General features: G+C 42.2%; 1 long non-coding RNA gene across 2 annotated transcripts; it reads left to right on the plus strand.

Moving 5' to 3' along the window:
• Positions 1-12,758: 12,758 nt before the first annotated feature.
• LOC142827651 (uncharacterized) lies at positions 12,759-26,160 on the plus strand. 2 transcript variants are annotated; one of them, XR_012902358.1, is made up of 3 exons: positions 12,759-12,920; positions 15,229-15,418; positions 25,638-26,160. It is a non-coding gene; the product is annotated as an uncharacterized LOC142827651 (long non-coding RNA). The 2 variants fall into 2 exon arrangements; XR_012902359.1 differs by lacking the exon at positions 12,759-12,920 and adding an exon at positions 12,932-13,200.
• The last annotated feature ends 45,929 nt before the right edge of the window (positions 26,161-72,089 follow it).

Raw genomic sequence — 72,089 nt, forward strand, 5'->3', positions numbered from 1 at the left:
GCTAGTTGATTCCTGAGCCGAAGAGAAAGGATTGAGCTGATGGAGGGCACTGTGTTACTCAGTTTAACATTCAGCCAGTAGAGGTTGCATAACCCCTAAAGGACAGAGAAGGGAAGTAAATACCTAGGGTTGAGCTGGATGAGCTGGACCTTGAGGAAACAGCCTGGTCAGGAAGCTGGCTGTAGAGCAAAGGCAGGATGGTTTGAGAGCTGGGTCAACATTCACCCTGTTGCTGGATGGTTGCTTGTTGGGTTTTATATGTTGCAAATGACTCCGCCCTTCATGAGCCAAGAAAGCTTCCTGAGGAGTACCCAGAATCATAGGTACTAGGACTATCCACCCCCTGGTTTGAAGTGGTTTCCATTATATACAAGGTTTCCAATCTGGTTCAACACATCTCAGCACCCCCAGTGCACAAATTGTTCCAGCATCCCTACAGCACAATGGCTAAGGAGAGGAGTGCCTGTTTTATACAAATGGCAGCAACCCTAGCACGGTTTTCTAGCGTAAGCTACAGTACACACATGGTAGCATATCCTTACATTCCTCCCTGGTTTCGCTTGAAACTTTTATGCTGGGGTTAATAAACTGACCTCTTGTGCGTGGTGTGGGGAATGATCATATGTGCTGCACCAGGCTTTAGCATTATTCCATAAGTGAGTGGGAGGAGCCCTCCTTTTCTCCCCTCCAACTGCCAGTAGAGCTGGTCAAAATTTGTTAACACATTTCTCAGTGTAAATAGCCTTTTATTTTTTAAAAAAAGAAAGTTGAGTGGCTCTGCCAATGACCTCCTGAGTGACTTAATAGCTCTGTGCCTTGGTTTCCGCATCTGTAAAATGGAGATGACGATACTCATCTCCTTTTCAAAGTGCTGTGTAAAAGTTGGCACATCTTAAAACATTTTATTGGGAAGCTTTGAGGTCATGAGTGAAAACCTTGAAATCAAGGAGTGATATTGACTTCAGTGGAGGCAGGTTTTCACTTTTTATACTGTACAGTGGTGTTCCTTGCTTTATATAGTGGATACATGCTGTTTTTACTTGGCTTGCCCATGAAAGAAGTTTGGGAGAGTTATGTACCCATTTAAAAAGTGTATGGCTTGTCAGGTAACATGCCACAGGATGCTCTACGTGTTGATAGGATCCAGCCTAAAGTAGTAAATTATGAAGAGACTACTGACCATTAAGATACTGAAAAGAGGCAAATTTAAGTGGGGCCATTTTTTAAATCGGGACTGTCTGAGTGCACTGTATGGGAAGCTAAAGAGTACTGGGACTTTGGCAAAATACAAATTTTCCAAGGGAGATAAACTCAGACCTCACCATGAAAAGTGAATAGCATCCCTTTCCCACAATCTGTAAAGAAGGATTAATAGTATTTCCTTTTGACCACTGCGTGACCATCATATTTTCTGGATTGTAATCTCATCTGGGCAGGGACTGTCTCTTAAGCATTTGTACCACGTGTAGCATAATGATGTTCACTGGGGACTCTATCATTGCCGCCAACAAGGTTTTATTATTAACAGACAGTTCTCCCTAAGGTATTTCCCAAAGAAAAATCAAAGTGTAAGCATGCAAAATAGATCAACATTTTTTTTAAATAATGTAAATGAATCACATGAATCTCATTATTTGATTGTGATCCAACATTTAAAACGGAATTACAGAGTGCTTTTGATCATAATGCCAGAGTCTCAAAACTGAATTGCTGCCATTCTGGGAGCAAAGGACTATAGTCTTGTCAGTTTTAAATTGCTTTGAAAACAGGACTGCCTTCTTTCTCATTTACAATACAAAGTCCTGCCTGAGAACAACCTGGTGTATTTGGCTCATTTTCAATAACTGAATATTGGTATTTCTTGTCTATTGTAACAACCTGTCCCTCTTTCTTATTTGGATTCCCTTTTCTACAATTATCTTGGCTTCCGTTATCAGGGCTTTGTGCTTTAATGTTGCTCTCCATTCCTGTTTTTGTATTTTCTTTCCCCTCAATTGTAGTGTATGTTTAATGAATCCATGTGCTATAGATGACAGATTGTGTTGTCGTATAACTATCTCTTTCACCTCTCATAGGGTGGGAGCTGGGCCTAGAATCTTCATCCTTCAGTTTCAAACATACATTGAAAAATAGATCCATTTGAGCTAATGGTCAATCCCCCTACCAGTAGGCCACACATTCTTCCTTCATGTTGGCCAGGGAAGGGCAATATAAACCACTCGTTGTACATGCAAATCCAGTGACACCCATGAAAAGTTAATTGACTAAGAGAAATCCTGTAGCAACAATATCATGTCCTCAGGAACGGACATAGAGTGTTTGTTCTAATGAAGTCATTGTAACATAATATCCTTGCTTGATTTTTGTGTGAATGACATTCTGAGAGAACTGATCCGAACTGCATTTTCTGTCTTAGAGCTCTTTCTCTCCCAAGCCTGAATTAATTTTTCATATTAAAAGAGGCTGTCTTTAAATTCATATCAGGGTTTGAACATTCTTAACTGAGTCATCTTTGACTCCCCCATTTAGGCACCTAAATGATCTAGCCAGAATATCTAAAGTGCTCAGCACCCAGCTGATGTCAAGGGGAGCGCTTCCGAAAGACTCGTCTAGTTTCTGCTGAAAATTCGGCCCATGATGTGAAGGGAAGGAGGAAGTAGAATTTGCGCATTGGGATGCATTGCATCTTCCCCAAGTACTGTGAGGAGATGAAAAAGCAAGGGACTCTGCTCCAGTAAATAAGTGTGTATAATGTTGCAGTTTTACAGAGAAATATTTTTATTGTGTTTCACTTGCTTTTTGCTTTATGAGACAATAAAGTGTGCCTGCAAATAAATGCCTCAGCCCATGGGGGTGAGGATGCAGCTCTGAACATTAGCAGAACCTGTTTTATTACATCGTAACTCAGAGGCAAATGAACTTTTGCATTTTGCGTAGAAATATATACCCTCCCATGTAAAGTTTTGTTCTTTTGCAATTTAACTGTTCCCTCCCCCATTTTTTGCTCTTATTTACACATCCATCTGAAGGTATTGTGGTAGATGGAATTAGGAGATTAGAAATACCTGGGGTTTTCAGTACTGATAGCTTCAAAAGATCAGAAATTGTGAAAAAAGACTCCTCTCCCACACTTCATCAGGTTTCTCTTAAATCAAACCATGTTTTTTAGTCTGTCTCTCAACTTTTCAGCTCTGCTCTACTCCCCTACCAATGTGTGCATGATAATCTGAGGTTGGAAAGTCAGTTTTAAATGCACACGTTCACACATCTCCCTGGTTGCTCAGATGGAGACTTCACTTCTCCCATCTTAGAGGTGAAGAGAGGCTAACTGCTGTGCATTTCCTATTACAGTCTTGACACTTTCCACTCCTAGTTCCATCCTCCCTCTTATCTCCCCTCCCTCTTGTATGAGAGCTATAAAATAGAACTGGAACAATGAACATCCAGGAAACACAAAGCTCTCTCCCTACATATCAAGTTTTCCAATTATCTTCCAATAAAGTCTGGTGAGCTGCAAAGATCTTTGTGGGAAATCAGCCACTTTGGTAAGTGCTGAAAAATCCAAAGCAGAGCCGTTTATAGCACTGTACAGCAATTTTATTTATCCTCTTTCAAAACCTTTAAAAAAAATCTCTCACATTCAAAGCATTTCAGACATTTTAAACCATTCTGGCATAACGTCGATTAAACTATAAAAATATAAATGATCCAATAATTACAAATAGCAAAGATCAGATTGTAATTAGCTAGTTAGACAATTATTTATAATTATCTTTTATTTTGATTAGTCTTCCTTTCTACTGCCCCACACTCAGGCTTTCCTTCTTCCCTGCCTCCCATTATCCTGGGTTGAGAGATGTTGTTGGAAGGGGGTAGATCTGCAGCTCCAGGTCCAGCAGCATCTTTACCCTGTCTCCTGCTGCCCCGGGACATGCACACTGCTATTGCAAAGATAGGCCCAATCCATATGTGAAGGCAGGGCTCCATGTCGGGTCAGGTCTGTGCTTTCAGCCTAGAGGCTTTCTCACAGAGCTCAGCCGAAACAAAATGCAGGACTATGTAGCCCTTTAAAGACTAACAAGATGGTTTATTAGGTAATGAGCTTTTGTGGGTCAGACCCACTTCCTCAGATCAAATAGTGGAAGAAAATTGGCATGACCATATATACCAAAGGGATACAATCAAAAAAATGAACACATATGAAAAGGACAAATCAAATTTCAGAAAAGAAGGGGGATGAGGGGCGGGAAGTAAATGTCTGTGAGCTAATGATATTAGAGGTGATAATTGGGGAAGCTATCTTTGTACAGTAAACTTCCAATATTGCAGAACCTTTGGGATCTAGGTGGTGCCGGATTATCGGATATGCCGGACTGTCAGGAGGTACTATAAACTGGTTATATATATACTGCATACAGTATATACTGTATATGAAGTGTTTTTAACCCTTTTTATTGTACATACTGTATACAGTATATGGTAATGTTTTAGTTTTTTTAACCCTTTTTTACCCTTTTCGCTCGCTTCAGTTGCTGCCATTGCTGCCTTGTGACATGTTTTTTGCCAAAGCTCACTCACTAGGCTCTTGCCATTTTGATGCCGGACTATCAGGAGTGCCGTACAATTGGATGCCGGACTATTGGAGTTTTACTGTAATGGGTAAGGTAATTAGTGTCTTTGTTAAGACCTAGGTGTAAAGTGTCAAATTTAAGCATGAATGACAGTTCAGAGGATTCTCTTTCAAGTCTGGTGTTAAAATGTCTTTGAAGCAGGGTGCAGGTAATCAAGTCATTGAGACAATGCCCTTTCTGGTTGAAATGGCAAGAAACTGTTTTTTCTTTGCGATCCTGTCTAATATCTGTTTTGTGGGCATTGATTCTTTGGCAAAGTGTCTGAGACGTTTGTCCAATGTACGTAGCAGACGGACACTTTTGGTACATGATAGCATAAATTATATTTCTAGAAGAGCAGGAATGTGTTCTTGATCTTATAACTCAATTGGTTAGGTCCAATAATGGTATCAGCAGAGTGAATATGTGGACAAAGCTGGCAACGGGGTTTGTTGCAAGGAAAAGTTCCAGGGTTGATATTAGTGTGGTATGTCCTGTGGTTGTTGGTAAGAATCATCAGGCCTGAATTAGGTTGGAAGGAAGAGAAGAAATAACCTTAATGTAGCACTGTTTACCAAAACATAGAGAAAACAGAGGTCAGTGGCTTTGAAGTTCATCTCTGACCAAGCTGAGTTCAACCCTAACTTCAATTCTAAACTTTTCATTTCATGCAGTATATTAGCTCCCGCTGTTACCCTCTCCATATTGCATTCCTGTAGCTCTACTGATCCGGTCTTTCTAGGAGAACTGGTAACCTCTAGGCCAGAGATTCTCAACTTGTTCACCATTTTGGGTTGCATGCAAAACTATCGCTATGGCCCTGAACAGGGCCATCTCTAGGAGGGTGCGGGGCCCCCCTCAAGCCCCACCCTGTCCCACCTCTTTCTTTCCATCTCTCTCTCTTCGCATTCCTTCTCCAAATCCCCTCTTTTCCAGAGATGCATGCTCAGGGATTAACTGGGGTGGCAGCAGAGCTTGTCCCCTCACCCCCTTCACTCACTGTGGTGGTGGGAGCTGAAGAAAGTGGAGTGAACCAGCAGCCTGCACTGCTGGGGCTGAGGTCAGGGCACTCCGCTTCCCACTGTGGCAGCTAAGTGAACAACCCAGCTGGGAGATGGCAATGGAGCAGAGCAGGCTGTTGGTCTGCTCTGCAGTCAGTGTGTGTGTGGGTCCCACACCAGACCCATCCCCACATAATCCCCCAGGCTGCCTTGGGCCCTGCAGCTGACATCAGGGACTGTCCCATCCACAGGACAGTTGAGGCAGTCACCGCTGGGCTCCCCAAAGCACAGAGCCCAGGGGACCTCCCTGAACCATCTTACGGACAGCCCTGAAGATGTGACATGAGCTACAGCTCCGTATTGATTGGGGCACATGCTGCCTGCATATCGCAGGTTCAGAACCACTACTCTGTGCTGAACAGATTCTTTAAAAAAAAAGAGATGCAGCATGGAAAAAATTATAGGAACTTTTATGATGGGAACAAATCCAGATGAGGAAGTAAGCCCCTTTACAATTAAGAGTTGATGAAATTACAGAAGGGGTCACAACTGGTGAATGAAAGTATGCTGTTCAGTTCTAGTTAATAACCGCAGAGCTGCCAATTCTTGTGATTTTATCTTTTTAAAAGCTGAAGCTGTTGAAATCAGATTATTTCCTGAGAATCTCAGACATTATTTTTAGAGCTACTAGCAGTCAAAATTGCAATGAAAAGCTTTAAAACATATACCCTAAATGTGCCAATGCCAGACAGCAAATAAAAAGAACCAAGGCTCTATTCTTCTTTAAAATCTTTTTTTTTAAGCCAATCCCATTACTTTTGTGGCCCTGCTCATGATATATTGAATGCTTTTGCTTAACTGTGTTGTTCCTGGCTTATTTGGTATTGCCTACGTTATTGTGGGTTAACCTCCAGAATCCCTCATGGGACTGCCACAGGCATTAATTTATTTTATAAACCATTCATTTTGTGTTATTCCTATTTGAAAATATTTTTTAAATATTCCACTACTTGAGAGGACAGGTATAGCTAATTATATTTCAGATCATACTTATCCTGTGTCAATTAGTATTTTAGCAATAAAAAGCCTAATTAACTTGCTACACCCATAGTACTTTACTTTGATAGTTCAGTTTTAATGTCTAAATAGTCCTTAGAGATTTATAGCTAATGATGCTATAATTACAAAATTAAGATCTAGTTTTTTTTGTTTTGTCAATCATTCTAATTTCCATATTAGATAAATATCACTTGGTATATTTTCAACATTTGGTGACATTATGCAAAATAACTCTCATCAAATCTGGAAGAACTTAAGCAACAAATAGTCTTGCAGCACCTTAGAGACTAACAAAAAATTAAATCTATTTTTTTCTTGTTAGATCTACCTTAGGGTTTTATGTGGCCTCTATTGCTGCAGTATCTAAGCACCTCACATTCTTTAACAAAATTATCCTTCTCACACCTGAGGAAAGGAAGTGCTATTGTCTCAGTTTTACAGATGACAAACTGAGGTCTCTGACAATTGGTCTAACTTTCGTCTGCTTGGAGCTTTACCATGGAAAGTGGGTTGTTTTCAAAGAGGGGCAAGAGAACTAGACAGACTAAATTATTCTGAATAAAAACCATATTGATACACATTTCCATCAATATCTTTTGAACTATATAAAAGTCTTATTTAATGCTTTGAAGATAAAAGAAAAGTTAAAACATTTGAAATGCAACCAACAATTAAAAGGATGTTTAATGTGTTTACTGGGGTACTAAGCAGGCTGAAGTAGTTATAGAACAAATCCTGGACCTTGTTTAATGTTGGAGAGTGACTGAGTTATATGACCACTATTAGCCCATATATTCACAACAAGATACCTGGATTCAAGGACATAAGTCCCAGGTTAAAGCCCTAACCACTGTGCCATACTTCTTCTCTAGGAGAGGCTCAGCCTTTTTTTTATGCCTTATGATGACCATAGTACTCCTGCTCACACTAACCACTATCACTTGTGTCCTGGACCCATTCAGTTCCTGGGAGCTGAGGACGATGAGAGGAGGGCCCTTTGTCTCTGTCTGGATCAGGTCCACAAAGCTCTGAAACTTTATGTTTGAGAAAAGGCTGGATCCAGGGCCAGTCCACAACATTTTGGCACCTGAAGCAAGGAGCTCACATGACACCTGCATGTCCCCTTGCTTGGGCCAAAACTTTAAAAGGTCTCAATTCTCTGGGTCCTAGTGGCGGCCCCCCCCCCCCCAGTCTGGCACCTGAGGCGGCCTCAGTTAGCCTCATGGCAAGGCAGTTAGTGGATCCTAGTGCAGATCAGGGCCTATCAGTATGTTCACTAAAACTGCCAACAGAGTTTCAACCCCATTCTTCAGGGGTTTATTTAACAAAGCAGTTTAATATCAATCCAGTTAAACACAAATATTTCGTCTGTAGCTGCCTCATTAAGTCCAGGACCTGATGCTTTGCCTCTTCTAAAGACTTTTCCCCATAAGACTTGTATCTCCGATCAAACCTGGCTGCTATAGAGGGCCCATCTCTGGTTCTTTACCTGGCCCTGCATCTCTGACTCAGACATAAGCCATATCTACAACGGGTGTGCTTTGCTGGTGTAGCTGTATTGACAAAGTGCTCCTAGTGTGGATGTAACCTATGACAGCAAGTGGCTTTGCTCATATAGCTTATTCTAGCCCCCTTCCAAGTGAAACAAGATGTTATGACAAACATTATGATTCACTATAAAACGGTGTCTACAGTAGGGACTCTTGCTGGTACTGTTCTGTCAGGGATCCCACATCTTCACAGCCCCTGACCAATATGCAGCCCAAGCCTTGCTGTGTAGACCTGGTCTGTGATGCCTTTCTTAAGGAATCACTATCTTAGGCTGTCACATGACCCTTCATCAGCTGGTCCATGATAGGCTTGAAACAAAGTGCTAGGGAGTGAAATACTTACCTGAGCTTACACAGAGGCTGACACCTGCCATAAGTAAGATTGCAAAAGACTCCTTATTATAAATAACTTGTTTCCCATTAGAGGAAATGGATTTTACCCACAAAAGCTCATGATCCAGTATATATTTTGTTAGTCTCTAAGGTGCCACAGGACTATTAGTTGTTTTTAAAGCTATTTTTGAGTTATGAGGGGGATAAAGAATGTATTTCCCACTTAAAGAAAATTGTTTCTGGGATTACTTGTTTGAAGGAGTGGAGGGTAGAGTAGAAAGAGAATTTTAAGCGGTGAAGCCTTTATTCTTAAATATCACATTTATATAACAGACAGTGCATAATACCTACTTTGGGTAATACATGTGCATCTTGACAGAGAACTTTATGAGAACCTAAAGTACAGAGGTCAGGTAGATAGGTTTTGTTTTTTTTAAACGTTGCCCTCCCCCCTGCCCAGATGTTTTTCACTCAGTCTGAATGATTGATAAATGCAGCTGAAGGAAGGCTATAAGCACACCCAACATACCAGTGGAGCTGGAATGAAATACATTAACTTCAGATGCAAATGAGACAGAAATCCATGGCTGATCCCTTTGTTTCCACCCCAGTGAATCCAAAAGATCAGAGTTAGCAGAGAATTCATACTAATCCATTGCTACCAGCTGGTGAAGCATCCATGAATAATCGGAGATTATTAGCCCCTAACCCTTTTCCAGAGAGCATTTATCTACATTCATTTGGAGGCAGTGCCAATTAGGGCTGGCATAGTGGTTCTCTTTGTAATAAAACTCTTGACCTAGGAAAAGCTATCCAGAGAGAGACTATCTGTGATAAAATGCAAGTCACTGTAATTCTCTGCAATTGTGCATAGCCAGTGTAGCTGTGATTTCCCCATCCTAAATTCATACAAGCCATAGATTATCTGATGTTTGCTTAATTCTCTGTGTATTTAGAGCTTTGCTTTGCAGAAGACTAGGAATCACAATGAATCAGCTTCAGACAACATTCGCCTTCTGATGTCTGTTTCCTTTCTCCTGGTAACGTTAGCACTGTACTGTAATTAGTCATGCTGTATGCACAGCTATTGCTGTCACAGGAGATTAACCAGTTAGTTAACAGCCTGTCTGGTTAAGTAACAACACAAAGAGCAACTGACTGTAATGTTGGCTTTGCGTTTGAGAAGGTATATTCAGTTCCTTTTCCTTACAAAATTAGTAAGGTGTTAATGGTATGATTAAAAAAGGGGGCTAAAGCAAAAAGACTGTTAGCATTCTTATCTCTGCATATTTGGTATGGGTTCCTTTACTCACGTTGAGTTGCATCTTTACTGGAAAAGATGAGCAGTTGAAGTCAGAGGGAGGAGTCCGGGAGTAAGATGCGCTATCCAATGTATATCAAAATCTCACACTGTTAGACTACACTCATAGAATGGAAGGAAAAAGTGTATTTTACCATGTACTAGTTAACACAGAGTGACTAACATGAAGTAAAATCCAAGTGAAGACAAAGCAGTCATGTTAGAAGAAAAAATGAGCTAGCAGATTGAGGTAAACACCAGGGAGGGCGGCAGGAATGGATTATTATAATGATACAATGCATTGCTAGTGCTAGTTTTAACTACTACATCAAACCTCAACTGAACAACTGCTTCCAGTGCCATAATTTAGTGGTGTTTAAGGAAATGAAGTAGTAGGTATTTAAGGAATTATTTCCTACTGCTTGTATGATAATACCTTTTTAGCAGTACCTTGTCTGCAAATATTTGTATTACCCTTGGAGTTTCTTTGTTCCATACAAAGGCAAAAAGATCATTTACTGTAGTTATTGAATTACACATGGTAAGAATAGTAATAAAGGAATAATGATGAGAATAAGACTGTGAATCTTGATAAGTCAGAACCTTCAAAGAGACACATAACCTAAAGGGTTTCTTTTTCATGGGGGTTTTTCACTTCTTGGAAATGATTATCTACAATAATAATTACAATGTGGTGGTAGAAAGAATATTTGGGATGGTATGAGGCCATTTATATGCAGAATAATTATGCATTTTAGGACACGAGGCCATTTGGTGGATTGAAAATGAGTTCAAGTGGGTAATTCTTTATAAACGACAAATATGGAAAATTAACATGTCCATTAGAATGTACCCCGAGGACTTCACTTTAAAATATTAACCAAGATCCAAGTTAAAGAAACTGAAAATCTAGAATCTCTCTTTTGAGATTATTCTTTTAGGAAAATGAGATTTAATATCTCCACTTGTAAAATGATACACTTGAGTAAAAACGGTGACAGTAAAATAGAGCTTAAATGAGCTTAAATAACTTTATTAACTTTACGTGGATCCTGCCTCTGTGTGGGGCTGGCCTTGAAGATGCTTTGAGATCCTGGATTCCAGCCCTATATTTCTACGATTCTAAGCAGGAGTGGAGAACCTTTTTTGGGACCCCTGACCCACAGAAAAATCATTCGGGGGCTGCACGCAAGTGAGAAACAAAGCAAAACAAAACAACCCAAAAACAAACACCCCCACCCCCCAAACTCTCAGTGATGTGGATCCCGACTGAGAAGGAGAAAGACACTCCGCACATTCCTCTTACACACCAGAGCCTAGGGAGGCCCAGTCTAGTAGACTTTGGGATCTCCAGCCCCATAGAGGGGGGAGGACTGGAGTGCCAGCACGGGTTCCCCAATGCTGGTGGGGTGCCCTAGGCCTGGGAGGGGGGGCTGGATCCAAACAACCCAGGGGCAGCATCCAGCCCCTGGACCTTAGGTTTCCAACCCCTATTTTAGAACATTAAATTGGTATGATTGAGGAAAAGTACTTCAGGACTAAACTAAACATTTCATTTCTTGGTCCAGCGTGCACCAGCAGTAAAGTGTAGTATTTATAGATTATTTAATTGTCCAAATATCCACACTTCAAGTCACATAAATTACAATATGGCTGTGTATACATTGGCACCCCTTTCCGGAAAAGGGATGCTAATGAGACCAGTAGTAATTGCAAATGCCGCGGGGGATTTAAATATCCCCCGCGGCATTTGCATGAACATGGCTGCCGCTTTTTTCCTGCTCGGGGTTTTGCCGGAGAAAAGCGCCAGTCTAGACGGGATCTTGCAGAAAATAAGCCCTTTTCTGCAAGATCCCTTATTCCTACTTGAAAGTAGGAATAAGGGAACTTCCGGAAAAGGGCTTATTTCCCGCAAGATCCCGTCTAGACTGGCGCTTTTCTCCGGCAAAACCCCGAGCCGGAAAAAAGCGGCAGCCATGTTCATGAAAATGCCGAGGGGGGTATTTAAATCCCCCGCAGCATTTGCAATTGCGAAGTGTCTCATTAGCATCTCTTTTACGGAAAAGGGTGCCAATGTAGACACAGCCTGTTTGAAACAAAACACTGTGACCCATACAGCACATTTCAGTAACCTAACATAATGTACCCTCAAGCCTACAAGACCATGCAGAACTTAACATTCTTGGAATAACAGGACATCAAGATGAAACCCTGCTACAATCTTCACTGCTTATAGATCATTGAAGGTGACAAAATACAATCAAACAAAACCCACAATCCTCAGCGTAAACACTCATTCTGCTCCGAGATCTAGAAGGTAAAAGATTTACAGAAAGATTCCTTGTCATTCTGATCTTGCAGGAGTCTCAAATTCTTTATCCCATATTCTGGAGAACATTATAGATGTTTTTTTTAGTAAACCATAAATAGCTTTTTGAATACTCTAACTCCCACCAACATATCTGTCCCAGACCATTAATGCACAAAAATCCATGTTCTTCCATTGCAGCAGAATAGGTTATTTGATCACATTCAGTAGCACTAACTCTAGGTTTATAAAAGGATAAAATCCTGTTTCTTTCAAGAGGAGATTTTTGCTACAGATTTCAGTGGGGTCAGAGTTTCAGCCAAGAATTATTACTAACTCTGAAGAGACTCCAGAGCCCAAGTCCTGAAATGGAAGCTGTCTGGACAGACTAAATGGATCTTGCTGCAGAAAAGGGGTGGTGTAAAGGGAATAGAGTTTGCCAGATAATCTGTTCTGCAAAAACAATGTAACAAAACATTTCTTGGCATTTTGATAAAAAGGAATTCTTTTTTGCATGGAAAGGCAGTTTTCTAGAATTTTTAAGTTGCAGCTTAGAAACTCTCCTTGCCAAAGGAGACAACCTTTCTTGATTCCATTCCATCTTTTATTGAATTCACAGGAGAATTTTGATCCTTCCCTTTTCATGTCAGGGGTTGTCAGGTTTCCTAATACATGTCTTAACACTTTGTCTTGAATTAAATTAATTCAGTCTTCTTCAACTGCCTTGTTGGTTCTGAATCACCTCCAGGGGGAAGGAAGGTAGGAAGCAGTGCAGGTATTCTGGGGGAAGAAAGAAAAGGAATAGGTTCTTTAATAATAAAAGAGCATATATTTTCCCAGATGTTTCCAAATCTACTTAAGCCAGAAGGTTGTTAGTGCTTCAGGCTGAATTTATTTCTTTAGACATTTCTATTTCTGTACTCTTGCTAAGCTTTGCAATGATCACTGACATGGAGGTCTACATTCTTTGCTGGAAGAGATGAGCATTTGGGCACAACTTCATTGGCTTTGTGGGAGTTTTGCCCATTTATATAACCAGGTAATTTGGGTTTTTTTCTCTTGTAATGACAAAGAAAGCGGGGCTATTGGGCTTCCCGGAGTTAATAATAGGAAACTTTCCTCTGAAAAAGGGGAAAACTGACTTAGATACAGGTTGTCAATTTCCTGACAGCCAAACTGTTAATAAATTATAAGAATCTCCTCTGCTAGCACTTGATTGTATTTTTACAGTATCACTGTTTATATGGCTTAGGCTATGCACTAATATTTGGATATACTCAGTATATTTTCTCCCCCCACCCAGGTCTAGCCTCCAAATATTTGGAAATCTTTTTCTTTTATAGTGTGATTTATGTTACAATGCATGATCTTTTATCAGGATTATGTATGTATCTTGATCCTGCTTATGTTTAGGGATGAAAAGGTAAATAAAATGTGAAAAACAAGCCTGGTCTTGAGAGAAACTGATGATGAAGTGCCATGACTGACAAGCATTTAACAAGGTGGCAAACTTTGTACAATCTGGCTTAATAACCATCTAAGGGAAGTCTTTAGGAAAACTAGGACTTGGGTGTAAGCCGAGAATGAGGTATACATAGGAAGAGTTCAAGGAAATACATGTACCAATTGAGCAAGGTACTTAAGCACTTCTTCCTTTTCACAGATTCTTGGGCTTATGTGTGTGGTTAAAGATGTCAGGTGATTAGGGGCATGTCTACACTAGGAAGTTATTTTGAAATAACTATATTCAAAATAATAACTCCTGAAATAAATAAAAAAATGAAATAGCATGTCCACACTAAGGGAGAACCTCAAAATTACTCCGAGGCAGCCTCTGTTATTGTGGTTGTGCTACCTCGACTTAGAGCCCCATGAAGCACTGGAAAGTAATTACTTCAAATTACTCTGGGGAGTAGTTATTTTGAAATAGCAGCGGGTGTGTCCACACTAATGCTATTTCAAAATAACTATTTTGAAATAAGGATTATTCCCTGAGGAAATCAGGAGTACAGATTTTGAAATTACCAAGCCCAATATTTCGAAATGAGAGGCTGGTTATGTGGATGCCCCGCTTATTTCAAAATAAGAGGGGTTATTTTGAAATAACTACCTAATGTAGACAAGAGCTAGGAGAGCTGAAAACGATCTTTCAGTAGGCTTGAAAGCTTGTCTCTCTCTCCAACAGAAGTTGGTTCACTCCAAGATCCACCTTGTATCTCTAGTAGACCTAAATAATCCCTAACTTGACTTTTCCCTGGCGATACTTGAGTTTTTAAAGATAGGGTAGGATATTAGGAAGGGTATTTGAAGATAGTACCTTTGTCTAATTAAAGAGTTGACAACAATATGGAATATTGCACTTGAAAGCACCATTAATTCAGTTTGTGCTTGGGAGTCATCAACTGCTATTTGCGGAGAGAGTTTTTGAATGAGCAGCTTTTTTTGAGACTTAGAGGATGCAGGGATATAGAAGAATGGTTGATGGCAGATGTACATCTGCCCCTTTATTAAGCAGGAGAGCAAGCAGCCGAAAACAGGGAGCATGAAAAAAATGTTAAAAATTGTTAAAAAAAATATCGGCAGAGCTTGAACATATTCAAATCAGCAGGCTCAGATTAAATTCAATTAAACATGCTCAGTGAACTAGTTAATTGGATCTATTGTCAGTTAATTTGGAGAACTCATAGCAGACAGGTGAGATTTCAAAAGGACAAATATACTTAGAGGAAAGAAAAAGGGAGAGTTGGGGAATTATGGCCGAGCAAGTTTAATTACAACATTTTAATTGTTCTAGCAATCTATTAAATCAGCCAGTTTGTAAGCATCTAGGGGAGAGGGAGGAAATCATGAAGAACTGAAAAATTCTGGAGATTCAATTCAATGAGACATGCCAAAATTTGGATATCTGTTGGAAGTATCTGAATTTGTGGAAGTGGATGATAAGAACCTAGTGTGAGAGGGTGGTTTTTTTTTTAAACCCTTACTAGTGGTATGAATACTCAGGGCCAGATTCTGGTACCCTTTGGAAACTTTGAGCAGCATCTTACTACAGGTTCTCTTTCACTAGGATCTACCTGAATGGTGCGAACTGGGCCATATCAAGATGTGGCTTGAAATATTTGTATTACTACTTGAAGACTTACCTGGCATTTCCTGGAATGAGTGAAGGGGGTGTGTGGCCCACCCGTTGGCTTCTCCCCAGGGCTGGGATGGAGTGTTAGGGGCTGCACAACCCTGGGCCCCCCTCGTGGTCTTTTGTGAGTATAACTGTCCCTGCTACCACACCCCTCCCTTTTTGTTTGATGCAAAACAGTCTGATTCCAGGCACATCCCACAGTCCTGGCACAACCAAAATTTCCTTGCTTTAAGTTACAAGAGGAAGCTGCATACTAAATTTGTTAGCCCTAGATCTTACCGTTTAGAAGGTGTCCTTGATCAAATGGACTCGCATATGGACAGACACACATTTCTAAAACATATAATAAGATTTATAACATTAAAAATGCCAGTGGTTGCCAGAGATTCTCATTTTCCAGGTCTCAATGTGCACTTAGACCAGCTCCAGCTAAGATTGCTCTAGCACATGCAAGTGGGACTGAACATGGTAACTACCAAACTGATGGCCACTGTAGAGCTGCCTATGAACAGCGAGACACTCTCCCCCTGTGCTCTCAGTGATCCCCTTCGATGGCTCCCAGCCAACCTGGAGTCACTGGCTGAGGAGGCAGCAGCTGGCTGCTTCAGGGCCTTCCCGGCAAGGCAGTGAAGGGAACCAGCATGAAAGAGAGAAAAGAAACTCACCTTGAGTTTCTGATGCCCTGTAAATCAGCTTTAGCCTATTTTCCCTTGAGTCTTATTCCCCCGCTGAGATGAATCTTGGGTCACTCCCTGGTTTCAGTGTGGGTCTGTTCTTGTACCCCATATGCTGTGTATGTGTAGGCACAAGCTTGTCTGCTCTGAAACCAGTCCATGGAAAGGCTATTGCAGCTGCCTCTACATTAGCATTCTGCTATTTTATCAGTAGCTGATATAGGTGGTTTGGTGCTTTGGAAGTTGGGACCTGAGTTTTCTTTGTTTTCATAAAAGATGAAGCAAGGCGGTAAAAATAAATAAATACAATGTGAGGAGAAGTGCCTTACTCTACAACTAGCCCCCCTGTGGCTGGATAACCCAACTCACTGGGAGGAGACAGCTTTGTCCATCGCCTTCCCTGAGACTGTGAGAGCGATTTAAGTTCCAAAAACCTTTTACCCTTCAGGTCAACAACTTTGTGACAGGAGCTCCTTGGAGATGTCTGCATGAAATTACATATAGAACAGCAAGCTGAAAAAAATAAAAAGTGATTAAAATAGAGAGAAAATAGCATTAAACAGAAGAAATATCTTGTAACATGTAGCTTTACGCTGCTCATAAGCTAAACTGAAAGGCACTTCAGTTTAGCTAAAGGAACAAAAAGAAAAATCATCTGTGTTTGGAAAAAACAAGTCCCTGTCTTGACATTCTCTTGTTAGTGAGCTTCTGCTGTTGTGTTTAGATGTGTGATGAGTGTTTCTCCATTCAGCCAGCTCATTAAGGCCTCTTCACCCCAGGGAACCAAAATATTACCCGCCCCTGCCTTCCAAACTCCGTGAGTTTTCTCATCTTATCTAGAGAGGTCTCTCTTATGAGATGGGCCCCTGAGGACTCAGAAACCCTTTAATGGTGATTAATAGAGGTCTTTCAAATGTAGTAACCTTTGCTTATGTACCACTGTTGAAAATATCTAGTCTCCATTTTGACTAAATGCAAAGGCTGCTTAGCATTTTTTTAAATGTCCTCTATTAATGTTCTTTACTATGAAACATAGGTTATTGTCCAACTCATCTTCTGTTGTGAAATTTAGATGATTGGCCAACTCCAGATCCTTTTGTTACAGGGACTGTTTAGTATGAGTAAGGGTATTATAACCTGACCCTTAAGGGCAAACCCAGCTGCTCCATGGTAGATCCATTGCAACTTCAGTGGATGGTGAGGCACTCCTCATGAGGTTTAGGTCTGGATATAAAGGCCCATAGATAAAAATCTGTGCTATATTTGCATGGAATTTGCTTTAACAGTAAATAAAAGGAAAATGTAAGTGCTGGTAGGCCCCTGTTGCCTGATGCATTTAGTTATTGCTTACTGATTTATTTTGGTATTAAGAATTCCCTGTTTAAAATTGGAGGGCTTTAAAAGGTCCCATCATCAGGCACACCACTATTAAGCTTAATACCTGATTGGGAAACCTGATGTGCACAGCAACAACACTCACACTGAGGCCAAAGCTAAGTTTGAAAGATTTTTATTAGCATAATTGGTAAAACCATAAATGTTCCAACCTATAGAGCTATAATGTAAAGTGGCTTGACAAAGCCCTGGCTGGGATGATTTAGTTGGGATTGGTCCTGCTTTGGGCAGGAGGCTGGATTTGATGACCTCCTGAGGTCTCTTTCAGCCCTAGGTTTCTATGATTCTATGTAGGGAATGGTGCTGGACACCAACTTGTACATACTCCCTCTCAGGGAGACCTTAAGGTGGGAAACACAGGCTTTGCCACAAGGGTCCAATGCTGACTGTGGCATGCCAAATGAGTCTGATTCTCAAGACCCTGAGGTTTTCATGCTAGTTTGGGCTAATATAGGACCTTGTGACTGCCATGAATATTCATATAAACACCTTGCCTCCTTTGTCCATAACTGAGGCCAGGTCTACATTAGACCTGGTAGCTCAGCTTAAGGTACGCACTTCCAGCTACATTTTCTACATAGCTGGAGTCGCCTAACCTTAAGCCGATCTTGGTGGTGTCCCCACATAGCAGGCCAATGGGAGCAAATGCTCCCGTCAACTTCCCTTATTCCTGGCAAGAGCAGGAGTACCAGACACTGGTGGGAGTGCCTTCTGAGTTTGATTTAGCGAGTTTTAGCTAGACTTACTAAATTGAACTCCGAAAGATCAATTGTGGCAGCATCTATCTTCTATGGAGTGAAGACATGGCCTTTTTTCCCCACCCAAATAATATTGGAGTGTTTGTATCCTATCGGTTAGTATATTCATAACTTCAGCTCATTATTTTATATGTCAATTCATTGCCCAAGTGAGTTTGAAGTTCTGCATCTGTGGATGTTTCTATCCTAAAATATTCAAAGATGGTATCTTATTCCTAGGGTTACCAGACATCATTTTATAAAAAAAATCCCCTAAATGTATTATTCCCTGTTCCCCAGTAACTCAGGGTCACCTTTCAGTAAGGGCCACTTACCCAAAATGTTTACCCTGGGCATTAGCATAAGTCTACACTGCACGGCTATTTCAGGATACTGGAGGAATCCCAAAATAGCTATCCCGTGTCTACAGAAGGTGCTCATTATTTTGAAATATTTTTTGAAATAATGGGCACGCTGTTTTGGCATCTCGGTAAATCTTGTTCCACGAGGGTTAAGGGATGTCTCGAAATAGCATGTTATTTTGAAATTTGGTGCTGTGTAAATGTGCCAAATTTCAAAATAAGCTATGTCAAAATAGATTTGAAATAAGATACCCAATTTGCATAAGGCAAATTGCATATCTTATTTCAAATTTAGGGTCCTGTGTAGATGCACCCTTTACGGGATGTAGGTTTCTTTCACTGCTGCTACTTAAAATACCTTCAATCTAGTTCCATTGGCTACCCCTCAGATTTGATTTTCCAAAGTCTATGTAATTCTTTGTTGTAGCTCTCAAAACAAACAATTCCATTCTACTTTTATCTCTAAATAAATCCATGGCCACCTGCATGGTAAGAAGTGAACAACAGTGTGTCATGTGATGCAAGGACATACTGGTATGGGAAAAGATTTCACACTCCGGTTTCCCAGAGTCATTCTATAAAGCAAGGCAAAATTATGTTGAGGAATATAATGTGTGAGCAATATTCAGACTGTATCCTTTTAACCAGTGGTTCCCAACTGTCGAGTCACAGCAGCTCTGGGGGCCTGGACTAGGGTACACCACTCTTACTGTGGCTGTTGGGAGAGGTGTGTTCTGCCCCACCTCTCAGCCAACCAGTGCCAGTCAGGGGCGAGGGCTGCAGGGAAGCGCTCTTCCATGGTTGGAGGAAACCCTGCCCATGCCTGGCACTGGATGGCTGAGAGATGGGGTAGGACATGCCTTTCTCAACAGCCATGGTGGGAGTGAAGGTGCTGTGCAGGGTATCCCAGCCCTCGCCCCCAGAGCCGCTGCAACATGGCAGCAGTGCAGGGCTAGATGAGGGTGGCAGGCTTGTGCTGGGGGGCTTTGGAGACTGAGTTAGTAGTGGGCAGGAACTATGGGGGCAAGGCTGGCACTGGGGGGCTCTAGGGATGGGGCTAATATTTGTGGCTGGCACTGGGGGACTCTTTGGGGGTTGGGGGCAGTGGGTCTCTGAAAACAGGAGTCTGGTACTGTGGGGATCTGGTGGTGGGCTCTAAGGGGCAGGGAGCTGGCATTGAGGTATTTGGGATGGGGGGCTGGCACTGGAGGGGTTGAGTGCAGGGGACACTGGGGTCAGTGGCTGGCACTGGGGGGTAGTGGAGAAATGGGGGATTAGGGGTTAGGGCTGGCACCAGGGTCTCGGCTTTTGGTGGACCGGTAACGTTTTATCTGCATATTCACAATTTGCATAATGAATACACAAATATGCACATAAAACATTACCAGTCCGTAAAAGTTTGTGAATGGGTTTGCTGGTCCCCGGTATCAAAAAGATTGGGAACCACTGCTTTTAACAACTAGGTAGTATTATGAGATATCCTTCTGACAGCCTGAAAAATGATTTAAAGTAACTGTTCAGTGGTGCAAGCAATTAGTTTCCCATTACAAATAATTATAGGTATGCATCTAATCTATTGTGCATTGTGCAGAAACTCTGCCTTTGAATAACTGCATGGATTCTTTGTGAATTCTTTGTGTAGCATATTTAAAACAGAAGTAAATTATCACCATCATAACAGCTAGAATATCATGTAACTACAAATTACAGATGATATGCAGATATAACTGCATGGATTAGGTACCCCCAAGTAGGCAGTATGCCACCCTTCATTCAGAAGAGGAGTGGTTTTCTTTAACTTGGAGCGAATGCTCTGTGCCTTTCCGCACCTTCTGACAAGTTTGAAAGCACTGCCCCATTTGAGGAAATACTGTGCTTTGGGGAAACACTTCATTAATTGGGGTTGAAATGGCGTTACTGGAAGCATTGCCTCTAATGGTATTTCATTGCCAAGTAAAAGGGTCTGGACTGAAGAGCGGCTAATAAGCATTTTATTTGTCACACGCTTTCTCTCTGCTAAATATTAGCTTATCAGTTTCTCCTCCTATGTACAGTAGAAGCACCCTTGATTTAATTCAACTGTGTTTCTCAGCCAAAACTCTCTCTCTCTCTCTCTCTCTCTCTCTCTCTCTCTCTCTGTGTGTGTGTGTGTGTGTGTGTGTGTGTGTGTAAAACTCAAATTGCTTGGGTCTTTGCAGGCACTTTGCCAAAACATTTGTCACCAAGTTTTTTTTTTAACTTAAACCCAGATGAGAGAAATATTGGTGGAACTTTCAAGGGCAGTAGAGTGTGGACTGTAGATGGATGAGTCGGCAGCATGGCACATTTTTGAGGAATTTTGAAAACATTGGTTTAATAGAATGAAGTGGTACCTCTTGTTTCTAGAAGTAGGGGAAAGGAGGAAATCATTCAGAGCAATACATCTCACATCTTAGATTAGATCATTCCATACTCTGTAGCCTGCTACTGAATGTGACTCATCAATAAATTGACAAACCTGATATAATACTGACTGCCTTTTCTCAGAGGCTAAAATCAATAAGAAAGATGAACTGTGAGTTTGATGGATGGGCTCCTTAAGATCGGTCACGGGTTGATTTATGTACTTATATGCCCCCCCATCACTATAATTCCTGAGTGCCTCCCTAGTATTTAAAAATAGAAATAAAAAATAACACACTGGCCAGGTCTGGATGAGGAGCAGTTTGCCAGTGTAGCTATAGTGGTATATTACCTTTACCATCATGGATGCAGTTTTGTAATAGATTTTTGTCAGTATAGCTTATTTCAGCCCCAGCGAGTGAAATAAGCTATATTTGCCAGAGTGCAATTTTGCCATTATAGCTGTGTCTACACTAGGAAATTATTTCAAAATAAATTAAGTGTCCACATTACACGGAAGCCTCAAAATTAGCCCAAAGCAGGCTCCCTTAATACGGATGTGCTATCTTGACTTTAAGCCCTAAGAAGCACTGGGGAGTAATTATTCTGAATGAGTTCGGGGAGTAGTTTTTTTTTAAATAGCAGCAGTGGAGCATCCACACTAATGCTATTTTGAAATAACTATTTCAGAATAAGCATTGTTTCTCATGGAAAGCGGGAGTTATTTTGAAATAATGGTCTTGTTAGTGCGGACGCTGCACTTGTTATTTCAAAATAAGGGGAGTTATTTCAAAATAACTCCCTAGTGTAGACCAGGGCTGAGGGCTTAACTATTATAGCTACCTCACTCACAAGTCACACCACATCACATCAGGCACGTCTACACTATAGGACAAAGTAGAATTAAGATATGCAACTTCAGTAATGTTAATTGCATAGCTGAAATTGAAGTACTTTAACTCAGCTTTTGGCGCTGTCTACATGCAGGAAGTTGAAGGAAGAACACTCTTCCTTTGACTTCCCTTACTCCTTGTGAAAGCAGGGTTACCAGCATTGAGCAAAGTGCCCCCCTCACTTTGAATTAGCTGTCTTGACTAGATGGTTAATTCAAACCCTGGGAGATTGACAGCAGCTTCGATCTTCCTCTGTAGTGTAGATATAGCCTATACTGACTAACATAGCTATGCCGGTCATCCTTTTATAGACCTGGCCTCCCAGCTTGCCTGCCTTTCCTTTCTTGTCTGTAGGACAAATAGCTTGGTGACTTTTTAGGTTGTTTGAGTTTTGTGTGAGAGTGAGTGGGTATGAAGAGATTTTCAAGGGAATGCTATATTGAAGACTTGAATTTTGCATTTAATTCAGCAAATGGTGAAGTTTGTGGTTAGGGTGGCTAATTTTGATTGGACATATTACTGGGGAGTTCATCTCAAGATATAATCTTGAATTCAAAATTGACCTTTAATTCCCAGAGGCTCCAGGACAGTCCTGGCGAGTTGGCAACAATTTAGGAGCCACAGTGGCTTCTTCTTACAGGAGGTGGGTTCCATTTTCTAGGTCCTCCTACATCTGGGAAAGCTTTATCACTCACACTTTTTAACTTCCTCCTATGTGCCTGTGTTTTCACGATTGCAGTGGAACATCTGTTGTGGTGGGAGGTTATGCTTGCAGAAGGAGAAGTCATTTCTCAGGTAGGTAGGGCCCCTCTAAAGAGGGTTTGGAATAGCAGGACAGAGACCATGGGAGAGCCAGTACAGGGAGTAGAGTACATAGGTGACCTGTATGTTAAGCAGATAGACTATACTACAACTATACTACATTTTGTGTCAATTGAAGTATTTTAGGATATTTAACTGCTGTGGAGCAGTTGGAATTGCTATGCAGAGAACAAACCAGAATCAGACCCACAAGAGCAAGGCAGTAAAAAGTTAAGCCTCTCAACAATATATATTCTCACTCTCCCCAGAGGCACACCAAACAGTACCAGTTCTATAACGGTACACCCCAGACTATGCACTGCAGCGATATCTCGATCTCTCATTCCTTTCTCCACACAGCCCTTTCGCAAACTATTTTCCCTAACACTAGGAGCTCTAGGTGTTGGGTAGGGGTGTGATGGGCTGTGAGGGGATAGCTTGGGAAAGCTGACGGAAGACTAGCTAGCTGCAAAAGGAAGTTGGATTGTTTGTTTTGTTTAAAGACACAGCCAGCTGGCTATCTGGGAGCACATAGGGAGGTGTAGCTTATGTCCTGACGTAGCTGCATGTAGGTGAGAGGGAGAAATGTATTTCAGACTGAGGTGCAACATTCTATGTCAAATGAATGGCAAAGGGCCTGAAGAATGGCAAGAGAATTTCACATAAATAACACGTTGCTGAGATGGGAAGAAAATGAATCCATTCATGAGTCTTTGAGATCCTAGGTTTCCATTCTGAAGGAGGCCCCCCAGCGCTCGGTGGTTGGTATCAATTCTGTGAGACTAGATACAATCACATTCTGGAAGCCTGACAAGTCAGAGAGAAATAGTTCACCCTTTGCATGCTTCATATTCCCATCAAAGTAAAAATAGGTTGAATTCTTAGCATGATAACGTTGTAGGGCATTCAACATCATGACAGAGTGAGGCACCCCCTGCCAGGACAATCATTGCAGCTGAATTTCTGAAGGACCGCTCCTTATGTGATTCCTGGGAGGACAATCATAGTATTCGAATCTCCAGCCATGCAAAACTACCTATTACAAACCTATCAAAACATGATATTCCCAGCATGAGAAAGTGGAAGAGGGCATGTAGGATTAACTGTCTTTGAAACCTTATTGTGATTGGTCCCTGGTAGGACAGAGCAAAGCTGCCATTCAGCTTTCTGGGAAGAGCAAAAATACAGTGTAAGTCGAACGACGGAGGGCATGTTTACATTGCATAGTTTTGGCAATGAGATATGAATGTTGACACACAGAAGTTGCCCCCCCCTAAAAAAAAGTTTCCAAAGTGTGTTGACACTGGTTCCCTCACTTGACCGATCATGGCCACGTTTCTAGTTCCCTCATCAATAGCATGAGCAATGCACTGTGGGCTTACATCCTGCAGGGCATGGCGACACCTTTTCCACTAGGCACTGTGGGAACGGAGTGCAGTACATCTTGGGAATGTGAAAAACATCCCATCAGGCACCACTTTGTTTCTCTCTCCTCCAGGGCCTTCTGGCTCCCTTTCACACGATTTGTAAAACTGCCATTCTTTGCTGTGCACTCCAGCATCTGCAGTGAGAAAGCATGGATCCCACACTGCTCTCCTGTGCCGTGTTCAGTGTTGTGAGGGCATCCTACAGTGCAGCTGAATTACTGTGGAAGATAATTGACTAAGGAAGAAGAGTTGCAAGTGGACAATACTATGAGTGACGTGGACAGCAGCAACCTGGCATTGCATTTGGCTGTTACAGAGCACCTGTACAGGGTAGAGCATTGCTTCTGGGCTAGGGAAACCAGCACTGAATATTGGGATCACATTGTCATGCAGGTGTGGGATGAAGACCAGTGGCTACAGAACTTTAGGATCCGTAAAGCCACCTTCTTGAAGCTGTGTACTGAGTTGGTACATGAACAGACAGATACATAGGGCTCTGAGGAGCCTATAGGGCTGCCATTAACATCAGAATTGGAGGAACTACTTTGACAATGAGGGGCACTGAAATGTCTCTCATTTCAGGTTGCAGCCCTGCTGTATCCTATTCCTCATCCCAAGTAACACATTCCTGTGAAAGAAAAGGGATTTAACAGCCTGTACCTGCGCCTGACTGATTGCTATGGGTTATGGAACAGAAAATAAAGCTATTGCACCATTAACAATGTGTGCTTTATTGAGCACTGCAAACTGGAATCACACACCTAAGGCTCAATGTTTGCTGGTAAAAGAGGGTTTGGGTTAGGATACAACCTCACATCTGTATGTAGGTCCCGCTCTCATAGTCACAGTTGTGATCAGGAGTAAAGTGCGGTAGAAAGTGAGTATTCCCAGACAGTGAAAAGGAATGTATGGGCAGAGAGGGTTGCTGGACAAAGAATTGTGTATTGATTTGGTTGAAAGGGAGATTAAGACCAGTACTGCTCACTCTGTGTCTTGATTAAACACTTGAGCATCTCTGTCTGCTCCTCCATAACCTTGATCATGCACTCAGTGGCATCTTGTTTATCTTGCCCTTCCCTTAGCCATCACTCCTCCCTTTTCTGTGCTTCCATTGAGGAATGGTTCAGAACCTCCCTCACAAGATCCTCCCTATTTTGCTTGGATCTCCTCCTTAGTTGACACATTTTGTCAGTGGGAGAAGTTTTTCAAATTGTCAAGGTCTCATCTGCAATGTAGAATGTAATAAAAGAGGGATTGTTATATTCCTGCTCAAGGTTGAAACATTTCATTCACACACATCATTTTTCAACAGATGCAGCTAATTTCCCACTAGCCCTTGCAAGGGAAGAGGGATAAAAACATGCTCCCAACCCCGGGGCGGGACCCAGCAGGACGCTCTTCCTTCACATGCCCCCTCTACACAGAGGCATGGGACATCTCCCCTCCACCCTTCCCCTGCCATAGCCGCACTATACATGGCACAGGGGCATGGGTGCGGTCTTGGGGCAGCTCCCAGTCCTGGGGAGAACCAGACATCCTGACCATGGCCTCTGTGCAAGCACATCAGCTCTGACGGTACAGGGCATGGTCGCCCTCACGGCACGGGGGGACTGGGTATCATCCACTGTGTCCCCAGGGAGAACTGATCACTTCTCTTCTTTCTCTACAGCTGCACCAGCTGCTCGTGCTGGGTGCACCTCCTCACCCGGGACAAGCTCCCACACTCGCGGCCTCAGCAGGACCACTACCACGCGGCAGGAGTACCGGGACCAGCACCTGGGGGCCCTGTGAGCCCTGCACCTTACCATTCAGGCCTGGATGCAGAAGGACCTGCAGCTCCGCCGGGAGCAGCTTGCTCAGGACCGTGCCATGTGCTCAAAACGTGCCGGTCCTGTGCCTGCTGCCCCCACAGCTACTGTTCCTCCTCCCAATCCTGCCCCCCCTCCCACCTCTTCCTCCTCAACCTCCATACCCTCCTCCTCCTCAATCTCCACACCCCCACCTCAATCTTCGCACCCTCCTCCCCATACTCCTGGACACGCCGAGGCCCCCGCAACTGCTGTGCTGGGAGATATGTGGCCCGAAGAGACCCTGAGCCCTGAGCTTCCCCTCCCCCTTCTTCCCCTTGCTTCCCCCTTCCAGCTCTCTCCTCCCCTCTCCCTCCTCCTTTCCCCCCTCCCTAGTTGTGTTAAATAAAGACAGTTTCTATTTTTCCGTTAAACTTTTCCGTTAAAAGCATTTGCGGAAAATCATGCCAGTCTAGACATAGCCCTGGAGAACTGATCTTCCCAGAAGTGTAAATATGCCCTACTTTGTCAAAAAAATGTTCTTGTAGGTCTTTGTAGTCCAGCTACTGGTGGAGTTGTATGCTTCTCCTGGTGAAGATACTAGTTATGGCTTAACGACCGCCAAACAGATATTACTCCCTGGTGCCTTTAAAGTTCAAAAGCGCTAATCCCTTTACCCTTTCATATGTTGCAGAGGCATGCATAATGAATACTGGCTTTTTAGGACTAGGAGATTGGTTGCTGTTACTGCTAAACAAGACCAGGACTACTTTGCATTTGCTGCAGGGTCTATAGGCTGAGGAAAAGGGCTGCCAGGTTTTAAAACTGAAGGAGGTTCACAGGCTCTTAGGATGAACTAGGAGAAGCACATAGATACCCGGAGTCCAGGGGCCTTCTAATAGGCTCATGTTAGATCTTCCAGTGGCTGCCTGGTGATGAATTGGGAGATGATGGATGCAAGAGTCTGGTTTGTAACTCCAGATTTGCACCAACCCCCTGAAATAAACTGGTGTGACCCATCCACTTGCAGAGCAGGTTCTTCTGCCTCACAAAGGGGAGGGTACAAAGAACAGCCCTCCTACATGCTATGCCAAACTCAGGGTTCTTGCTGATATGCACAGTCTGCTCCCTCTGAATGTACAAACTGCACCATCCTTCAGGCCTCCAAACTGATCAGGCAGGTCATGAAGTGAGGACTATGCTGTACCATCTAAAGTATTTTCCCTGTACCCCAAGGAACAATCCCTTCCAGAGTGGGTATGGTTCCACCTTCTGGCTGCTTTAGCTTATGCCAGGGACCAAAGTGGTTCCTGACCTGGAATCCAAAGGACCAGAAGGTGAGATAAAGTTATGTTCGATCCACTGTGAGCAACGCCAAGCATAGCTTAGCTAAAGGTCAGAATCCGAGGGCCTCTCTGAGTTGCTAGAGGTAATGACCGAGTGACTACCAAATCACATAGTAATTATATGTCTGGACTGGATTTAGACACAGTGAGTTGGAAGCACTGCCTTAGGGCAATGTAGATGAAAAATCTACTGCAGTCTGGCTTGAGATTTTGAAAAGAGAGCTGTGTTTTGCTGGAGCCCTAAAATAGTGCTGAATTGGCTGCTGCTTTTTCTGTTGATCTGTCTTTGCCCAAGGAAATAAAGGAAAACTCTGTACATCATGTAGGAGACTAGTCTGGAATGTTCTCCATCTGAGTACAAGTATTTCCCTTCCAACAGATTTGAACTTCAGTTCTGATGCCCAAACTTTTCCCCGTCATTCAGAAAATCACATGCTGCAAAAAACAAACAAAAACTAAGGAACTTAAGAGCAAGGACAGCTGGAGTAGTGTGGACAGAGGGTGGGGATAGCTATCTTACGGTATGTCTACACTACCCTGCTAGTTCGAACTAGCGGGGTAATGTAGGCATACCGCAATTGCAAATGAAGCCCGGGATTTGAATTTCCCGGGCTTCATTTGCATAAGCGGGGCCCCGCCATTTTTAAATCCCCGCTCGTTCGAACCCCGTGCCGCGCGGCTACAAACTAGGTAGTTCGAACTAGGCTTCCTAGTTCGAACTACCGTTACTCCTCGTGGAATGAGGAGTAACGGTAGTTCGAACTAGGAAGCCTAGTTTGAACTACCTAGTTCGTGCCGCGTGTAGCCGCACGGCACAGGGTTCGAACAAGCGGGGATTTAAAAATGGCGGCGCTCCGCTTATGCAAATGAAGCCCGGGAAATTCAAATCCCGGGCTTCATTTGCAATTGCGGTATGCCTACATTGCCCCGCTAGTTCGAACTAGCGGGGTAGTATAGACATACCCTTAGTCCCTTAGGGGATGTTTACATTGCATTCCTTTTCTGAGGGAGGAATGGAAATGCAGACACCTGACATTGCAAATGAAACGTGGATTTGAATTTGCCACGCTTCATTTGTATAATCGCAGATTGCCACTTTTCCAGAATAGCATATTTCGAGACAAAAAACGCTTTCCCCGCGGGGTTATTTCGAGAAAAAACTCTTCCTTCAAAATAACCCTTAACCTGAAGGGTTCACTTAGAATTTATAAAATGCACTTAGAATTTATAAAATTCACATATGTAAAATTCTCTCATCATTGCTCAAGGTAGTAGTCAGAGTTTAGGGTATTGGGTTGGGTAAGAATTATAGAATGTACAAAATGGCATGTGCTTAAATGAACACATTTACACCAATTACTGAGTGAATCCATCAGCTCTAAATTACAGCATACATATTTTAGTAGAGAGAATAACTTTCGTGCATCAAGCAACATGCCCAGTAGAACATGCTGGCATTAGTATTTGTTGATGGTTGTTGCTTTTGATTTGTTATCCTGTAGCTAGTGGATGATTTTAAAACATACTTCTCAGTGTAAGAAAATAGTTTTGTAGTGAATTGCACTGATATTTTATATGCATTTTATTTTGAATTCCGGTACTTTCCACTCACGCTTACTCGTCTTCTTCAGAGGACTTACTGGACAATGGCATAATTCAGCATGGATTTTCATAGAAGTACCCAGCATTTTATAAAATATATTATTCTCTCCTAAAAGATGTTTGTGTGCAATTTGGATGAATAGGGATATTATGTGATCCAATCTTTTTGATTGTGTCCCTGCTGAACTAATTATTCTTAAACAAATCTGTTGCTGATAATAATGATTCTACAATTTCCCTTATCAGCTTCTCTTATTGCCTGCTAACCTCATACAACTTTTTCTAATATTTCAACTAAATTTTCTCTGATATTTTTAAAGACATTGCTTCTTTTTCCATTGTCTTGATTAATGAAGGTAGTTGTCCCAATCCTCTTTATAACATGCTTGGATGTATTTGGAGAAAGCTGTGATTTCTTATTTTGCTGTCTCTCTAGACCGAACATGCCCAGACATTTTAAGATTTCCTTATAAGTTTTCTTCCTTTCACCTATTATATTTCTTGCCCTCTAATATCTCTCCATGATGTCCCAAGATGAACAAAACATGTATCTGAGGTGTAACTAACTCAGAATGAAGTGGAATAATTACTTTGCTTGTTGTACACTGGGTGCTTCTATTAAACAGTCCACGAGGAAGTTCCCCAGAATATCTTCTATATGCATACAAGACCCTTGTGAATACATCCTGTTCTTAACATATTTCCCTTGTAAATTTGCCAGTGTATGTAGCTTTCCGTGGAACATTCTCTGCTCTAGAGCCTTGGGCTAAAAGGAATCTGACGTGCACAGCTGTTTCAAAGCCTCAATGAATATATGATGTGGAAAATTCATTGCCTGAAGCTGTGCTTCCATAAAACAAATCTGGATAATAAGGCCATAAAGAACTTTTCTGCTAGTCCTGGCCTGTTGCTGGAGCATTAGCAGCTTCTGGAAACTGAGTAGATTTGGCTGCAATCACTTTATAGTGGGCCACATGCTGAACACCATGCTGAAAATGTTTTGGTGATGGAGGATTCTGCCTCTCATTGGCCAGTCACAATGGCATCCTCATTGGAGCAGACCCCTTTCTGACCTCCAGGCCTTTCTACCACTTCGACTAGTCGCTCCCCCCTACCCCACACACACTGCCTCTATCAGATAGAGGCAGCGAGGGGAGTACTTCAAAGCGGCAGTTACACAAGAATATTCACAACAGGAAACATTGCACCAGTACTAAATATTTCTAGAATTGTACCCTAATTCACTAACATTAATGAGTACAAATAAAAAGGAAAAATAGAAAGCATTTTATTTAATTGCTTTAATTAAGCCCTAGGGCTGTTGCTACCCTTCAAAGGCAGAGGCACCCTATCGACTATTCGATTAGTCAGTTACCCGATACTTAACATCCTTAATATGAAGCAGACATCCACATATAGGTACCTAAGCTATCTGTGCTCTTGAAAATCACCCCTGCCCTGGAGAGAATGAGTATAAATAGTAGGCAAAAGGCACATCTAATCTTATCTCTCATGATTTCTGTTAGCCTGCTCCTAGGAACTGCTTTTCATCATGGAATGGTTTGCCCTTACCCCTCCAAATGTGTTAAAAATATTTTCCAATACTTGAAATTTAAAATATATGAGCTGTGCTGCAGCAGGAATCAGTGAGGCCAGGGTGTACATTAGGAGACTACTGGTGCTCTCCTCGGATGGCTGGAGGCACTCAGCCTTCTGCCTTGGTCCCTGCAATGCATCCAAAGCATGTGCCAATAGCCCATGGATGCACAGTCTGTTGTGACTTATTGTTATATTCAATGCACAGCAGATTACAAAGGTGGGTTATTTGTTAGAATGATTTTTCCAGACTGCTGCCTGAAGAATTTTAACAACCGTCCACTATGCTCCCTAATGTATAGTTCAGAATGAATAAAACGCGGCTTGATGATGTTTACAAGAGTCTCTGTGCCCATTGCTGATGAGTCATGGAAAACAGTGTATTCCTTTGGCTCTTGACTATGTGCATGATGCACATAGCTTATTACTTGTGTGGGGCTGTTGTTTACAGTTAACAGACTGGCTGCGTTTTGTTTTTGGCTGTATTGTAATTCAGACTTTTCTAATTTTGCAAGAAACATAAATGCTTGCTTCTCTCTCTAACGGTTTCTCCTGCCATGGCATCTGATCATACCTGACACTTAGTAGCGGAACAAGATGTCTGTGTGTTCTTTCATGACCCTGTTTTGCTGCTGCTCATTATCATATGAACTTTTGTAATGGTTGTCACTAGCAAAACCTCATTAGCTTGCTCCTCTTTCTTTGTTTAGCGGATGTTCAGTTGTTCCTTTTTGTATCTACCCTTCAGATGACCTGGTCCGTTCACTTTTCACTCTCTCCATAATGGGATGCAGAGCTTTCATGGTTGTTGAACATCTCTAGGGTCTTATTCCAGCCTGAACATTAAGTCATAAAAGCAATCTTGCTATTTTTTATTGCTCTGACAAGGCTTTCATGCAGAGTGGCTTTACTGTGCTATCAAACCTGATTTTGCATGTCTGTTTCACAAGACAGACCCATTTTAGATGATAGGCCCAAATCCATGTACTTAATATAAGTTTAAACCCTCTCCAAGCCTCTTCCCACCCCCACTCCCCCAAAAAAGCTAGACTGAATTTAATTGATTCAGACAATTAGAAATTAGCATGGATATTATGTTTGTTTTCAGTTTTCTGGTCGGGAATGCAAATGTGTCTTTTACATTTGTCACCGGCCCATTTCTAGGCCTCCGTGTCAGGAGATCATGGTATTCCAGGACTAAAATACAAATTCTGCAATTTTTTTTCCAGCTCACTTCCAGCTTACTAAATAAGCAGGGCTTAGCTCCTCCATCTTTTACTGCTGAATCAGCAACTCCTGTTAATCACCAAGAGGAAGATTAATGTATTACTAATAGTGTCATTACATTATAAAAGGGTCTGTTTCTCCCAAATATTAATAGCAGTCACACTTCAGAAGCAAAGAAGTTAATCCCTTAGTAAATTGCATAAAGTTTAACTCTCTGAAAAAGGAACTGTGGCTGGGTTTCTAACTTCCAAGCTTAATTAAAGCAATTAAATAAAATGCTTTCTATTCTTTTTCCTTTTTATTTGTACTCCTCATTAATGTTAGTGAATTAGTGTACAATTCTAGAAATATTTAGTACTGGTGCAATGCTTCCTGTTGTGAATATTCTCGTTTAACATGCACAACCTTGTAGTAACTATAATAATATTTTTAATACTATATACTTTGCAGTTTTATAGCTACTTCCATTTAAAGGCTTGAGAACATTTCACAAACATAAATGAATATATTTATATCTATCCCTAGCTTTAACTTTACTCATAGAATTTTTGTTTGCCAATTACTATTATATCTATTAATTCTTATAATCACTTCTTAGGATCTGGAGGCCACAGGCTGGGATCAAATCCCTATTGTGCTAAGCATGAAATACACACAAAAGAGAGAGATCCTATACTTAGTCCTTATCCTACTCCCACCGAGGTCAATGGCAAAACTGGCATTTGACTTCAATGGTAGCAAGGTCAGACCCATTCAGAGAATAAAGCTTTAGGTACACAAGAAATGCTGCATATTGATTTTGTATGTTGTATTTATAATTTTGTGTGTCTTAATATTTCATTAATTTGTAGAGTTTAAGACTTGGAGGCATTATTATGTCCTTTAGATAAGGAAATAGGAAGGAAGATCAGCGTAGATGGGATCGAACTAGAGAACGTAGAGAAGGTCACGTATTTGGGGAGCAGCATGACTGTAAGAAGGAAATAGTGACTAGAATAGCAAAAGCAAGAGCGAGTTTGAAGGCGATGGATAAGATCTGGAAAAACAAAGCGATTAGCTTAGGAATGAAGCTAAGCATCTTGAAAATGTGTGTATTCAGCAGCACATTGTATGCATGATAGTCATGGGTGATAACAAAAGATTCGAAAAGAAGGATATTGGCATTTGAGAAGAGTTGTTATAGAAAGAGCCTGAGATTAGGATGGATGCAGAAGGTCACCAACAAGGAATTATACAGGAAGATACAGCCAAAAGAGAACCTACTGCAGAAGGTTATACTGTGGAAGCTACAGCTATTCGGGCATATCTGCAGAATGAATGATGAGCGAAAAGTCAAGACCTTGGTATTTGGCATAATGGATAGTCCGAATAGGAGAGGCAGACCCCACAGAGAATGGGTAGATGATATAGTAGATTGGTGTGGAGCTTGTCCACAGAATCTAAGCCACTCTGCATTGGACAGGGAAAGATGGAAGGAAATAGTGAGGGAGGAATAGGACACCAATGGGTGTTGAGCCAACAGTTGTTGATGCTGATGCTGATAGTCTGACCTCTTGTATATCACAGGCAATTAATTTTCTTTCACCCAGTTACCTCTACATTAAGGCCAAACACTTGTCTTTGACAAAAATATAAGCTGTGTTTGGCTAAAGGATATCTTCCAGAAAAGCATGTAGTCTTGATCTGAAAACATCAAGAGATGAAGAATCCACCACTTCCCTTGGTAGTTTGTTTCATTGAGTTAATCATTCTCGCTGTTAAGAATGTAGGCCTAATTTCTAATTTGAATTTGTCTGTTTTCAGCTTCCAGTTTTTAATCTAAATATAGTTTTGAGCTGCTTTAAAGTATTTGGATAGATGATGTTCATCTTGGTGTACTGTTATTTGTTACATGATGTAAGGTGACCACTGCAAGGAATGCCAGGAGATGCGGGAAAAGCAGCTGGGATGGGAGAAAGGGAAGCTAAAGTAATGGGCAACCTGCTTTAGTTTAGTTTTCAATTTAAAATTTGCTTTAAAATATTTCATTAGAGTGTTGCTGAAGATTATAAAATCACATCTCTAAAAAATCATTCCCCTTTGCTGCCATTGGGCATAGGGGCACCAGTTTTATAGTACTATATAGGACCCCATAAATTGTAAGGACAGACCTGCTCCTGTAGTTGTTCTTCATGATATATTCCCACTCTTGGCTCCTAAACTGAGTTACACCAGTTTAGGCCTTATGAATAATAGGAAAGTTTAGCTAAATCAGTTCAAGCCAATTTATTTAAAGTGATTTTAAATTGATCTAGGTATATTGGTACAAACTGCTAATGTAGATAAACCACACAGATTTACACCAGGTGTAACTAAGTTGAAATATTACTAGTCCAGGTGAAACCAATTTAAGGAAGGGTTAAACTAGTTAAGTGCATGTGCATTGGCAGTTTCAGTTCAGGTAAACCAGAGGTGGGCAATAACTTTTGATGGGGGTCCATTCCTAGAATTTGGTAAATTGGTCAAGAGCTGCACTAATCCATGATATTAATGGAGGAGGTGCAGGGTCTGGGGGAGAGGTTTGGTGCTGAAGGGAGTTGTGATCTGGGGCAGGGGACTGAGGTGCACAAGGGGTTTCAGAGTCCAGAAGTGGATATGAGGATTCTGACTTGGAGGAAGGGTGCAGGAGGGAGTGCAGGGATTTGGGTTATGTCCGGGGAATAGCAGATTGGGGTGCAAAGGCCGGGTAGGGGGTTGTGATGTGGAGATGTGGTGTAGGTGGGGGTGCAGGGTCTGAGAAAGGGGAATGGGTTTGGGAGCAGAGATGCAGAAGTTTGGGTTGTGTGGGGTAGAGATACAGGGAGGAGGCAGAAAGTTAGCAGGGGAAGCGACTGGGGTGCTAGAGGCAGGTTCTGGCCAGGAGGCACTTACCTGGATGGCTCCCAGCCAGCAGCCCAGCAGGTTTTAGCTAGGGTCCCTGCCTTCCATGGCCCCACACATGCTCAGAGCAGCTGCAGGGGTTATGTGTACTGCTCTAAACACTGTGAGTCCAAGGGAGGGGGGGGCAGGTACTTGACCTGCTTCCTGTCATGCAAACAGATAGCTCCTATTGGCTGGAAATCAGCTAAACAGGAGCAGCAAATTTCTGCTGAGGAGAGGGGGCAGTGCATGAAGCCTCTCCCTCCTCCTCCTGGGCTCACAGCATTCATAGAAGCATATGACCCCACAGCTGGCTTTTCTGAGCGTTGGGCAGAGCAGGCAGGGAGCCAGCTAAGGCTCCCCCAGGCCAGATCCAGCAGCTTGGTGGGCCAATCTGGCCTATGGGCCGTATTTTGCCTGTCCCTGTGTTAAACTAATACTGCTTCTGTAGTATGGACCCATGCCTTTTAATCAAATTTAGTGAGACAAATTTAGAGGTGAGGTATAAAAATAGGGATATTATCCTTTAGGGTGCATCTACAATGCACAGTTATTTTGAAATAATAATGCAAGTGTCTACCCAGCAATTCTGTCATTTCGAAACAATTTCAAAATAATGGACAGCTTATTTCGAAATCTGTAAACCTCATTCCATAAGGAATAATGCTTATTCCAAAATAGCTATTTCAGAATAGCAGTAGTGTGGATGCTTCTATTTTGAAATAGCTCCTCCCCGGGGCCATTCAAAATAATTACTCCCCAGTGCCACCTGGAGCTCTAATTCGAGGTAGCATGTCCACATTAGGGAAGCCTGCCTTGGACTAATTTTGAGGTTTTCCTGTAGTGTTGACGTGCTATTTCAAAGTAAGCTATTTCGGAAAAAAAATCCAAAATAGCTTATTTTGAAATAAGCATGCTGTGTAGACGTACCCTCAGTCTGTGAATCTGTACCTTTGCATCTGGATGTGGTAGAGAGACAAGTAGCAAGTATAAATAACTCTCGTATTACTTAGATTTAGCTCTAAATTTGGCCCAGTAAATCTAAATATTGTAACTAACCAGAAAAACGTTGAAAGAACCAGTTTCTGTTGTAAAATAGTTCTGTGAAAATCACAGTGCTTCATGATATCCTCTCAATTTGACCAAAATTTCATTTAGCAGAGGAAAGAAAAACCGGGAGTGGGGTTCGGAGGGGGGAGAGTTTACAGTCCAAACATCCCATTTTAACATTTTCAGAATGAAATGTTTAAAATTTTCCTTTCTAATTTTGTTTGTATTCTATTATGATATAAACTAAAAAAAGGCAAACATTGTAATTTTATTGAAACTGAACTTTGACCTGTTAAGGTAATTAAAAATTTTTTTGGAGAATTTTGACATTTTTGCGTTTTTATCTGTAATATCTTTTATCCTGGAGTTCAGCTCAAACCTCAAGGGTGTGTCTACCATGCAGGGCTTAACTCAAAATAAGCTACGCAAATTGAGCTATGTCAATTGCTTATTTCCAAATAGGGAGCGTCTACACAGCACTTATTTTGAAATAGAGCACTCTTCCTCTGACTACCCTTACTCCTCATACAATGAAGGTTACAGGAGTCAGAGTAAGAAGTCCTCCAGCGTGACAGTATTTTGACACTATTTTGAAATAACTTAATCTGCATCTATACAGCAGGCAGTTATTTTGGAATAGCGCTAGTTATTTCAAAACAGTGTTTCAGTGTAGATATACCCCAAGTGTCTGCATTGCAGCTTTATAATCCTATTGACTGAGTCCTGACAGCCTAATCAGCTATACCATAGGTCTTTTATTGCAGTGTAGACACACACAGGCTGTGTCTACATTAGCAAGATTTTGTGCAAAAGCGGCTACTTTTGCGCAAAAACTTGCCACCTCTCTACACTGGCCACATTCTTTCTAATGTAAGAAATCAGTGCTTCTTGCGCAAGAACTCTGATGCTCCCGCTCAGGAATAAGTCCTCTTGTGCAAGTGTTCTTGCGCAAGAGGCCAGTGTAGACAGGCAACATGAATTTCTTGCACAAGAAAGCCCAATGGCTAAAATGGCCATCGGAGCTTTCTTGCGCAAGAGAGCATCTACACTGGCATGGATGCTTTTGCACAAAAGCACATCTCTTGCGCAAAGGCACATGCCAGTGTAGATGCTCTCTTGCGCAAATACTTTAACACGAAAACTCTTGCGTTAAAAGTATTTGTGCAAGATCTTGCGAATGTAGATGTAGCCACAGTCTTTAATACAAAAGAAACTCCATTTCATGGAGGTCTGCCAGATTTTGAAATTAGTTTTTGTTATAAAGAGCTATTGTATAGCTGACATAGGCTCTAAGGACTCAGCAATAGGATTATAAAACTCCAGTGTAGACACTTGGTGTTTGAGCTCAACTCCATGAGTTTCATGAAGAGCACAAAACTCCATTTTTTGGAAATGCAAATAAAAAATGTTTTATTGTAAATGTAACAACTAGTGTAAATAAGAGGCACTGAGAACTGTTAAATTTTCAGGTCTGTTTTTTGACAAAACCCCACATAATTTCAATTACATGATAGCTGAAATTTTTCAAAGAGAAAAAAAATCCCTATCAGCCCTACTCTCATTATTCTGAATAAGGAACATAAATGCATATAGACCAAATAATGAATTTAAATCAGTGCAGAGGCATCGATTTTGCTAGATCTACAGTATTTACCTATTAGCTGAAGATCTGCTCCTGTTTGTTTAATTTTAAACTTCCTTAACACTTTTAAACTGTTTTAAAGGAGTTGTTAACAAAAGATGGCATTTTAAATTTTTATTAAAGTATTTATTCATACTTTAATAAGTATTTATACAAAAAAATACATATACAATTTAATTGCAGAAGTGTTATTTTGTCACATTTTGAGACTTAATCCACTTAATTAAAGTTTGAAACAGGGATTACAGGTTTGCTTCGTGCAAATCTCAGTGCTACTCTAATGATTTATTCTTTTTTGCTTTCTCTATGTAGAATACCATTGACTCACATTTTCCTTGCCTCAGCTGTGTCTCATCTCTAGATGACCCCTAATCTGGTTGAGGGCGCTATGTGGTCCTGTCTGGAGCCTGTTGGTATGCTTCTGGATTGAGAGGGCAGGTTTGAGGCCATCTGACCCAGACATCATGTCCTCAGTCTCAGCAATTGCTTCTGTAATGCTTTCGGGGACACACTACAAATCAAATGCACATTTTTTCAAAATACAGCTGTGTTATGGGACTTTCATTAGGTCTACACCCAAAGACAGAAATACCCTTGAAGAAGGCAGAGTTTGCACTCTTGAAAATAGAAAATGCGCGACTGCTTTACTTCATACCAGTGAAAGTCCATATTATAAACAAATGATCTCAGTATATGTCTCAGTTGACACACACAGAGCTGTGTGTGAAGTTGTTGCAAATCTATTGATATGATAGATGAGCTTGTTATGGGGTGGTCCTGTGTCTGTGTCTTACCTTAGGTACAGACTACACTCACTCCATGCCATCTTCACCACCACTTTGCTTTATTATACTGTTGTATAATGGGGGAGGTCTAAATTGGATATTAGGAAAAACTGTTTCAGTAGGAGGGTGGTGAAGCACTGGAGTGGATTGACAAAGGAGGTGGTGGACTCTCCATCCCTAGAGGTTTTTAAGTCCTAGCGTGACAAAGCCCTGGCTGGAATGATTTAGTTATGGTCGGTCCTGCTTTGAGCAGGTGGGTGATGACCTCCCGAGGACTCTTCCAGCTGTATGAGTCTAACATGCCATTGCCTATAGGGCTCTTATGTACTTACAAATCCTAGTCAGTTCATTTATTCTGGGTTGAAAGGGCACAGTGCTAAACAGCTCTGCATTCCTTCAGGCTCCCCCACCCCCTTCCACAGGGATCTTCCTCTTCATTTATCTGCCCCCAGCTGCTGTGCTTGCTTCTCCCTTTTATTCAGGGCTTCTTCTGTGGACCCGCTTCTTAATTGATCCTCTCTCCATTTAGATCCCAATTAACCTGTATTGGTAGGGATGAGACTGAGTCAGGTTCTGACTCCAAACCTGTGTGTGTCTCACAGCTCACAAACTGACCTTGCTACTGATACAGTGAGCTCACAGTGGTGAAGCAGGCATTTCAGCAAATACAATGACGAGAGAGTGGTTTCACAAGCCACATCCAAAAAAACACTTTGAATTAGGAAAGGACTTGTAGGAGGCACAGCTAGGCCGGTCTGTGGTCTGATTATTCTGGGTTGCCAGATGGCTAGAGCCCTGCATGTCAGCAGATATCCAGAGTTATCCACATCTGTGGATGTGGGTGCAGATATCCATGGCTCACTTTTGTAGATATGGATGTGGATACGGATACAACATTTTGTGTCCACGCAGGGCTTTACAGATGGCCCCTTGGAGACTGTTGCCCGTATCGATTGTAAATTAGAGGAACTTTGGGGATAAAATCTGGTTTATGCTGGGGTCAAAACTGGCCTTGGGCAGTCACATAGTCCAGGAGATACAAGATAGTGTAAAGCTATTATTGAATCCTCCCCTCTCTGGGCTGTGCAAAGCTCAGCCCCTGCCCAGAACTCAGGGTATTAAACAACAAACTAACTTTCCATTGCACAACTTTTCAGACTTGCAAAGTGTTAAATTTTTTTATGCAACTTGTTGTGCATATGATTAAACTTAAATTGCATCTAATTTTGCAAGGGCTCTTTCTAAACTCCTACTACACATTAAAAAGATATTTTCAAAAGTACTCCGTGCTGTTGGCTTAACGGGTCCCTCTGAAGTCAATGATAACTATTGCTGACTTCAGTGGGAGTGGAGTTAAGTCAGTACGGAATGTTTTTGAAAATCCTTAACAACCTCACTAAAGTAACATCCTTTCTTCCCCAGAGTCACAAATATACTTAATTAGGCTAATTCAGTCGGTATTAATCGGCAGTGCTTTTCACCCGCTAATGAAGATAAGGAGCAATTTATAGCCTTGCTATCAAACTCTGTTGGAAATTATGGTTGCGCTCTGCTTTTTATATTTTATAATTTGAATCTTTAAATTAAAGAGCTATAGCCCCTTCCTGAGAGAAGGTTGGGGTCCTTGCAAGGAACAGATAAATAAGCATTAATTATTACTCCTCCTATTATGCTTCAGATTTATTTCTCGGAGTCCAACCATTGCTGAAACTGGCAATGTAAATTATAGGGATCTGAAGCTTTTCTACAGAGAACAGAGAAGGATTTTTCCTACTAATGTAATATACTGACATAATTGCTCTCCCAAAGAGTAACTTTATTTCAGAGGAAACGATACGGGAATCTATAATAGCCGTGAGAGAGAGGAGGTTTGGAAAATACCTATCTCTGCTGTTGTTTATTTGTATGCAATGTAACCTAGCACTTCCAGTCATGGGACAGAACCTTCTCGTGCAGAACAAAAAGATGCTCCCTGTGCCAAAGAGTTTACAATCTAAGTGTGACAAGCAGGTGCAGAAAGATGGGGGAGCACATGGAAATATTGAGACACTAGTGGTCAGCATGGTAGGCAGAGATCTCAGCCCACCAGCTGCTTAACTGTTGTCAGATTTTTGGTAGGCAGTGTGGCAAAGGGAAATTTTAATGAGGACAGTCAGTGGATTTTTATGGGGAACTCCCTCCATCCTGCATGGGAGACAGCATGAAGGTGATTGTTTGAAAATGTAACCAGTGGGTGGTGAAGGTTGGCATCAGCGGTCAATCAAAGGTGGGAGTCAGTGTCTCAAGAGTGAATGAGAGATGATAGTTCAGGTGGGAATTGGCCAGGAAGGACTCATGGGAAGGTGACACTGGTCCTTTATGACTCATCAGCTTGCAACAGCTGGGCTTAAGAGAGCACCTTGAGAGGAGACACCCAGCGTTGCTAGAATGAGTGAGGAAAGAGATGCCTGGGAGCAAGAGGGTCAGGAGATTGGCCGTTGAGAACTGCCCGAGACCAGGGGCCTGGCAGAGATCCCTGAAGGAAGCCACAGTGACACCTGGAGGAAGGCTGAAGGCAAGAAGAGCAGCAAGAGAGGTTTGCTGGCTGACTTTTGTGTTCTGGAGATAAGGGCTAGAGTGGGCTGAAGACTCATAGACTCATAGACAGGAGATCTGCAGTAGAGCTTACCTGCTGACATAATCATGTCAGAGCTGGACACAGGAACCAGGGAGATGCTTCTTCGGTGAGAGTGATCTCGAAACAGAGAGGCTGTGGGGCTCCTGCTGGGAAGAGTAAGGTTGCACTGCAGTAGAAGGGCTGGTAAGGCTGTCCTGGCAGAGGGAGTGAAGCTGAACAGGAGCTAGGTGTGGTGGAAGATGCTAGAGAGTGTTATGAAGGGCACTAAAGGAGTTTTAAGGACTTAGGATGACAAATGTATTTTATGTTGGGACTTAGGTTTTGATCTACTTACCTTATGTGGTTTTGGTCCTAAATCAGGTCTAACTGAGGCAAGAAAGCATCTACTGGAGTTAAAAGGGGCTCTCAAAGGGGAAACTGAGACAGGGGCACCTGTCATGTTGTGACCTGCTGCAGGATGGCAAGATGGGGGAGCTGCCCTATGGCAGGTGCCTTGAAAAGGAAGACCAGGAGTATGTGTTTGTGATGGAAAAATGTGAGCCTGTGGAGAGATGCAAAGGGGCGGGATGGGGAGGGGGGAGGAGAATGTTGTGGTCAAAGTGATGAGCTAGAAAAATGATCTTTGCATCAGCATTTTGAATGGATGTGAGCTGAGCAAGACTGCATTTGTCAAGGATGTTGCAGTCATGAAAACCTGGAAGGATGAGAGCATCCTGGGCAAAAGTTTCATCCATGTGGTGAGAGATGAAAATAGTATGTTTGCATTGCTGTGGAGGAAAAATTGGCAAGACTTAGACACAACATGGAAGGTGAGTGTCTGGAGAGGGCCTGATTAACGTGCAGGATGGTGGTGGTATTCCCCAGGATCAAGAAAGAGGAAGTGAGAAGGAAGGGTTTTTTTGGATGGAGGAGGGAGATTAGGAGCTCTGTTCTGGCTGTGTTACATTTAAGCTGGTAGTTGGACATCCATGAGGAGATGATAAAGAGACAGGCTGAGATTTTAGTTTAGATAAGAGACAAGATGACAGGACTGCAGGGCATACTTAATCTTTTTCAAGAATTTTTCCAGTCACTTTATGCGCTGACTCCAAGGTCCTTGTAAGCACATCCTGTGGGGAATGAATGCCCCCTTCATTGCCACTACTGTCCATGGGAGTTGAATATGCTGAGCGACTCCCTGGACATATTTAGTAACTTGCAAGATCACAGAGCAGGCCCTGATGTAAAACCTTTGGTGAGAAATGCTGTTTACAAGTAAAAGAAAGTGAGCCAACTCCTCAAATATGCACTCAATAATAAAATACGTCCAAAATAAACTACTTTTTGATTTAGGCTAATTAGTGTCTCAGCTACTCTCTTGGAGGAGACGCTTGGCTAACTAGCTTATAGTACTGGCAGCTTTAAATGTTTGAAAATAATGAGTCCAAACCTCATAGCACTATCACAGCACTACCTTAAAAATCACGAGATTTTAAAATAGAATCATTTTTGGCTTTTTAAAAACAAAATTGGCATATTGTTTTTGAGCCAGTCCTCTTTTCTCAGGAGGGTTAGATTTTTTTTTTTTTTTTTTTGGTAAATAGCAAAAGCTGAAATTCTCATGTAATCACAAGATTCTTGGAGCTGGAGCTTTAAGAAAAACATGCAGGGTGAAATCCTGGTTTAACTGAAGCAAAATTCTCATTTACTATTGAGGGACTTATAACACTGCATGTTTAAAATTCTCAGAGGGGTATCCATGGTATTCTGCAACTTTAAAAACAATGAGTAGCCTTGTAGTACCTTACCGATGGTCTACACTATGGGATAAGTTCAAATTAAGACATGCAACTTCAGCTACGTTAATTGCATAACTTAAGTCAAAGTATCTTAACTCAAATTTTGATGCGGTCCACACTGTGGGAGGACACACTCTTCCTTTGATTTACATTACTCCTCATAGAAGCAGGATTATTAGCATTGACTGGAAGGCCCATCTCAGTTCAAATTAGCGTGTGTTCACTAGACATGCTTATGTAAACCCTGGAAGATCGAGTGCTTAGATATTATCTGTAGTGTAGACATAGCCTTAGAGACTAATATGACCTTTCGTGGGCAAAACCCACTTCCTCAGATGACCAGAGTGGGTTTTGCCCAGGAAAGGTCATGATACTATATATCATGTTTCTAAGGTGCAACATGACTTGTTTTTCTAATAACACTGTAAGAGTAGGCAGCACTGAGGTTGGATGTCCTCTATCACACCTTCAAAAAGGTTAATGAATTTATCCTAACAACACCCACTGGAAGACTGACTGCGCAGGGAAGTTAGATAATTTGCTTGAGGTCAGATAGGTAGTCTGGCAAAGCCAGGAACGATATCCACGTTATCTGCCTTGATCATAAGACCATCCTTCTTTTCTCTCCATTTCGTCTTGATACCCCACTGGATTGAACTCAGGTAATAAGAAATCACTGCCATCCTTGATCACTACAAGTAATTAATATGAATAGAATGCATTTGCTCCCAAATGTTGCATGTAAACCTAATGAAGCTTCTGAAAGTTCCCTGGAAAAGAGGAACTGTAGCCACGCACAGGTGCTTGACGAAGGTAAGTTAACTCGCTAGTTTGAGTAGGGTAGATCTGTCATTCTTAAGAAGCCATCTGTTCAAAGTGGAATCAATATTCAGAAGCAAGAGCTGAGTTATTTTGCAGTTTACTCTGAAGTCAACCTATTAACTTGATTTACTGTATGTGGTGATTTGCATAGTTTTTCCATGATACTTTGTTTCGGCCCATTACATTTGACCAGACTTAACAGTAAAAGTTCCTGGGATTGTGGAAATGACATTAGTATTAGCATAAAGTTGAAACGGGAAACATTGTTTAAAAAAGGGGAAAAATAGAATCTCTAAATTAGAGCCTTCTGTAATCTCATATGGCACATTATGGTACATAGATTACAACACTTAGACTGGACATTTCCCCTGAGTGCTGTATGCAAGGTAATTTTGAAATGGAGGCTAGTTTTCTCTGGAAAACTCCAAATTGCTTACATCTGATTAAATAGTAAGTACTTTCCTGATACTTGCACTGTGAGAACTAAAGTGGAGCGAAGGTGAGATTCTGCCAGTAACTTTAAATAATTGAATTGTACCAAGTGATTACTAGCTGAATCTGGAAGAAGTTTGCCATGCTTTCCAATTGCATTTTGTGATAGGATCCCCAAAGCTGCTCTGCTCTGCCTCCTTAACACTCCAGCCTGGGTTATCTCATATAATGCTTTGGCAACGACAAACAGCAAACCCTGTCCAAGCACCTTGGTTGATCAGCTATCAACATGTGGAGCCCAACACCCAGCAAAATTGCTCCATGATCCTCTTATGAATCATACAGATAGGCACCAGCCAATCACCCCAGCACCCAGCCTTGCACCCCAGAAATGTATCTTCTTATGCTGCTCAAGACTTCCTTGGACAGTGCATGCTCATTAATAAGTATGCTACGTCTTTAACAAAATGGGACATGCACCAGCCTTTTTAATCTGACCTCAGATTCCCCAACCAGTTCAACAAAACCACCCTGTTTTAGATAAAATAGAAAATGGATGTATTAACTACAGAATGACAGATTTTAAGTGATTATAAATAGCAGGCAGAGATCAAAACTGGTTACATTAAAATAGCAATTAGGCTTATTTCTAACTTTTACAGGCTAAGCAAGATTTGAATTAAGCACTCTCTCACCCTAACTGATGTAACAGGCAGCTCACAGTTCTCCACATTGACTGGAATCCCTTCCAGCACAGGACCAATCTCCCTATTCAAAGTCTTTGTCAGATAATCTTCCAGGTATTGACATAGGGGAAAGGGCAGAGTTGGGGGGAGGGAGAAGTCCGAGTGATGATGTCACTGCCCCTTTTTTAATACATTCTTCCATCAGCTAGAAAGATTCTTGCTACCGTGTGGATTAGGCCACCCCACTGAATACCTGCCTCCCGAGAAACCTCTGAGTGGGCTCTTTTTCACGGGCCATTAATGCCTGCCTGTCTGGCCAGTGATAGCTTTGTCCTTGCTTACAGACTGGCACATTTCCCAAAATCTCTCAGTACTTTGTCATTTCACATACAATGATAGCAACTACAATTCAAGAGATTATTGAACAGATCAAGATTTTTAAAATGATCCCTCCCAAGGCATGTACAAAACATGTTATAATCATATGACAGTGGTGAATATGGGGGCTCCATAGTGCTACTTTGAGGTTCAGAATGTCACACAGTAGTAGTCTTGTTCTGGGCCTGGTCGTAAGGCAACTAGATGTTTGATTCTGCTTGTCCCTTGTTGAGACCACAAAGCTGACAGTTCCTGATGTCATCACCAAAGACCCAGGCCAGTGCTGAGCAGTTGAGGGATGTTTACCACCTTCTCCTGCTCTGTTAATAGACCAGAGAAAAGGTATGCTGTTTGATTCATTGATTACAAGGCAGACAAGGACCATTTTGATAATTTAGGTTGATCTCCTGCATGATGCAGATCATAAGGTTCACCCAGGGATTCCTAGTAGCAAAGTAATGTCTCTGAATCAAGTGGGATTCAAACCCAAGTCTCCAGAGACCTTGACACAGAGCCTTGGACCATTTGGCCTTCCTGACATGCCTGCTACTATGGACGCTTTTTGCTCACTATTCTTAAGGACACGGCAGCAGATGAGGACTGAATCTTTCATGGTACAGCTCTTCTCTGTGGAGGGAAGAAACAACTAGTAGCCTCCTCCTTACTCTTGTAGCAAAGGAGGAGTGAAACAGGTTCCTTCTCCTGGTCTCCAACCTGAGAAGGAACAAAATATTTGTCAAATGAGTTCTTCCCATCCCCAGCTATCTATGCAGAGGAAAGGAAGAACGTATGAAGGAAGGCAATGAGAATGTAGCACAAAATCGAGTGAGACACATAGAAGGCTAAATCATTTGCACTATAGATAGTGTATAATCACAATATGTCCGGGGGCAGATGGCATTCAGGAATATAGCCAGTGAAATGGGAGGTTATACCTCAGGCCTCTGGGCCAAGTGACACCAGCTGAGTTCTAGCTCCTGGGGACCAGTTAGTTGTCCAGCCTCTGCTACTTGGAAGAGGTGTCTTGGGCCCAACTGAGCCTTAACCTATAAGGACATAAGAATGGCCATACTGGGTCAGACCAATGGTCCATTTAGCCCAGTATCCTGTCTGCTGATAGTAGCTAATACCAGAATAAACAGAACAGCAGAATTCTGAATGATCCATCCTTTGTCATCCAGTCCCAGCTTCTGTCAGTCAGGGTATGTCTACACTACCACCCTAGTTCGAACTAGGGTGGTTAATGTAGGCAACCGGAGTTGCAAATGAAGCCCGGGATTTAAATTTTCCGGGCTTCATTTGCATATTGCCGGGCGCCGCCATTTTTAAATGTCCGCTAGTTTGGACTCCATGCCTGCGGCTACACGCGGCACGGACTAGGTAGTTGGGACTAGGCTTCCTATTCTGAACTACCAGTACACCTCGTACACCACCTTGTCCCTGACCATCTTGACTAATAGCAATTGATGGACCTATCTTCCCTCTATCTAATTCTATTTTGAGCCCAATTTTACTTTTGGACTTTACAACATTCTATAGCAATGAATTCCACAGGTTGACTGTGCACTGTGTGAAGAAGTACTTCCTTTTGTTTGTTTTAATTTGGTTGTCTATTAATTTCATTGGGTGACCCCTACTTCTTGTGTTCCAGGAGGGGATATATAACATTTCCTTACCCATGTTCTCGCCACCGTTCTGGATTTCACAGACTTCTGTCATCTTGCCCTTTACTCATTACTTTTCTAACCTGATCAATCCCAGTCTTTTAAATCTCTTCTTGTGTGGAAGCTGTTCTACTCCCTAGTATTTGTTGCCTTCTCTGTACCTTTTGTAATTCCAATATAGCTTTTTTGACAGTGACATTGGAATGTTACTAGCCCAAGCACAGTTAAGAAGCAGTTTTTGGAAGCAGGAAAGACTAAGGGCTTGTTTCTACTATGCTGGGGATTGACGCTGCAGCAATCAATACACCGACTGTCATTTTATCGCGTTTGCTTAGATGCGATAAGCCGATTTCTGAGCACTCTGTTGTTGACTTCAATACTCTATGAGGAGAGTAGCTGGCATCGATGGTAGAGCAACCTCTGCCAACCTTACCTCACACAAGACACTGCAGCAAGTATATTGCCTTCATCTGTTTGTGTAGCTGAAGTCATGTAGATTAGATTGATGGCAGGGTTTAGTATAGACAAGGCCAAAGTTTGTTGTGGAGAAAGATTATAGTAGTTGTATATCTGATTGTCACTCCTTAATTTAAATGACAGTAAGTATTGCTCTATTGAAAATCTGATGTGCTTTAATGGCTTGAATGACCTGTCATCTTTGGGGAAACTGCCTTGGTTTGGGAGAACCAATGTGCAGATTTAAATTGGGTTAAGGATTAGAAATTTCTCACCTGCAAAATAATGTGTTGCCATTCTGAAATCAACAGAGCTTTGCTGTCAGAGGTGGACAATGGTCCCAGACAGGTCTTCCAAATTTCCAGTGGATCTGATCTAGTGCTTTAGGAGCTAAGAACAAAACCCTTCAATACTAGCCAACATCTTGGCCATCAAGGAACTATTTTATTCATGCTGTTATCCCAGCTTCTCATCTGAGTCCCACTGCTGAGCTGACATCAGTGTTGAACAAAAACAGAATGCCACGACCTTGCAAGTTGGCTTCCCACTGGAAGAGAAATCACAGCAGTGGGAACAGTGTTAAGTGTCGCCTCCAAGAATTGCCTCCAAATAGAGAAAATAAAGCAGAAAGCAAGCTTTCTTCTACCTGCCAAACTTCTACCGAGGACTATACAGAATGAACCTGATAACAGTACAACAATTCCTCAAAGACTGAAAACTTGCTTTCATGTTAGGAAAAAATAACTTGTAACACCGTGTGGAACAGTGCAAATGGTGTCTCCTGCAATATTGAGATTTTCCTTCTTTTTCCAATACTTTTTCCAAGAACTGAGGATGAAAAAAATTATATAAGAGCTAGATAGTATAACAATATGTTATGGTCCAGTTCATAAATACGGTTACTCATAAACAAGAACCAGACTCTAGCTCTTAAACCAAGAGTTGCTTTAGAAGTTGGCGTGAGAGAGCCCCCACCCTAATGCAGTGGGAAATGCCGTGTGAATGGCGGGGAGGGAGGGATAAGAAGAGGAGTGAAGAAAGTTCTGAGAAATGGGGGCAGTCCCCTTGGCAGCTGGGGTCCTGCGTTGATGTGCCCCTTTCCCTGCCCAGCTATCAGTGCCCTGTCTCATCCCCCAGCCCATACTGATGCCTATTGCATATGCTCCTGTCCCCTCCCCTGGACTGGATGTCTCATCAGAAACCTGCAGGGGCTGGAAAGAGAGACAGGGCTGGACCAGGAAGACCCACACACCTATTGGGTGTAGTTCATTGTCCCGTGTGATGGCACTTAGACCACTAGAGAGTGAGCGTGCGCCCTACAGCCTTAGCTAACATGAAAGCTGGCTTTAGCGCTCAAGCTGTACAGGCTCATGCACTAAGCTCCAGAGATCCCAGGTTTGGTTCTGCCTGTCAGGACTACATTAGCTCAGCCCAGTATTTCCATTGCAGGGACCCCTGCTGGAGTGGCTGTTCCTGGAGCTGTGATAGCCTCAGGGGACACAGGCAGGGGAGAATACCTACCAACCAACCTGAGAATGCACACAAGAGCTGCGACTGGTCTGTTCTGCACTTTAAAACGCTGAAGCATGCATTCTGTACAACTAGGCTCAGTTTGATGGCTAATGCAGAAGGACAGGACTGTGCCCTGCTCACGGGCCTCTGTTCCAAGGTGTGTAGAGATGCTGGTCATTCAAACTATTCCTCTTGAGATGAGGGAGCATAAGCACTTTGCCACAGGATCTCAATGGAAGAAGGAAGAATGGTTCCTTGTGCTTTCCCTCATTCAAGTTAAGTGTGGCCAGAATCGGAGTGAAGACTAATGGCTTGTGTCTGCAAGCTCTTTGGAGTGGCAAGTACAATGGCAACTTGTGTTCATTGTTTAGCATATCCAAGATCTTAGTTGATCTGTCAGTCATTTATTCATCTTCTGCATCTCTCTCTCCAAAGAAGCAGTCACGAGACTTCAAGGAACCAACAGCCACCCAGCTGGGCCTCTGGGTAAGGTGTGTGTGTAGGTCCAGTTCCATACTCCCAGAAGGGGTGGGGACTTAGGCAAAAGGGGTGGGGCCAAGGACAGCTCCCAGGTGCTCAAAAGGGATGGAAGCTCCAGGTGCCACCACTGCCAGCAGCAGCGGCTGGAGCCTCAGATCCCTTTGAATCACTGGGCCTCAAGGCATTTGCCCCTACCCCCGAGACTTTGTTAGTACAAGACAGTGGAATCATTGTTTCTGGCTAGACCTATATGGCTGTGCTCCACTTAGCAATGTTACTAACCTGTTATTGAATTGGCCTATTGGGATTATCACCAACATCCTTGACTGCCACACATTTATGTATCACCATTTGTAAAAGGGTGTATGATATCCTATTTCTGAACACAGATAATCAAGGCGGCTTCATTTGATGGCTAGTAATTATTCACACAGGAGAATGGTCTGTCTATATTTAGTGAACTTGAGATGGAAAAGGAGCAACTTTTTGGACTTGTGTGAAAGTTTCTTTATCACAGAGCACATTAATGATCTTGTGCATTGAATGAACAGAACAGAACTGAATTATCCACTGGACACTTACAAAACTCATTGCTGCCACAGGCAGTTCAGCAAATATCTAATTTTAGGGGGATATTCGAGTATATGCTGTTGATACACTGGGCTTCCTGGCAATTACATGAGGAGGCTTTTCCATGCATCACTGATGGACGCACTTCAGAAATGGGCTGGGACATATTTATGTAAATATGTCATTAGTCTCACCCCCAACTACAAAACATACATGAACATCTTTCATAAAGGTAACTTTAGGGTTTAACATCAATGTGTTCAGTTAGTGCTTTCCACATGGATTCTTTTCTACAAAAGGAAACATTCAATTAGGGAAAATCACTTAAGCTCACAGTAGTTAAAAATCCCAGAAATGCTTTTCTGTTAGATGACACACCCTGGAAACAGTTCTGTCACCACAAGTGACACATGCATAACCCCTTTTGCGCCTGGTATAGGCAAACTCGCCACATGTGCAGCTTTGCTTACAGTCACGTATTCTTGGAGGAGCCCACTTGGAGAGACCTTCAGACACACAATAGGTTGGATGATGCTCCATCACAACTCAAAAAGTAAGTGATGTGCACTTTTTCCTGAGGCTGGGCCCACACGCTGGCCTTTTGTGCATGCCCGTCATTGGCCAAATCCTGTGCTATAGTGTGTCATCTTCAGGTGAGCTGAAAGGAAGAATGCAGTATGCAAACATTTGAAAATAGTGGCCCCAGAGAGCAGTCTGAGTTAGGCTTTCATATATATAAAATACAGTATCGTGTGCTTTTGTGGGCAAAACCCACTTCCTCAGATGAGAGTGGAGAAAAAAGGGAAAACCTCCCAATTTGTAACAGAAAAAGGAGAGAGTTTCCCATATACTTAGCTTTTGAGGTCATTTGATTGTTGACTATAACAGCCCATTTAATTCATGTTTTTGTTCAGGACCTGAGAGAGAGTGTCAAATTTGCTTAGGAAGGCCAATTCTGAAGTTTCTCTCTTTAGTTGGTTCCTGAAATTCCTTTGTAGAAGAATAGCTACATTTAAATCCATTAATGAGTGCCCAGGTAGGTTAAAGTGTGCTCCTACAATTTTTTGTGTATTACCATTATTCGTTGCCTGTGCTACTGTAGACATATTGCCGTGGTCCCCAACACGGTGCCTGCCAGGTGCTCGGGGCTGGCCTGGCCCCGGACGCACGGTGGGGGGAGCGCCGGCCCCGGGCGCGCGGCGCTGGGCAAGGGGAGCGCCGGCCCCGGGCGCGCGGCGCTGGGCGGGGGGAGCGCCGGCCCCGGGCATGCAGCTAGGGGGGGGGGCCGCCCCCCGGGCATGCGGCTATGGGCGGGGGTGCCCCCGGGGCACAAGTGTCCCCGCCTCCTGGCGCCCGGCGGCCGAACGGCCACACCCCCTGGCGCCCGACAACCTCGAAAGGTTGGGGACCACTGACATATTGCTATTTTTAGGAGCCAGCTTGAGCAGAGCCAGTGCAGGTGCATCTGTGCGAGCTGGAAACCATGTTTCCCAGCTCATATGGCTATTATACTCTGCCTGTAGAATTTGTCCTGATAGCTGCTAATATTCTCATTAAGGATGTTATTAAATAATTAACTACCTCATTAAGATCCTTTAATCCTTATTTAAACCTGAAATCAGTGGGTTAGTGTGAGAAAGCACTATGGGTCTAGGCCTCAATTGACATTGAGAAGTGCTTTGAATTCTTACACTCCGGTGTGTGGGTTTTTAAGCTCACATGTTTGTGCACTGTTTTGGATTTCCTAGGGTACATCATGCTTCAGGTAAGTAACACGCAGAGTAGTTGTCATCAGAATCAGCATATAGCGTTACCCCTTAGCTCTTAATCTAAGAGCTTGATCCTGAACATCCTTATGTTCGAGTCATCATTTTTAATGGCTATTCATGCGAAATATAGTGTAAATGCAAAGGTGCAGAGCAGCTATACATCCTTAGAAACAAACAAAAAAGATCTTTGATTGCTAATAACTTAGCAATCAGATGAGATTAGACTTTCTAGCTCTCAGTTCAGGTTGCTTCTCTGACATTTGTCAAAAGATTATTTTTGCAGTGTAAAGCATATTCTTGTTTTCTAATAGTACTAATGGCTGTCTTTGCCTTGCATCTTCATACATTGCCTCTAATAGCAAGGAATAAAGAGGAAGATGTAATTAAACTTCCCATAGCTAAACTGCAATAACAACTGCAGGGAGTTTGGCTCATACCTCTGGCATTCTGCTGTGTTACTTTTCTCAAGTGCTGGCCAGTTACAGACATCAATTACAGCATTTAATCAAGATGACATTGAAGATGGCATGCTGAAGTTTTAACAAAATATTATTAGTGAGAAAAGTGACTGAGAGCATTTCATTTGATTTGTAGCAGTAATGACCGAAAAGCCAGCTCCTTGCATAGTTTCTTTAAGCAAATGCCCTCTGTCAGACTCACATTGAATGACTTTGTGTTTGCACTGCAAAACTAATCTATCACCATTGACTCAGCCATGCAAACAGAAGTGTGCAGAATAGAAAAACAGAAAAACTCTTAGGGACATTTGGAAGTATATGTGTGCGTGTAAATGGGCATGGATGGAATAAAATCCTATGTTCAATGTGCTGGAGACATCCAAGATAGTGCAGCATAAATGTTTACAAGTCCTCTTTGTAATTACATTAATAACTTTGGAGTAATGCACACATTCCAAATACATGCAGATGTACTACTCCCACCCCAAAGCATGAAAAATCACGAGAGACCCTCAGAATTATGAGATTGACTTAAAAATATCATGAGATTTCACAAAACAATAACTCTTGGATTCTTTGTGTTTGCCTTGTGCTTTTTGATTCCTTGCAGGGTTTTTCGGAAGCCTGAAGGCTAGAAACCTAATCTTTTATATGACAGCTGAAATCCTTACATAATGTTATGCCTCAAGGAGCTTGATCTTTAAGAACAACATCATGTATTGCAACAAGGCTTGCAACAAAGTTGTGGGAATTGGCCGTTCTGTAGATAAAACCTTTGTGTCATATAAAAGTCAGGTATTACACACACCCTGTTATATATGTATGGTACAGAGGACACACCCACTCATATTATTCTTCAATTTTATGTGAATAGAGAGATTTGGTCCAATTATCTTTTTAGTAATAAACACACCCAGGGATACAACTCCTACTGAAGGCAATAGCAATGAATCCAAGGGTAAATATTAGCCCATGATCAGGTGGCATGAAAATATTACCCCAGAAGGGCAAAAATAACTTCTGAGAGTATGTATGTTGTCTGACAGTTGTAAGCACAATTTAGAAATCTGCATTTTCTTAGGGGAAATTTTGCAACATTATTGTCCTTGTCTCATCATCTCCCTGATTTTCAACTCTCCCATCTTCCTCCTCTCACTTCTCTCACTCTCTCTCACAATGCCTGTTTCTCTACCTATTTGCATTTCTCTTTTCTCCTACCTCCTTGCTCCCTTATCTCTTCACCTGCTTCCCAGGTTCCTTGCCTATTCTCCTGCCTCTTTAGCTCATTGTCTCTTTGACAACCTTGTCTTGGCTCCTCCACCTAAACAGGCAAAAGAGGTCCCCACTGAGCTATTATTCTGAAGTCCAGGCAGCTGGGAAAGGTAGCAGAAGCCTCAGAGATGTTACATCATCTTGTGGGGAATACAGCTCCAGGATTTAAGGGCTAGTAAGAGGTCAGGCAAAAGTCTCACTGTATCAGTGCTTAATCAATGTAATGGTTGTTGGCAGCACCAGCTACTTCTTGCATGCAGTCCATTGGATAAGTGGATGTCCAGCATGATTTATTTCTCATTGACTGACAGAAATAGCAGTTTTTTCTTCATTTGGTTGTTTGTTTAATAAATTAAGTTACAGACCTAGGAGAATAGCCTGGATACACAACACTAATAAACCTTACTTGTTGGAAATTGCAGACTTCCATGTATATCTGACATTAATGGGATCAAGCTTTACATCATAGGGGCTAGATTTTCAACTCGTTCAAATCTGCATAATTCCATTGGTGTTAATGCACCAGTGCCCTTTGACAAGGCGAGGATCTGGTTCTGTACATAACTAGGTTTGATAGGGGCAAAGCCCACAGGTAAGTCAGAAACATGGAAACCTGGGACAAGGGTCCGAATTTGGAGGAAACATGAGCTGCAATAGCAGGGATCAAGCAGGGATCATGAGACAGAATGGGGTGGAGGAGGGCAGAATCAAAGCAAATGATGAGAGAAGCATGGGGAGTAAGTAGGAAAACCTTGTAATGCTAGTAAATAAGAACAATGACAAAGCTAGCATTGCAGAGACTTGGTGGAATAATACACAGGAATGGAATATTGTTATAGAAGGGTACAGCTTGCTCAGGAAGGATAGGCAGGGGAAAAGGGAGAAAGTATCACCATAGACACACACACTTGGATTGAGGTTTAGATGGAAATAGGAGACAGACTTGTTGAAAGTCTCTGGATAAGGATAAGATTGGGTAAAAATGAGGGTGTTGGCATGGCAGTGGTCTACTACAGACCACCTAACCAGAAGGAAGAGGTGGATGAGGCTTTTTACAAACAACTAACAAGACTTCAACTACTCAGACATCTGTTGAGAAAATAACACAGAAGGCCATAGATTATCCAAATTCTTGGAATATATTGAATTAGAAGTTGGAGAAAGTTACTAGGAGAGAGGCTGTTGATTTTGAGAAATAGCGAGGAGCTGGTTGAGCATTTGAAAGTTGAAGACAGCTTGGGTAGAGTAATCATGAAGACAGAGTTCATGATTCTAAGAAATGGTAGGAGGGAGAACAGCAAAATAAAGACAGTAGATTTCAAGCAGGCAGACAATGAATATAAACAAATAGCACAAATATGTAGGGGTGTGTACCAGTCCGGGTCAGCAGGCAGCCTTTCTGACTCACTACAATGGCAGCCACCCCTAGAGTCTGTGACAGTCTGGGGTGGCCGCGGGCCGCAAATATACACAAAGTCTATAGCAGTCTGAACGGCCATGGCTGGGGGTCAGGGCAGGGCAACAAATATACACAAAGTTTATAATAGTTGGGTCGCTCAGGTCTGGTTGTGGACTGAGTCAAGGATCGGCTCTCCTAGCTTGGCAGAGCACCAACAAGCACAGGGGTTTTCCCTTACGGGGGAACCTGCCACCTCAAGTGACAGGTGGCAGGGGGGAATGCAGACCTGCCCACTCCACTGTATCCTGGCCCAGGGCCATAGTAGTGGCAACGCAGGCACCTACTCAGTCGGCGGGGATCCCAGCTGCAATCCGCTGACTGGGTTGGTGGGTCAGCGGGAGTCCCAGCTGCAATGAGCTGCCCACCAGACCTCCATCTCATCAGCCAATGGGACATTGGCTTTCCCTGGGCCATTTCCTAATTACCCCTGGGGTCCTGCCTGGCAGGATGGCGGTGGCTCGAGGTCCTCCAGAGCTAGTAGGGTATCCATGGACTCGGGAGTCTAGGTCCTGACGGGGTCCTGGTGATGTAGTCATGGCCCCCAAGCTGGGTGCGCACTCCAGTTCGCTTGGCTATGCCTCAATGCTTGGGGGGATTTGGCGAGGCCTTGATCCGTCTGCAGGGTCAGGCAGCAGACCTGAGGGTCCTATCCAGTTGTCCCTGTGTGGGGGCTGGCTGTTGGCCCTCCTTTCTGGGGAAGCCGGGGAGAGTGTCTGGTTTGCCCATCCGCTGAGCTCCAACTGAGCTCTCCAGTTCTATTCTTATAATCCCAGCCCCGCCCTTCTGCTTCCTGTGGGAGGGGCTGGGTGTCTCAGGCACCACCTACCAAGGGTTCTTATGCAGGACTTCCCTTTCAGGGTCAGCCGGTGGCCTTGCTGACACACTACACTGCAAAATTAGAAAGGCACAAAACATGGTCACAGTAGCTAGAGATATAAAAGGTAACACGAAAACAATCTACAACTACATTAGAAGCAAGAGGAAGACTAAGGACAGGGTAGAAGTGTTACTCTATGAAGAAGTAAAAACAATAACAGAAAATGTGGAAATGGCAGAGGTACTTAGTGACTTTGTTTTGGTTTTCATCAAGAATATCGGTGGTGGTTGGATCCCTAGCACAGGTGAAAATGGGGTAGGTTTAGAAGCTAAAATAGGGGAAGAACAAGTTAAAAATTAGTAAGACATTAGATGTCTTCAAGTCACCAGGGCCTGCATGCCTACAATATTGTGCCATTAGCTATTAAGAACATGAGAACTGCCATACTAGGTTAGACCAATGGTCCATCTTGCTCAGTATCCTGTATTCTGACAATGGGCAATGCCAGAATGAACAGAACAGAGAAATTTTGAGTGATCCGTCTTTTGTCATCCACTGTCAGCTAATGGGGTTGTGTCCCTGACCATCTTGACTAATAGACATTGATGGACTTATCTTCCATCTAGTTCTATTTTGAACCCAGTTATACTTCTGATTGATGTTTGCTCTGCAAATTTAGCAGCCTTTTTATATTTCTTTGGAAAAATGTTGCTATTTATATAAATGCATAGGGAAATATTCAGAATTAAATTCTGTATATGCAGAAATTGCACACTGTTTTAAAATGTGAACATGAATCCCTCTTTTACCTTAAAGTTTCTGTGTAGTCCTTTGGATGGAGACTATGCATACCTCTCTTGTTTTAACGAAGTGAAGGATATACGATGTTCCTCCAATGAATGGGTATGAGACATCACATTTTAAATTCTGATCAGAAACTTCATATGGCATTGCTATATTCAGTAGAATTATGTGGTCTGGAAAGAATACATTTTGTTAATTTTGATAAAAACATTTTGTCGATTAATTTTTTTCAGCTACAGTAAAAGAAATGGCCAATCTACAAGGATGATTGGAGGGACATTTTGATCCAAATGACTATTTTACCTAAATTTAATAAATACAAATAATTGGGAAGAAATTCTGTTTTTTTTCCTGGCATTTATCATGTTTACTGTTTGCAGACTACAACAAAAGAGTACATACTCTTTTTTTTTCTTGTTTGGTTTCGCTGGGAATTTCATTTACAATGCTATTTTTAATCTGCATTGCTCCCTTTCATGTCTTGAAGTGAAGGGGTGGATTAGGCTATATATTTGCTCCTGATTTTTCTCATGTGTGAATGCACTTACTTTCTATTGCTGCTTCTATGTAACAGCCTGCACTGGGATGTGGGGGGCATTGAAAGACTGTGCTGCAATAGATGTTCTGGGAGACATTCTGACTACCTCAGAGTTCTGGGGTGCATAGTACAATTTGGAACAGGAGCCCTGTCACCCTTCATAAGGTGCAGCATGTAGTAACCTATGGATCTGCTTCCCTGGCTGAATGGGGAGGGGGAGGATTAGGCTCATCCAAGTTCTGTTCCAATTGGGATAGTTCAGTGCAGCCTCTGGTGGTAGGAACTTGGTAGATCTCACCAAACTGAGTGATTGGGCAACAAAATGGCAAATGAAATTTAATGTGGATAAGTGTAAAGTAATGCACATCGGGAAAAATAACCCCAACTATACATACAGTATGATGGGGGCTAATTTGGCTAGAGATCTTGGAGTTATCGTGGACAGTTCTCTGAAAACTTCCACACAGTGTGCAGCGGCGGTCAAAAAGGCAAATAAGATGCTAGGAATTATTAGGAAAAGGATAGAAAATAAGACCCAGAATATCTTACTGCCCCTGTATAAAACTATGGTACGCCCACATCTTGAATACTGTGTACAGATGTGGTCTCCTCACCTCAAAAAAGATATTTTGGCCTTGGAAAGGGTTCAGAAAAGGGCAACTAAAATGTTTAGGGGTTTGGAACGGGTCCCATATGTGGAGAGGTTAAAGCGACTGGGACTTTTCAGTTTAGAAAAGAGGAGACTGAGGGGGGATATGATAGAAGTATATAAAATCATGAGTGGTGTGGAGAGGGCCGATAAAGAAAAGTTATTTATTAGTTCCCTAAATAGAAGAACTAGAGGACACCAAATGAAATTAATGGGGAGCAGGTTTAAAACTAATAAAAGAAAGTTCATCTTCACACAGCGTGTAGTCAACCTGTGGAACTCCTTGCTAGAGGAGGCTGTGAAGGCTAGGACTATAATAGAGTTTAAAGAGAAGCTAGATAATTTCATGGAGGTTAGGTCCATAAAAGGCTATTAGCCAGGGGATAAAATGGTGTCCTTGGCCTCTGTTTGTCAGAGGCTGGAGAGAGATGGCAGGAGACAAATCACTTGATCATTGTCTTCGGTCCACCCTCTCTGGGGCACCTGGTGCTGGCCACTGTCGGCAGACAGGATACTGGGCTAGATGGACCTTTGGTCTGACCCAGTACGGCCATTCTTATGTCCTTATGTTCTAAAGACTGGGATTGTGGCTGGCCCCCACTGAGTTGTACTAAGTGGGGAGGGCTCCTAGCACCTTCTTCCTTTCCCCCTCCACACACACATTAGCATCTGTGCCAGGGCAGCCAGTCTGACCCTTAATCTTGGAGCTCTATTTCATGTTGATGTGTGCACAAGTGGAGCTGGAACATGTTTTCTCACCAAGAGTAATCAGAAGATTCCCTTAATGGTGGAAGAGAAAAATCATGTGTTCTCCCCCTCCCGGCCCCTGCAGCCCTGAATGAAAATTACATTATGGGCCTCAATCAGCAATCCTTGCTCATTCAAACCTACTGTTGCAATCTGAGTTTTGGGTATGCAAGCAATGCAGCATTGGTTCCTATACTATATGTGCATTAAAAAAATCCCCACAAAAAACCCAACCCAGATATGTTTTGAAAGTCATGCTCCATATGCGATAGTATCACAGGGAGCCATAAATACAGAACTGTATCTGTCTAAAGCTTTGAGAGGAGCTGTTGGTTAGTTTTAATTAATATGACATCAACATAAAGACAACATTTTCTTTTTCCACTGAATTCATGACATACCTAATAATACATGGCATTCACCCGTGTCCACAATCGGAAATCTATATCAGCTCATATTAGGGTGATGAGGTCATCTAAGCAACGAACAAGGAAGGACTGTAGGGAAGAAATCCATGTCAAGAGGAAGAATAAATGCATACATAAGAAGCGAACCAAGCAGTTCTTACATACCAATCTGATGTCTGTGTACCAAATGACCCTCTGTGTGGGATATTCCTGCGCAAGGATAAGAACACTCATTTTCTCCCCATGCACCAATCAGGGATAATAAGGTTGGTGAATTATGGAAGAGTGTCAAGGCTGTTCCCCACTCTGGCACGGCAAATGCAGAAGTGGGGCCCCACAAAAACACTCCAAAGCCTGATCTCTATAGGCTTTAGTACAAAAACTTCTCCCCAAAACCCTAATACCCAGATTTTGGGGAATATCCGCTGCCCTATGGAAGAAACCGCTCTGACTCACACAGAGGAGGAAAAAGATAAAAATTCCTTTGTCCCAGTTTGAAATTCCTACCTGCAATGTTATTGGCTGACCAGATACCTGGCAAGGTTAACCCCTTAGCCACCAGGCTGCTGGCCAGCCCTCATGGTTATGACAGAGAGACAGGGCATTTGGTACATAGAAAGCACAGATTCAGGGATTCAAATAGAGAATGTATTCAAGGTCAAGTTGATGTGCCTATGGGGTGCTTCCTGACCATGCCCTATTTCATTGAATCATGGCTTCTGTTTGCAAGAGTAGAAAGGGTTTCAAGTCTTCACAACCAGGAAAAGTTAATGGAGACTGAATCAGCATTAAACTATCCCATGATTTCATATGGGCTTGAGAGGGCTAAAGTAGTGGAGAACAGCTGGCATTAAGCACTAGCTTGCCTGACCCCTGCCTGTCCTCCTCTTAAGGGGGATTCTCAAGAAAGAAGTTTTTGCAGAGCTGGCAGGCCATCCTTACTATTCTGAGCTGGATCTTTCTGACTCTGCTAGTGGGAGCATGTGGCAGTATTAGGTTCTGTGTTTTGTTAAATCCAACAGTGTTTTAGGTACTCGGGAGCCTCAGTCATGGACCAGTGCTATTCCCTGCCCAAATTAGTTAACCAAGTGTTCAGGGAACTGTCACAAGGGAAACTGAAATTTCAGAATTATTTGGAATGACTTGAAGAAAGCTACTGCTGTGGCAGGTATTTGGTCCTTTCAGACTCAGTTCAGAAATATGCGCTCTCAAGACAGCTAAATATCTGCCAGCTTTCAGAAAAAGGGCAATTACATTTTGCAGGTGTGAGATTTCACACTTACGAAATATATTTGAACACTAAGGAGGCAATAAAGCCTTGAACATGCATATCAAATTTGTGTTGGGGAATTTGATCTGAAAGGACCAGAATTATTGTATCCGCTCACAGACTATCCTCACAACAGGACAAGAAATAACAGTAAGAGGATGTTTACCCTTTACAAATTAGGGAAATTATTTATAAAAAAGGGAACCTAATGTGTTGACAGTTTTGTGGGACAACTTAGCAGCCTATAGAATATGTTCCTTTAGTATTCTTCTGTGTAAATCGAGTGCTAAAAACACATTCCTTTCAGTGAGCTGCACCCAATCCTTAAAGACTTCCTAGGGAAGACCTGAAGGTAGTGGACATTCTACTAAAGGTGCTGGAAGAAGAGGACTGACCATGAGGGGCACACCACCTCTTCTCTAACTCCACAAAAGCTGCTTCCATGTTCCTGCAGCGATCGGAGGTCATGGCTAAGCTGAAGGTGGTCAGGACCAGAGAAGCATCATCCACTTCCAAACATGCTAGCATTTCCCTGTGAAAGATGACTCCTCATCTCAGCCAAGCTCTCTCTTTTGCACTTGGAACTTCTTCCTAAGGAGTCTGTTCTGAGTGAGATGCCCAGGAGACAGTGGTGACCATAAGAGCTGCACTACCACAGGGCATGGATGGTAAGAGCTGACAAGGAGCAGAAGGCATTAGGTCTGTGTGAACGTCCAGCACCTTGTGTAAGGTTATGCCCCATTCCCACCTCCTGGAGCGGAGGGTAGTCCTCCACATTTGTGAAAAATGGGCTAGATTTGCTCAGAAATAAATATAGCTGAATGCTCTGCAAGCTTCCCATTAAATGAGGGGAGAGTTGGGTAATCAAGCGACATTAGCTTTTAGAAGAACACAGGATGTGGGTAAGTTGTGTTCCATTCTTTGGTTTGTAATCAGCATACACAAATACCATGAAGATGTCTAGCTTTATCAAACAGGCCATTTGTCGTCTTTATGTGGAATAAAGGACAGCTGCTCACCACTAAAAGGCATCAGATATTATAATGTGCCTAAAGTGCTTTTTTTTTTTAAAGGAAAGAAATGAGATGCAGAAGATGACACTTTTGTTTGTTGAAAGTCGCCTCAATTCTTTAACTTCTCTGTCATCCTTTTCACTTTGTCAGGAAATTTCTTAGAAGTCAGCAAGTTTTCATCTACACTGATATCCTAGGGGACAGATGATTTATTCCCATGTTCTTTTCCCATCTTTTTTATAGGAAGATTCTACTGGTGTTGGTTGGCTGCTTCATAACTCACTCTGGACAAGTGTGGGGGGAAGTTAGGGCCTTACAAGAAGGTATCAATAGTCATTTGTTAACCCCCTTGAGTTGTCAGTGAGTGAAGTAGTTGTAAGTTCAATATAAAATGTTAGAAAATAAAACTTTTATGTTTAAAATACTCTTGGGGTGGAAAAAGTCCCATATCTAAGTAGACTTATTCTTATTGAACTTGCCCCTGGGAAATTCAGCTACAGTGGAAGCTGTGGACAATTGCAGCAGCTGATTTACCAGCTGAAGCTCAGATTTCTCGACTTTTATCTTGGGAGAAAATCTTAAAAACCAGCGACAGTCAGAGCCATCAAAACTATCACAGTAAAGCTTTCACAAAGTTTTCATTGAGCTGTCTCTTCAGAGTCCCGGGCCTGACAATGATGAATCGCAGCCTGCTACAGTTTTGCGCATCATGATGTGATAAAGAGCGTTACCCAGCAGACTGCAATAGTCATCAGTATGCCCCCCTCTACTTTAGAACAACATTTCACTTTAGTGGCTTTTAAAAATATTTGATACAATTATTTTAAAAGGATTTCTAAAGACTAGCCCATTATATCTACCTGCATTTAGACACAGCTGATTGGAAAGCATTAGTGTCACTTAGCAATGTTTCGCTTCGTTTTTCAGGCAGGTGATGAAACCATATGCTCTGAGTGATGATTTTTTCTTTTTGTTAAGCAACAGTAAATATGTGCTCCATAACCAGAAGTGCTAGCCCTGAGCTCCACAGAAGTTTTATTAACAATAGTCACAATGGCATACAGGATAAATGGAGGACAACATGCAGTAGGCTAATGATCTGGTAAGCCAAAAGCTTTTTGCTTCCAGTGTAACTGGCTGTCCTACCTTCTGGGTGGCACAACATTTTGCCTTTTCTATTATGGGGAATCTGATCTACTTCTATTGATGTCAATGGGAATTCTATGACTGACTCCAGTGCAGGCCCAATCAGGTTCACGGAGCAGAGGATCATAAAGGAAGGGAGCTGGGGAAAAACTCAAAGATACAATGTCAAAATCTGAACAAAGTCTAAAATGTTATCACCCTCATCCCTGAGCTCTGGGAATGATAGGATGAGGAATCTAATAAAAACTTGGTGGCTCAGACTCATCTCTTCTCAAAACAGACCTTTCACAGGGAGGGGCTGGGGCTGTGGTGGGAGATGAGACTGAAGAACAACTAGGAAGACCCCTGCTCACTTGCAAGCAACAAGGGGATGGCACTGGTAGGTACAGCCTGCAGTTCTATTAAAAGATGTAGCAAATTCCTCTGGCCTGCTTACTCCCTTCGTGCCCTGAAGGCATTGGCTTTATACAGGCATAATGCTTCCCTTCATAGCTCTTAAGTGCTGAAAGTACTCCCTGCTCTTGAGTTTCCCTGGCTTTAAACATCCATAATTTTAGCCCTAAGGTATTAAAACTCTATGATATTGGTTAAGGGGTCACGATTCTTGGCGAGTAAAATGAAAATGGCTGTCATGAGGCTTTTACCTCCCTGAAAATGTCTGTTTAAGTGTATGTCCCCCGTGCCCTCAGTTTTTCAGCCTCTATAACTAGCCTAGAGGACTTGCAAGCAGCCAATATTTTTGAGAAGTGAATGCCTTTAACGGATTTTAAGCATTACAGTTTTGTTCTCACCCTACAGGAAAGTAGGCAGTGCCTCAGTGGATGTCACCTCTGCATGGCTCACTTCTCTTGTGTTCCGGGCTCTGATAGGGGTTGCAGTGTCAGGAGGAAAAAGTCTCCTGGCAGTTTGGAAATCCAGCTAGCTGGGAATTTCTGCCTGAAATAATATTTGACTATTTCTCTTTGCCCACCACCTGGTGCCAAGAATGAATGCTTTCCTCAGCATGCTCCCTCAGGCCAATAAGGATGAGATGGGGACAGATAATGCACAGCAAGAGGGGATCAGGAGCAGACAGTTTCTGACACAGTGCCTGAAGCAACTCTGTGGAAGGAGAGGGGCTATTAGAGAGGGAGAGCGCGGGAGCATTTGATATTTGCCCAAGTCTTGTGGGGGCTGCTGGAACACTTCTGGGAAAAAAAATTAGGGTGAACCAAAATGCAAGGGTGTAAGACTCAAAGAGACTCTGTTGCTTGAAGGATTACTGTACCTGGAAAAGATTAGAAAACAATCTCTATTTTTCATAGGGTTTGTGCATGTGTGTATGTGCCCACCCACATTAGGCAATGCTTTGATTCTGCAGGGGTCAGACCCCATTGATTTCAGTGGATCCCCATGCAGGATCAAACAGTTTCTCTTGTTTGTCTGGGTCTCGCACAGCAAGAGGTGAAAGAAACAAATGTTTTAAAAATAGGATTGTCTGGCTGCAAAATCTAGCATCATAACCTTGGGGGATAGGTTTCTTTCTGAACCTACTTTCCTGACAGGAGACTAGCTTGCAAGTTGTTCATATCCCTTTAAATTTTGTCACAGTGGTTTGTTCTATCTCTGAGAAAAATGTGATGACGGTGGGTGTGGGGGAAACTGGCAGTAAAACATGATTTCCTGGTTTCGTGCTATGGGCAAAGCTTGTTGTCCAGCACTAGAGCAGGTTTTCAGTATGATAAAATTCAAGTTTACAATCGCTAGGCTGTGGGACTGGCAGAACACTTAAAAAACACAAACTCTATAAATCATCCACCATCTCTTCGTCAGCAAGCATTAGAAAGAAATTAGTTGAAGCCTGCAGTTAGGTCAAACACTGGCCTGGTGATTGAGGAGAGATGTCGTTTTTGCTAAATCCTTCAAATGCATTGCTTGGAATGCTCAGGCACACATACTAGGGTCTGTAAGCTGTAATAAATAAGCCTCAGCAAAAAATCTGTCTGAGGCAGTTGCTTTACTGCCTCATTGCTTCCATCAGCATCTTTCAGTGTTTTCATCCATTCTTATTATTTAAATAAGAAGACTTAATCAGAATTCCGAAAGATTTCAAGTCTACCCTTCTAGTCTGGCTGAAGGCAAGGAATGCTTTTATGACGGCATCTGATTTCTTGTATATTCAAAATAATAGTGTATTGGGGATGAATTTCATTATTATTTCTGTGGCAAAGGTTAGTGAAAATACTGAACAGCACATCAACTTGATTGAGTTTAAATTAGTGATGGGTAAACTCCAAGTGCTTCTAAGTTTCTTGGGGACTGCTGAAATATTTCTGGGGAAAAATAAAGTAAAAAAAAAAATTCAAGGTCATAAAAGACTCAAGGCAATATAAAGAAGAGTGTCAAGGGTGATGAAAAACTCCTTTATTGCATCCTGCGTGTGCTACCTGGATGTTGAGTCTGGGCAGACAGCAATAAATGGGAGCTCTGTAACTGTTTATACTCACTGGAGAAGGTGGGTAGGGAAGGATGAAGAATGTGAGTAGCTTTGGCTCCAATCTCCAACATGCTGGCCAGCACTACTGAGCCTTTGTACGTGGTGTTGTAATTTTGTGATTGGGACAGGGCATGAGCAAAACATTGCACGCCAGGAACAAAGGAGAATTGGGGAGGGAATGGTGTTTCTGAGGGTATGTCTATGCTAGAAATGCTACTGTGGCCAAGTGGCAGCTCTGCATCTTTGCTGCTGTAGCATAGCAACTTACTACAGTGATAGCAGAACCCCTTTCATCACTGTTCCACGTCAGCAAGAGATGCTGGCTAAGTTGATGGAAGAACTCTTTGGTTGACCTAGTGGTGTTTACACTGGGGCTTAGGTTGGGGCTTAGGTTGGCTTAACTACATCTCTCAGGAATGTTTCATACTCCCGGTCAATGTAGCTAGGTTGACCTAACTGTAGTGTAGACCAACCCTGAAAGTTGCCTCCCTGAGGTACAGCATCTTTCAGTGCTGTTTCTATATCTGAAGCATCACTCCTGGCTCAAGGTTGTGCAACTGCAAATGGAGTGTTCTGTTTCTCTGACTCAGATTAGACACAACAAATGTCACCTCAGCAATTTGTGAGTTAAACTTGGACCCTTTCCTTTACTAGCTTTTTTTCCCTTTACTCATCTCTTATGACACATGTTCCCTGTAAAATTAGACTTAAAAACTCACTGCTCTAAAATAACATTGGCAAAGTTGATTGGCACAATACCTCTCTTCTTACTACTTCTGTCAATGACACAAACCATCTAAATCAATCTGAAAGCCAAATGACCTTCCTGATGCTGGTTCAATCTCATTTAGCCCTGGTCTACACTAGGGAGTTATTTTGAAATAACTCCCCTTATTTCAAAATAACAAGTGGCGCATCCACAATAACAGGCTGGTTATTTCAAAATCTGCACTCCTGCTTTCCATGAGGAATAATGCTTATTTCAAAATAGTTATTTCGAAATAACTCCACTGTTGCTATTTCAAAATAACTACTCCCCAGAGTCATACAAAGTAATTACTTCCCAGAACTTCCTAGGGCTCTAAGTTGAGGTAGCATGCCCGCATTAAGGGAGCCTGCCTCAGACTAATTTCAAGGCTTCCCTGTAGTGTGGTCACACTATTTTGAAGTAGTTATTTCGGGCACTGTTATTTCAAAATAATTTCCTAGTGTAGGCATGCCCTTCTGACATGGAAACAGCATGTGGAGAGGATACAACCAACAAAACCAAGAATCTGAGCCATAATTTGTACAGCAGTCTGTACCTGATCATAAAAAGATTTTTATTTTCAGTGCAACTTTAGTGCATTCTTTAAGTTAATGTGCTTTGGTTGTAGGCAGATGTACATCAACATCTAAGTGCTCTGCTCAACTGAGTCCTAAGAAAGGGTACCCACTGAAGTTAACAGAAGGACTCTGGTTCACTTCAATGGGCACTGGAGGCCCCTAAATCCCTGGTTCCGTGTCTGAGATATTTGAAATACTTGCAAATGTTTCAAAATTGAGGTATGTGAGCTTTGAATTTTTAACAAAAATAGTGAGACTCAAGGAGCCACATTTGGAGAAAATCCTATTTAAATCTTTAGAAATGCATTACACTGCAGAAGAGTTGTAGGTATTTTTCTCCCAAATTAAACTTTTCTCATCACATGTTTGATACATGAAAATCCTAACCTAACCTTAATTATGCAGTTGGTACTGACATCTGCATGTTGTGTGAAGTAGTAAGCTCTTATTTTCCACATCCCAGGGGAAAGAGTGTGTGCTACTTAAATGACCATCCCAGTTAGTGGAGGCTTCTACGAATAAATTATGTGGTTAAAAATTTTTGTAAACAATGTTAAAGAAACTGTGGTTTCTTTAATAGCCATAAGAAAGCATAAAACGAATGAAAGTCTGCAATAATGAAAATTTTATGCAAGCAAACAACAATTTATACCTGTTGACTTCTATTAATAAGCGTATAGGCATTATCAGCAATGGCTTAGGCAGTTTGTTCACAGCTAGGTGGGTAGGGTATTGGAGTACATTGTGCTAAATTTGTTCTTTGGAAACCATCCAGATCAAGCAGGTGTGTTGTTTTTCGGGTTGTCAATTATGTGGATTCTACAGTATGTAAATATTTATAATAATCAGTTGATATTTTATTTGAGATGCTTGTAGCATCTACTCTATATTTATCTTGTCACATTTAATATAGCAGTTATTGTGCACTCATTAATTTTCCAAATTTCTGGCTCCCAGGTGGAGGATTCCTGGAAACTGTCTGCTCAGAATTAGGAGCAGGCTGGGTGAGGGCATGTGTCTGGTATTTGTAGAAGGCAGTTTGGCACATAGTGAATCATGTTCAGAGAAGGCTGAAGTGAACTGGCAGCTGGGAAGTGGATTGGCTGGGTTCAGCTTGTCAAAATGGAAGGGATTTGGTAGCTAGAAGACCAAAGTGCTCAGGTGCATGCTTGGGGAGAGAGTTGCAGCTGGGATGCAAGCCAGATGGGGTGAAGATCAGGAAGAGGCAATTACATGGCAGGTGGAAGATGTATTAACATAGGCATGTTCCAGGAGACAGCTGAGCCTGGGTATGAGTATTGGGAGGGGAACTGTAGACTGGTTTGCAACATGACGCAGGGTGGGTCCTTGCCTAGTGCATCAGTGCCCATGATAAAGTACCATGGCATTGGGCATGGTATAAAAATGCCTAAGCTGTGATCCCTGCTGATAACTATTTGAGGGTCAAGATAGCACAGAAGGAGAGACCATAGAAGGAGGGAGTGGTAGCAGGCTAAAGTTCTGGGTGGCCACAGCACCTCAGTGCCTCTTTATCTAGTCGGATGCTATGGGTCGGTAAAACAATATCCCTTGTCATTGTACTAACGAGTCGTATTTTAGATAGAATGACTGAATTTAATCCGTGAGGTCTTGTGAAAATAGACTTTGAGTGAATAACAAACTAGACCTCAAAGGCAGGGTTTTCAAAAGCTCCTACGGAAGTTAGACTCCCAGCTCCATTGGGGAAACAGGAGCATTGAGTATGCGTTTGAAAACCTTGCTGAAAGTGAAATTAAAATTAATATTGGAGATATCAAAAAGACACGAGGGAACTATTAGATTTTACTTAAATGTACTAATTTGAAACCATGACAACTCCGAGATATTGCCTGTTTAGTCTTAAAGCTTAAAGGCAGATGATATCCAAGTTAGTCCATGGGATCCGGTTATCAAAAAGACCATCTCTATTCCATAGCTAATCAGGATGTTTCTTCAGCATTTGTACAATGATTTAGAGTGCTGGGCAAAGCTCCAAACATTAGGAGGGTTGGCTCCAGGTTTGTACAGCCAGAGTTTCGATATGTATCTGAAGCTTATCTGAACAAGCCAAACATCCTGTCTTTGAAAAAAGCAGAGTGGGAATCTTATGTGGAAAACATTTCTTGTGAGAATTCCAGCATCTTCTGGGAAGCAAGGAATAGTTAAAAATAAAACTGTGCTATGTTGCTCTCTTAAAAGTCAGAGCTGGTGAGGGTGGCAAGGTAGTATAATCTCCAGTGTGTTACACTCTGTCTAGCTCACTTTGTATATGGCTACTGTTACCAGCAGTATGCAAAGGGCACTAGGGAACTTTCAAAGGGTGGCACACTGAAGTGCTGTAGATTTGCATCTCAGCTTGCTCCCCCCGATTTGCCAAATAGACATAACTTTAGGCAGAACTCAAGATTTATACATCATAGACCCCAATAGGAAGCACCATACTTCCACAATGATAGCATGGATGGTGGCAACAATCGTACTAAGATTGTGATATGAAACATGTCATATTTCAGCAAAGATGAACTTTTGCCTGGTTTCCTATTTTTGTTGTACAAAACAGAAACCCAAGCTGAAATATGATTTCCAAACTGCTAGGAGCAGTTTCTCCTTTCAGGGGGATTAGAAGAATTAAAAAGTTTTAGATTTAAAAGATGTATATTCATATATCTTTTAAAATATGCAGCACCAGTATCTCAGCAAAACCTACCTGAAAGGTAAATTAAATCTTACTGTAATTACAGCAGGCTGGGGAAAATATTCTGATTGCTTGTCTGCAGTCAGCTAAAACTTCAATGTTTGTTCTCTGACAAGAACACACAGTTGCCCCAGTTCTCTCAAACATATTAAAATGAAATGTGGCCATTGCAACAGTCTTTACTGGGATTTTGTTGGGGCTGCTTACGTGTGCAAGTCTGTTGCTCTTCGGGAAAGAAGCCATGGGCATGATTCTCCACTGCTTTGCTGCTTGAGGAATCCTGAGCCAAGGGAGTGCAGAATTAGAAATGCCAAACCAGAAGGGGAGTGTTTTACAACCGTTTTGCAATCACTTTGTGAAAGTGTATGGGCCTACACAAGGCAGAGAGGAGTAGGCACTATGATGTCCAAGGCTTGTTGTAAATGAGAAATGCACCATAAATGTAGGGTGATGGGGTTTTACAGTTGACTCGCTCTTGAATTTAGACCGTCCTTTTTAGTGCCCTGTTCAGAAAGGAGCTATTTCCATTTTGAAGGGGGCTATCTATCAATCCTTGCTCACTTTTGTGATGCAAAACTCACTTGGGGCTGTGGGCCCACAACACATTTAAAACAGATGGCGCTGAACCCAAACCCTGAATATGGATTTGGGTTAGGTTGCAACTCAAACTTTTATCTGAATCTGAATGCCTCCGATTCAGGGTTGAATTTCACACACCTCAGTTTATTAATAAAGCCCATTATGGAGTTAAGAATGGATCCAGAGTCTGTATCTAGGGCTTTGGTTCCAGCCCACCTATTTGTTAAAGCAATGCTTTTGTGCAGCATACTCTTAGATAACTGTTCAGTGCCTTCCTTCTTCAACTAGATTCTGTTTAAACTGAATTCACTCTAATAATAATGCTGTGAGCTGTAGTGAGGATTTTCAAAGGTTTCCCACTTATTATAATCTGCCCTTAGTAAGAGAACCACATCCAGGAGTTTTTCCTTAAACTATATTTCACTTGCTGTATTAAGCATGTTACTGAGTTCCTTATTGAGTCTTTAAATCTTTGGACATAAATTAATGTTAAAGAAGATGAAGACAGGAAGTCTGGATGTTGTAGCAGCTTTTGTGTTTAATCTTCTATGCAACTGAATATTCCACTTTTTCAACCATAAAAATAGTATTTGCTTGTCTCTCATTAATTTTTGTAATCTTTCACCTGTGAAACAGACACCAAAATCCTATAAGGAGCGAAGAGCATGGTAACATAGTGAAACTTAAAGTATGAATTTTGGTGAGTTTGCTCTTTGAATTCTGCAGTTAATGAAGTGGAAATTAAAAAAAATGAGGTAGGAATAATCAGCTATATATTGTGAGGCATAAGCTTTGCTCAGAGAAATTTCTTCTTCATTGGGCTCCTGCTGCTAATTAGAAGGGCAGTGGATTAGCATTTAAAGATTTGCATTTAAAGACTAAAAAAAGGCAACACAAGCATTCTAATATCTAGACTGTGATCAAACAAAATATGTCAGTGCAGACTTATAATGGAGTTTGAGGTAATAAGGGCAACAGAGTGGAGTTGGCTAGTATGTGTGTTTAAAAAAAAAAAAAAAAAAGCATTCCAGGAGAGCCTTATAATGAAGATGGAAGATACTGTAGTTACAATCCTTTGCTGTCTCCCTGCCCTCTGGTATTACTGCAGCGAGGATACCAGCTCAGCAAGGAATTTTATAACAGAACTGTAATCTGAAACTAGGTGCATCTTCCCTTCATTTACCTGGTGTCACAGGCAATTTTATCAGGCTGACACTTGTTCTTAAAGAGCTTGGGCTGATGAAAACAGGTCGGACAGAACTTCTCTCTGAATGGTAGCACCATTAAAATGCTTACGGTAGCAATGGAACGCTTTATTGAAAAAGTACCTTCAATAAAGTTAGCTTAAAGTGGAACAAAAGGACAAGTTTTTAATCGTTGTGTATTTCCTGTGTAGAGTGAATGTGCTTTGAGGTGGAGCAAAAAACAGTCTATCTCTGACAGTCTATTTAGGGCTGTAGCAGAGCTTCCAGAGACTAGAACTAAATAGTTGTAAACTTTTTTTAAAAAGTTACATACTAGATTCGTTGGGACAGATCCAGCATCTGGTTATACTGGACTAAATCTAGAGGGTAGTGATAGAATTGAGAACAAGCTCTTGCCTGAGGTTTAAGGTGTCTTTAGCTGCTGCAATGTCACAACAGACTTTTTTTGCTTGTAACTCTATACATTGCATGTGAATCCTTTGCATCCTATAACCAAGCCATCTTCCAGAAGGCCCAAGGGTTGGTGGCTCACCCCTTCAGCAGTATTCATGGGGAAAGAGATCAGGATTTGCTGAGTTTGGAATGCAATTCTCTGCCATGACCTAGACCACAAGACTGCACGAGAACTTCAGGAGCCATTTTGACCACTCTTAAAAGCCCCGACAAAGCATGAAGCTTTATTTAGGAACAGGAATCTGACCTGAGGTTGGGTTGGGACCTTGTTCAATGGGGTTGCCAGGGGTAGCTCAGATTTGCTGGAGTCTGGACTCTAAGCCCAAGGGTTTTAGCCTTGAGTGGCAGGAGTCAGGTTACAGGCCCTCTGTCTGGGGCTTTGGCCCCTCACCTGGGGAGAGGCAGGGCTCGGGCAGGCTCAGGGTTTGGTTTCCCTCCTGTGGCAGTGGTGTAGCTCCAGCCCACCCATTTAACATACAGGCCCACCTGCCTCCAGCCCTGCCTCTGCTTCTGCTGGAACTCAGGCTCTTGTTCCTCTCCTCCCAGTGCTTCAGTGGGACCAGGAAAGTGGGGTTGGACGCTTGCCCAGCTGCATTCACCTGGCGCTCCTGACAGGGAGTGAAGTTGGGGGCATGCCCCAACTCTGCTCCTTGCCTGGAGCACGGGAGGTGCAATGGAAGCAGGGCAAGCCCCATGCTCCTATCACCCTCCCTGGCAGGAGGACCTGTCAGGTGGAGCAAGGGGTGTGTGATGTGAGTATCTGTCCCTCCCCTTCTTCCAAAGCCAGCTGGGGGAGGAAGAGAGGGGCAAGAGGCAGTTCCATCGCTCCTACCCCCCAGTCATTGCCGCCCACCCAAAGTTGGATCCTGCCCACCTGTCTCATTCTGTCCCACATTAAATGAAGGAAAATACTTGTATAAAATTCAATATAAAGTTACTAGCAGGACAGCTAAAAAGCAGATGTGGAGTTCTGGAACACCAACTGTATACATCTGTTGCTTCCCTTGTGTTTTCTGCTCTTGGTGAAGATCAAGGGGTTGAGTAGCTCAGTTGACTTCTCAAGGGGAAATAATGTTTTACTTTACTTATATGACTGGCTGTTGTATGTTCATGATAAACATGATTACATTGATACATAAATTCTATCTATACGAGTCTCTCTTGTGTGCACACACCCACGGGGAAAAATCCCACTAGTACTGATGTAACATTAAAGACTGAAAAATCAAGCACCCAAAAGTCTGGAGTATAAGTGAAAGTAGGAAAAACAATGAGTAACTTTGTATATGTATCATGGGTTAGACCCTTAGCTAGCATAATTTGTCATAGCTCCATTGACTTCAAAGGTTGAAGGTTGATTCATAAATGTTTTATCAGCATTAAGTTTGGGAGGAATGTGTTACACATAAGTGGTGAAGCCACAAGAGAGTTAGGCAGGTCATGCCGGATGAATACCCATGAAAGCTTTCTGTCACATCACATAATCATGCCCTCAGAGTATGCTGCGCGTCTTGCAGAAAAAAACTATTTTGGAGATGTTCAGAGAGTGTCTCTCTCTCTGCACATAAAGTCAGGATCTTCAGTTATGGTGAACACAAATGTACAGTCTCTGATATAGCTTATTTTTAGAGATTTTTGTGGCTCAAGAAGCGTTTCCATATATGAAAATGTCAGTTTTAAAGTCCAACACCT

This window comes from Pelodiscus sinensis, chromosome 3, assembly GCF_049634645.1.
Source record: "Pelodiscus sinensis isolate JC-2024 chromosome 3, ASM4963464v1, whole genome shotgun sequence".
Classification (NCBI taxonomy): Eukaryota; Metazoa; Chordata; order Testudines; family Trionychidae; genus Pelodiscus; species Pelodiscus sinensis.